Genomic DNA, 60,948 nt, shown 5'->3' with positions numbered 1-60,948 from the left:
TTTGAAAAGATCAGAAAGATTGGAGGTGTGTCCTTTTTGGAGGAAGTGTGTCACTGGGGGTGGGTGGGTTTTGAGGTTTTAAAAGCCCAGCCCCCCACCACCTCCCCCTGTCTCTGCTTACAGATCAGGATGTAGCTCTCAGATACTTCTCCAGCACCTTGCCTGCATACCACTGTGTTTTCTGCCATGATGATAATGGACTAAGCCTCTGAAACTGTAAGCCAGTCTCCAATTAAATGCTTTCTTTTATAAGAATTCTCTTGTTCATGGCGTCTTGTCACAGCAATAGAACAGTGACGAAGACAAGTTTTTAACTGGAAACTTTATAAAGAAAACAAAACATTCTTTGAGAATGTCCTGTTCCTTACTATAGAATAAAATTCAAATCATCTTATGATAGCTATTTAAAATACAGTTATGTATATGTAAATGGTAGCTGAATATTCTGCCAGGCCCTGGTATCATCTCCCCCCCCCCCCTTAGCAAGTTGTGGCTAAAACAGTGATGTCTCTGCTCTTGGCTGTATTTCCCCTCTGCTTTTTGACAGTCCTCTTCCTCTGTCTCCCACTTCATTCCTTTCATAGTGGTCATATTGGGAGTGGTGCCCTCCTTTTCCTGCGGGGTGAAAATAAGACTGACTAAAGTTAGAGAGAAACCAGCAAGGAGTGGAAGGAGGGAGGAAGGCAAGGTGATCTGGAAAAGGAAGGATACTGAGTGGGCTGAAGCATCCTGTCTATGGGTGGGATGAGCCAAAGATATCTAAGAACAGAGTGTAAGCACTTAGGAGGCTGATATAGGAGGATTAAGACTTTGGGGCTTGGCCTGAGCTACATAGTGAGAGCCTTTCTCAAAACAGTAATTGCCTCCCTAACCAAATGATAATAGAATATGTTCTGAGTTGTTGGGTGTGCAGTGTGAGAACTCCCTTCAGATCAACTTACATACCTAGAAATTCATATCCTCCCTGTCTCCATGATGTGTGTGTGTGTTAATGTGTGTGTGTCTTGTGTTTGTCTGTTCAAAGGAAAGAGGTTCATCTTTGCATCAATATACTGTGAAATAGGAGGCTAATGTCATGAAAACCCAGCCCCTTGGGAAAGTGATTCAGTTTCAGTGTGGATGTTGTACTTCCTTAGGACAAGGAAGTAGTTTGGATCAGTTTTATCTCCCTCTTCCATGCTGCTCTGAACATCAATGCTGGCTTCAACGGCAACAATGCTTTCATTCTTCCTTGGTTTCCATGGTGTCCACCATCCTCTAGCTGCCATAGCATACTTATTATAGTCGAGAACTGCACAACCTTTGTCAACAATTGACCAGACCTACAGAGGTGGCCAGCAGGAGCAGCCTTGCACATCTTGTGTTTTTCACAGTGCTTGCTTACATCATTTTCTCCATGCTAATTTAGTCTCAGGTGGCCTTGTTTACTGTGTCCCTGACAGAACCCACTGCTAATGATGTCAGTAAGAGGCCACAAGAAGTAACTGACCTAGAAAGCAAGTTCAAAGTGATTAAGAACTACAAAGGTAGGGAAATCAGAGGCCATTGCTTACCGTGTCATCCAAGGCCATTGCACCATGGGTGTGTACTTGAAGAATACAATTAAAGGAGACCATTGAGTTTTTGAGATGAGATTTACAGCGATCTCAACAGTGATGAAATTCACAGAAATTTAAAGCGGGCCTCTACTAAATATGGAGAAGCAAACAGAAATGGGATGGAAGACCAGACACAGAAGTGCATTTATCCTAACACTACGACAGTCATGGTCATATTTGTTTGTCAAAGATATTTGTTTTCAATGTGGTAATAAAAACCTCGCCTCATGTGCACATTTGAATTTACTCCTGTTTCTGAGCGGCATCAAAGACGGGAGGATTCTTGCACAGTTGGTAGAGTCTGGAAAGCTAATGTCAAGGCATTTGGGAAGGAATTTTGGAAATGGTAGATCATTTATACGGAGAAGCAATTTTGCTCGGTGGGCTGAATCCTCAGTGCCATGCAGATCTGTGTAATGCTTACTGTGATGATCACACAATGGCGTAATGTTTCCTATGACATATGTCTCAGAGCATCTTCCAGTGTTAAGCATCCACGACTGGACAGAAAGCAAAATGTCTCTCTTGCTTTGTCCTTGGTTTCTTTCTCCTTTCTGCTGTGTCCTGTCTCTTGGTTTCTGTCACACCGTGGTGAGAGGAGACAGGCTTTTTAGACTTCTAGACTTCATGGAAAGTGTAAACTGTTCTTATGTGAAGATCAAGGAGACATGCGTTAGTAGAAGTAACAGTACATTTATTTGTTCAGCACAAACTTGCTTAATAAAGGAAAGAGATGAGTTATTTTATTTATATGGATTGACTGAGTGTGTGTTTGTGTGTGTGTAAATGCGTGCATGCATGCATGCATATGCATGCCACCCACACTTCCATTCTTGTGGAGGTCAGAAGAAAAGCACTGGTAGTCACTTCTCTACTTCCACCACGCGGATTCTAGCGATCAGGTTGTCAGATTTAGTTCTCAGGATGTTAGGCTTAGCTCTCATCACCCTTAGGTGCTGAGCCATCTCCCTGGCCCTGTTTGTTTGTTTGTTTGTTTGTTTGTCTTTGTATCCGTCCTGACCCAAAATTCACAATGGATCCCAGGCTGACTTTGAACACATAGCGATTCTCTTGCCTCAGCTTCTCAAGTGCTGGGATTCTAGCCATGAACTGCCATTCTCAGCTGAAAAAGAGATTTGAAGACTAAAAAAGCAGGGTTCTTTGATTGAACTTTCTGAAATATTTCATTGGTTGCTGCATATATACTATAAACTATAAAATTTCCCCAGCCCAGTAGCTCATTAAGTTTTTTCCATTAACCATTTTCTCTAATGTATTAACCATAGCAGGCTTCTATGAAATGCCATTCTCCCCTCATTTTGGTATTGTTGCTGCATTTGTTATCATTATTAATGCCTAATTATTCCAGGAACATAATATGTAAAGTATTTTGTTTCTAAATGGATCTATAAATTCTATAGCAAACTCTAAACAGAAATGAATTTTGTTTGAGGGATGTATTTGCTATTCCAGGGAAGAGGAAGGCACTATAGATCAGCTAGATCAATTTCCCAATGATTTAAAGGGCAGTACATTGCAGCATCTGATTAAAGCAGAAGAAATTACTCAGAGATTCAGGGCGTGGAGGTCTCATTTGGAAAGACTGATACTCATTGTTCTGAAGCTTGGGATAAATTAGCAACTCGTAGCTAAAACTCTGTCCCACAAATTGAGAATGCTTTCCAAGATTGAAAGAATTTCAGTACATTCAAGGAGGGAGCCCAGAGGAACTAAAAGCATGTAAAGAGTAGGGAGGTGGCTGTTATGTGACAGGAAGTGGAAAGATGGCTCTTACGTGGCAGGTGCCACAGGTAGAACATGGGGCTTTGGCTTCTATATATGCCTCCAACTCTGGGTGATTTCAGAATGTCCAGATATTGCTATAGGATGTGTGCTTGCCACATTTAAGCCAACTCTCTGCATTGAATATGATGCTGAACTGGCATATGGTAGCTGGAATTAAATAACTTCTTACCCCAACAGCAGGCATGAAAAGCCCTTTTTATTGAGTTGTTGGTCAGGGTCCAACTCTTGTTCAAGAGTCTCCCCAAACATTATAAGCTATTGATGTTGCCCAACAAAGGTGGAAGTCCCTCTTGCTGAAAACAACATACATTTCAGATATTGGGTACAGAGCTATAACTAGTCTAAAAGCTTCCTTTCTGAGGAATATCTTTCATGGTACCAGAAGGTACCATAAAGAGAAGCAATAACAGACCTACACAGATATGCTGTCTATGAACTACAGCAATGAACCAGTGTGGCACTAGTACTCTAAACTGTAGCAGTGGCACAAATATCTTGGGAGTAACCAACAACTCTCTAATTGGACTCAAGACATGATGAACAGGAGGGAAGCCCATCACTGAGGGAATTCAGGACAAGAATTCAAATAAGGAATTTAGAGGCAGGGTCTGAAGCAGAGGCCATGGAGGCATGCTGGTTTCCTGGCTGGCTCTCCTCACTGGTGTTCAGTTGCCTTTCTTATCTTCCATGGCCATTGGCTTCAATACAACACTGCCCACAGTAGACTAGGCCTTCCCACATCAGTTTTTAATCAAGACATGCTACACCAATGGGGACGTTTTCTCAACCAAGGTTCCCTCTTCCCATATAACCCTAGTTCATGACAAGCTGACAAAACCCAGCCATCCCAGAATCTCTCCTCATCCACACATACTTTCTGCAATTTTCTGTTTCTCTTTCTCAGTTTTGTATGCTCACTGTCTAGTGCACAATAAGTTTATATTGGATGGGTGAAGTTCCAAGGTCGTATGGACCAGCGGGCTTGTCTTTTTGGTCAAGTCTGCTGGTCTTCCAGATTCCCTCGGTAATCATCAGAAAGGCAAGGCAAGGAACTTCTCCCTATCAAAGAGTCTGTATTACCCCCAACATCAACAAAAATGCAGAAGGATCCTTTACTAAAAGTAGGTCAGTTTTTTTTCCTCTCTTTTTGTTTCTCATGCATTATAACTGAAGAACTTTTCAGTCAGGGAGGCTAAAAGAAGGCAGGAAGGAAACACCAATAACCTCAACCTCCAACCATCTCCACTGGTTGGTGAGATTTCATTTGAATGTGTGTACACATCTGACCTATACAACTTACACTGGGTATGTGTCTCCTTCCATTAGATAATCTTAATGACTGTGTATTCTTCTGCTGTATAGACTGCATCTGTTTATACTTTGCTAGTTGTCAATAGCAAAATAATAAGAGTGAATGCTGAGGGGGAATTTCTTTGTTATGTTTGAACTTAGCCACGACTATTTCTTCAGAGTAAGTTCCTCCAAGTGAAGTTCTTTGTGGAAAGAATTACCAGACATTTTAAGGCTTCAGACACATACAATCATATTTTTTTCCCCAGGGACACTGGGCAATTTAACAATCCTCTCAGCAGTCACATATTACTATTGATTGTTTTTGTCCATTTTTAGTAGATAAACATTAGTGTCTCCTTATGCCTATTTACATTTTTTCAGCATAATAATACAAGAGAACATCTTTTCACACTGTTGTGCTGGCCATGCGTATTTCTGCCTTTGTAAATTTTTGTATATGACCATTGACTATTTTGCTCTTATGTTAAATTCAAATGAAAGAAATGAAAACTAGGCATTTAGACCATCATGAAAATCCCATCAATAAGCATTATTACTCCCCTCATTCCTGAACAGTGATCCTCGTCTCAGAATAAACTGCTATGAAGTGACGTGAGCTCAGAAAATCTGCTCTGAGATGCCCTTGAGGACTCAGAGGACAATGCATGGTGCTTATAATACATAAGAAATAAAGAATTCTGGAGGTGAGAGACTGCATTTGCTTCGATCACACTCTCTAGCTGAACTTGATTAACTGAGAGGTCGTGCAGGGGAAAAAAGCCGACTTCTTCAGCAACGTTCCTCCAGCTGCTGCCCTTGTCAGTGCACACAATTTTGATTACTAGAAACACTCACTTGGCAGCGTGGGGTGCTCAGCCTCTCTGCAACTCTGGGTGTTTGGTAAGAGCCACTGGAGGTATGTGACCATCCTGCTAACCTTGAACAAAGAGTTCAAGAATTATTGCTCAACGATTGCTTTTCCTCATATAGCCTCAAGAAGAGGAACACTTATAATGAAGATGTTGAAGATGGAGTGAGACCTGTGGGCTACGGGTCCCACTGCTCTCAGTTTTATGACCTAAATAAGGTGCAGACTCTTGATTCAACAGGAGTTGTATAGCTTCCCCGTTTGAGTCAAGGGTACCTGGCTATTTGGAATTAAAACTCTGGTAGCCCTTGTCGACTTGAATGTGAAAAGGCACCATTAAGGCTCATGTGTTTGAGAAATCAGTTCCCACCTAGTGGGCTTGTTTTGGAAATCTGTGGGAATTTTAGAAGGTGAAACTTCACTGGAGGGAGTTGATCACCCGGTTGGGCCTTGAGGTTTTATAGCCCAGCCCCACTTCCAGTCAGCTCTCTGTTTCCTGACCACAGACACAAATATTACCTGCCCCTCCTCACTCCTTGCCATCTCTAGTTTGATGGCTCTGTTCCTTCTTGAACGGAGAGCCAAGCAAACCTTCCCTTGCCTGAGTTGCTTGTGTCAGATGGCTGCTGGCCACAGCAATGAGAGAACTGACGTTACTGTCTTGGTTTCATTTCCCGTGGCTGAGATTAAAATGAAAATACCATCATTAGAAAAAAAATGCTTACATGGCAAATTAGGGGCTGAAGCATAGCTGTGAACTAACACATTTCAAAAGAACAGTAGTGCAGAAAAATTCAACGGAATGCTGCCTCTGGGTCAGGGCTGGACAGGATTCAGAAGGCTTGGGCTTCTTGATAAACAAATAGGAACCCCTTTCTTAAGTTAGGTAATATACCCCCCCCCCATTATGGCAGAATAGAAATCTACAGATTTTTGGTACAATGCCTAAGTAAGATCCATGTTTGTGGTTTTATTCACGATTCTTGCTATGTTTTCCCAAGGAGGAAAGATTACACTCTGCGATGTAAAAGCTTATGCAGCATCCTTTATATTTTCCCTCCATGCCCCCTATAGTTTTTTGCTCTTGCAACATCATCAAAATGGCCATTTAGTAAGCCAGCCAGCCATCATGTGTGTGGCTTCTCAGCAGTGGCAAAGGGCTCATTCTTGATGGTGTCGGAATTGTAGTTCATGGTCCTTAGAGGTAGTTAATTGAACAACAGTAATCAACCATGAACTCCTGTTTTTGCATGAATTTGGAGTGGAAATTGTGTAATGCCTTTGCTATAAGCTAGGAGATGGAATTTTAGAGAATGAAGTCATTTAACCAAGGTCTCCCAAGGGCAGAACTAAGAGTCAAGCCTAGGGTTGATATCCAAGGTATTTTTTTTAAACAGTTAATGTCTACTAGAGAAGTGGGTATCATTTTCTTAAATGGTGTAGCTGTTAGAAAATTAGGTAGGAAGAACAGAGGGTTCAGAGAGAAGGAAAGGAATTTGGATACTAGAGGGTAATGGAGATGAATTATAATTACTTAGAGTGTATATATGTAGGGAGTGTTCAAAAAGAAAAAAATTATTCTGCTTCCTATAAATACTGCCATCCTGAACACTGTGCTTCCAACCCATAGACCTTTGGAGACACTCACGTCTATTTCAAACCACAGCAGGCAATAAAAGAAAGGAGTAAACAAATTGGACTTTATAAAAGTAACAACAACAACAAAATGCTTATTGAATTACACTACCCGTAGAGTAAACAGAATGGAGAAATTATTCACAAACCACACCCCTAAGGATCAGGATAAGGAGCCACAACAGCAAGGCTTGACAATGGGCTTAGGACTTGATGTGCAGTTTCTCTGAAGGTCCACAGCATGAGATAAGAGGGCCAACATCAAAATTCACTCGATGCGTGTAAGTACCAAAGAAAACCAATTCTACAGCGTTCTCATTCATTAGGATGGGTAATCAAAATAGCCACAACAGAACATGCAAGTGCTGATGCTGCGGAGATATGTGAGCCTTTGTTCATGTGGGAGAAATGCCCAACCATTCAGACCCCACAAGAAGCATTTTGACAGCTCCTTTAAAAGCTAAATGGAAAATTCCAAGGGAACTGGAAATTTTGCTTCTAGGGAATCTATCAAATGCACCGAAAGAAGGGACTGAAACAGATACCTGAGTGTGTGCAGCATTATTCACAGTAGCCACATGTCCATCAACGAGTGAATGGATAAGCAGAATTATATACATCTCTCTCTCTCTCTGTGCGTGATTACATGAGTAGCCACACAATCGAATGTCATTCAGCTTCAAAAGAACAGAAGTATGTCACATCACTGAATCCTAAAACCGTTATGTTAAGTGATATAATCTGGTTACAAAAGGACAAACGGCAGACAATTCCACTGAGTTGAAGTCCTGTTCTAGGGTTTCTATTGCTGTGATAAAACCCCACGACCAAAAGCAAGATGAAGAGGAAAAGGGTTTATTTCTTCTTTTAGGGTTACAGTCCATTATCCAGGGAGTCAGGGCAGGAATCTGAAAGCAGGAACTGAAGCAGAGACCATACAGGAGTCCTGCTTACTGGCTCGCTGCCCACGGCTTGCTCAGCCTACTTTATTATAGTACGGAGGACCACCAGCCAAGGGGAGGCACTGGCCTAAGTGAGCTGGGCCCTCATACATCAGTCATCAATCAAGAAAATTCACTACCAGCCAATCTGATGAGGTCCAATGTAGTGGGGGCATTTTCTCTACTGAGGTTCCTTTTTCCAAAATAATTCTAGCTTTGTCAAAATGGCTTAAAACTAGCCTGTATAAGTAGGCAAATTTATGGAGACAGAAACTAAAGCTACAGCTACTGGAGGTTTAAAAGATGGGGAACAGGGAATTGTTTAATGGTCATAGAGCTTCTATTTGGGATAAAAGGAAATACCTTTGTATAGGGTATTAATCATTGTGACTAATTACACACCTAAAATGTTTGAAAAAAAAAGATAAAGTCAAATTTGGTTTTCAAAAATGATGTTGGAAAGGAAGGCCCAAAGTCCTGTGACCGCAATTGTGCTGGCAGAAAAGAGTTTCAAAATACCAAGGAAAGCAGGGTGTGTTCCCAGGGCACTCAGCAGAGCTGGCCAACTCACCCTGGCATCTGCGCTGTTCTTAGTTTTCTTACCTGCTCAGGGTTTCCCTGCACATCTTCATGTCTATAGGCAGAGTTTTCAGACCCACTGTTAACCATCTCAAAAATGTATCAACTGAAATGTTAACACTAGGATCAGTTCATGGGAGCACAGAGCCAAAAGTGACACCAGGAATACATACATAATGCATATATTTTCTGCTGAAATCTATCTATCTATCTATCTATCTATCTATCTATCTATCTATCTATCTATCTATCTATCTATCAATCTATCTGTCTGTTTATCCCTGTCTGTCTGTCTATCCCTATCTTCTATCTATCTATCTATCTATCTATCTATCTATCTATCAATCTATCTGTCTGTTTATCCCTGTCTGTCTATCCCTATCTTCTATCTATCTATCTATCTATCTATCTATCTATCTATCTATCTGTCTGTCTGTCTGTCTGTCTGTCTGTCTGTCTGTCTGTCTGTCTGTCTGTTTATCCCTGTCTGTCTGTCTGTCTGTCTGTCTATCACTATCTATCTATCTATCTATCTATCTATCTATCTATCTATCTATCTATCTATCTGTCTGTTTATCCCTGTCTGTCTGTCTATCCCTATCTATCTATCTATCTATCTATCTATCTATCTATCTATCTATCTATCTATCTAGTCTGTTTATCCCTGTCTGTCTGTCTGTCTGTCTGTCTGTCTGTCTATCCCTGTCTGTCTGTCTGTCTATCCCTATCTGTCTATCCCTATCTATCTATCTATCTATCTATCTATCTATCTATCTATCTATCTATCTATCTATCATCTGTCTGTTCATCTATCTCTATCTATGTCCACCCCATCTGATGTTCTGTGACAACAGTGAGAAGAGCATATGCATCTCTTCCTTTTTTTCTTTGCTGTGATTAAATCCCTGACAAAACAGTGAAATAAAGGAAAGGTTAATTACCGCTTCATGGTTTGAAGAGACCTAGTGAATCATGGCAGGGAAGGCTTGACAGCAGGCACATGGGGTGGCTGCTCATTTTCAATCTTCAAGCAGGAGACAGAGAGAGATGAAAGTCAGTGCTCAGCTCACTATTTTCTTTCTGTTCAGAGGACACCAGCCCGCCAGACAGTGATGCCCCCTCAGGATGTGTCTCTCTCCACTCAGTTAAACAGTTCTAGAAATAGCCTCCCAGACATGCCCTAGGCTAAATCTAGATGATACAAAATCTAGCCCAGTCCACAGATCTAGAGTACCCACAACAGGGTCCTCAGTGTCTGCATCTTTTACAGTAATCCAGTTTGCATTTGAGTGATTGGAAAAGAAAGATCTGAAAATAGAACTCCACTTGGTGCCAAGTAGAGATTGCTGCTTTCATTTCAAATGTTACTTCCTCAAAACTTAAATAGCATCCCCAGGAGCTTCCAAAGTCAACTTCCTGTGTCAATAGCATCCTTCTTGATCCATCTTTAACAGTTTCCATGTAAAGAGGAAAATGCAGTGGCCAGTGTGCTTTGATTTTTGTGAAAGGGGATGCTGATGCTTGCCAGCTGCCAAGAGTTGCCTTTAACAGATGTAAGATACTCAAGCCACTACATCAGAAAATATTGAAATAAACTAACATGTAAGCAAAAATGTAAGAAGTAAGAATTAGAACATTTTGTCCTTAGAATAAAAGTGCCTCTGTCTTGTGTGTAGCCAGTATTTGAACCTACTCCAGGGATGGTGTTCTAGACACTTGGAGGAAGTGGAGGACACATTCATGAGGAATTACTTGCAAGTGAGTAGTTTAACATTGCAGGTGGCCATGACAGTCTTTTGGAAAGGAAGACAGAAGCAAATCCTTTATGAAAGTTCAGATACGAGCCTGTCACCTTTTTGATGGCTCTGCATTTTATCTCCTGGATTTGCCCTCTCCAGAGACAGCGGAAGTCTGTTTGCTTTGAGTATTTTTGCCTAGAAAATTAGTTGCAACAAGAAGTGAAACGCTGCAGCAAACAGTTTTCCTCTAACCTTTAAGGACTAGCCTTCACACAGAGGAACTGAAGACACCGCTTTGTTCCAACTGGCAACAGATTTCAAAATGTCACAGGCAGCTGGGGAGTGATTCTTTCAAAGTCCCAGGCCTCAAATTACTTGCCAGCCTGAGAGAACAAGGAGAAAGAACCTGGACTTCAGCTGCCACAGGAGAAATGGTTGCCTCCTAAGAACTTCCCTTTAAAAGGGGTCATTCCTCTTTCTGCCCATGATGTTGTAAAACAGATAGCTGGTCCTTGTCCTTGTCTCTTTACACAGCTCCCAAAACTCTCAGACTCTCAAGGGTGATGAATATGTTTTCTATGAGAGTAGATAACTGAAGGCTGGAAGCCTCTGTATTTTTAAGATGGCTGATGAATGGTTTAGCTTAATTTTACCAGCAAGATCAACACAGGAATATTATGAGCACTTTAAGCCCCAACTTTTCACTCCAGAGAAAGAAAAGGAGCCAGAGGAAGGTGGATCACCAAAGGCTAGTGATATCACCAAATGCCAAAGCCAAGTTTGATGGTGATGTCCTCTGGATAGCTGATCTTGTGGAAGTTTCTGGATGGTGACTTACACAAGGAACTACCTGATCCACACAACTGTCTATGCATCTCCAGTGTCTGATTGCTCATCTGTAGACTTTCCAACATCTTCTAGAACAGATGGGTAAATACGTCTCCCTGGTTTCCTTGAGGAGCACATTAGTAGAACTCAAGGAAGGGATTGTGAATCTCTGATTTAGAGCCAGTAGATAAGAAGGACAGTACACAACGAGGACTTTATGGGGGACACTGGGAGGAGGAGAGAGTCCTTGAGGCTGAAGGATTCAACCTGTGGACAGCCTCCAGGTGAGCCAGTCTGGTGTTCATGGGAAACTTGCTTTATTGGTACATGGAGGGAATTCCAGCCATCTGTTGTGAGAAGTACTGCGTTGAGTGGCAGTGTTGGAAGACAGCATTAGAAGCAGAGCAGTTTAGATTAGTGTACCTCTGGTGGACCTCTCTATGTTGACATTCAACTTCAGAATCCATGTTGTACTTAAAAGCATTTCCTGACTCTATCTCTGACTGTTTATGTAGCCAATGTGCTGTGTCGAAAGGGAACGGGCCCAGGAAGATAAGGCTTGTGGAGAACCCTGAAGGAAGCCCTGTACCTAGAGGTGAACATCTTCCATTCCTAAAACCTTAGTGTCTATGCACGTTGTGAAGATGACTCCTTTCGTTTTCCTGGTGTTGTCTGAACACAAACTCAAATAGTCCTTGAGAAAGTGCATACTTCAGGTTCAGAATTCAGCAATGTGAGAACACACAGATGCATGCGTGCATGTGTGCACACGTGCACACACACACTCACACACATCTCACACACACACACACACACACACACACACACACACACACACCCCTTTCCCTAGTTCCTTGGCTCATCTCTTTTATGTTCTCAGTCCTGGCCTATGCGATCTTGCATCTGAGCTAATAAATTAGCTTCCAGGATGGTCTCTCTGCCTAGAGTCTCTCTTCTGGGTTACAAGGACAAGGTGCCCTGCATATTGTATCTGGGGCTCACCGTCTGCTCGCGCACATGTCTTCCCTTTGAATGCTTTTTGCTTTACCTATGATGCTGCTATATGCTCTTTGGTCTGGTACTCACAGCTTCGAGTTGATTGCTCTAAAGTAGCAGAACATCCAAGTTACCCTGTCCACATCATGGGGTTTGCATTCTCTTCCCCTTTCACAGCAGGACATGTGAGCTACTGCCCCTCATCCTTTCTGTTCTTCTTTTTCTCTTCTCTGCCACAGTTTCCACGAACTCTCCCCAAGTGTACCATGCATGGTGCTTTCTCTTCTCTGCGGTATCCGCTCCATTGCTCAGTGTTTAATAAAAGTTGTGCTCTGTGTCATAGGGGTCCTTCTCCTTCTCTGGATAGGGAACTCACTGAAGGACTGTCACTCTCAGCTTGAGACTTCAGAATCACCAGAGTGCTCCCTGGACCAATGCATTTGGGTTAATTAGGAGAGAGAAAGTGGGGAGTGTAAGAACACCACCCTCCCTGATCCAGCCCTCATCTCTCTTGTGATGCCTGTAGCTTGTCTCAGATAATTGCTTGATACTATTTGAATATGGCCTTTGCTGGCTATTTACTCTGTAATGAGTTTTTATTGAGCGTGTGTGTGTGTGTCAGACACCAAGGTGCCATAGTGAATGAAGAATCTCCTAGGTTCATTTTGTTTGTAGAAGCTTTATTTCAATTTGCTCCATGGTCACTTGAGGATGGGCTCATGTTCTGTGGAGCCTAGAATATTACAACTTATGAGCTTTCTTGGGTAAAATAAGATACAAAAGTAGATACCATAAATATTTAAACTGAAAGAAAGGGATACAAGTCCCAGTAATATTGCAAAATGCATAACAATCATATATTATTCAGTCGCCTGTTTGGTTTTGCTTATATTTGTCTCATGTGAGTCTTTTGGTTTTCTTCTCTTCAGTTATCAGTCCTGTAGCATATGCTCATGTAAGGACTGGGAAGACCATTCTGTCTTTCTGATAGCATTATTGATCAAATTGATTCTTCTTTCTTCTTCTTCTTCTTCTTCTTCTTCTTCTTCTTCTTCTTCTTCTTCTTCTTCTTCTTCTTCTTCTTCTTCTTCTTCTTCTTCTTCTTCTTCCTCCTCCTCCTCCTCCTCCTCCTCCTCCTCCTCCTCCTCCTCCTTTCTCCTTCTCCTCCTCCTCCTTTCTCCTTCTCCTCCTCCTCCTCCTCCTCCTCCTCCTCCTCCTCCTTCTCCTTCTCCTTCACCACCATCATCAGCCTATAAAAGGGATCTTTTAGTTTCTCAAGTAGTTATTCAGTTTTTGGGCGCTTGTGAAACTCAAGTCTATATCTGTTGAGGTTTTTCTCCCCTGCAAGGACAGTAAGGATTTGTACACGTTCTCATCGGCTTGTTCATGTCTGAAATGTCTTTGAGCAGGCAACACTGAGCAGCTGTTCTGTCACGGAGACCCTCATTAAGTGGCTTCTCTGGCGTCATCTAGGTTATCATCGCGGCTGTCACTGTGCCAGATTCTCAACCATCATCCCCTCCCCCATTTTGTTTATGGGATGCATCCGTCATTCACTGAAGCATCTCATAATCCCCAGAGCCTGTTCTTTACCACCCTCCAAATGTCTCACTTTGCTTAGCTTGCTTTAGTACTTTTGGTTTAAAAGAACTTTTTAAAAGATTGCTTTGTTTTTGTTCTTTGTTGTAACTTGCTTCTCGGTACCTAAGTATTTTTCTACTGATGGAACTGGTCATTGATAGGTTCTGTCTATATCATGTTATATCATGTCCATATCATGTTATATTATGTCTATATCATGTTCATTTCAAGCTCCATTTTCCCCCTTAGCTTTTTGAAAAATAAATTTAATGGTGGCTGCAATAGTTATCTTGTCTGTGTTCAAATTGAGGCTTGGTAATTTTTCACTCATTTTATTGATACATTCAAAAATTTCAAGTTGCAGGAAGAGTGACATTTTACAAGGTTTATTAAAACAAAACAAAACAAAACAAAACAAAACAAAACAAAACAAAGTAAATAGACTCCGTTGTCCTTACACAAAAGGACCAAAAAGAGGGTTTGCTTATAATTGTTTCCATTGAATCATCAAGTATATTACAAATAAACTTCCATTTTGACTAGTTGCCTATAAGAGCTACCCCCACCCCCTACAATATTAAGCATCTGCTCTCTGGGAATACTCCCACGGCTCCTATTTCAAACCCCATTTCACTCCTGTGTATACATGGGACTGGTGAGGTGGAGAATCTGAGACAACCCTCACTGTAAACTTTCTAGTCAATGTCAACAGGTCATCAGTGAGTGGGTCGGAACATCTTTGGGACCAGTTCCTATGTTAGAGCTACAGACAGAGTGTATAAAGAGACTCCAAGAAGATTAGATTCCCAGTTCAACTCCCCATTGTTACACCACACACAGGGGCTCTGAAGGGACGTCACAGAAAGTGAAGGGACGTCACAGAAAGTGTACCCATGCCCAAGGGCACATGTCTGTCCCACCCTAACCCAGGACAGTGCTTCCTTGAGTGAGATCTCTTGACCAGGATGAGTAGCTTATGAGAATACAGAACTTCAGGCTTCATCCTCCGACTGCTGAGTGAGAACTGAGAAGGCCTGTACTTACTGAAGCAGTGCCAGTACTTATCAGCTCCATCGCTGGAGAACCCTGTTTTAGAATCCACGGCAGCTTGGTAGAGCCCCACCAGCAACTCTGTTTATTTAGCACCCAGTTATTCGTCTCAACCAGACCTTCTCGTGCTGTGCCAACCTTATGGTGTTATGTGTGTACCTCTTCACTTATGAACTGTGTGAACTTTGGGCTCCTTTATCATCTGCATGTGTAACCGCAGAGCCAGATGAAATCCACAACATAGCAGTTGTTAGGTAAACAAGTATACCACAATAATGTAAGTGAAATATCCACAACAAGCTGCTCCTAGTGGTTTTGTTATTGGTTGGTTGTTTTTGGCATAGAATCGCATGCCACCCAGGTTAGCTGTGAACTTTCTATGTAGCTGAGGCGTACTTTGAACTGTTGACACTCCAGTCTCTACTTCTCAAATGCTGGGATCACGTGTGAGAACCACCATGCCCAGTTTAAGATAAACTATTCTCATCAAGGGGTATAGAAAATTAGCTGGGTTTTTTTTGTTTGTTTTTTGTTTGTTTTTGTAATTCTAATTTGTGTTTTCACCTTATTGTCGCCTCCGATTCCAACCAGCAGAAAGGAACGACGACACAGTGTTCTTCTCAGTGCAGTTTATTCAGGAACCTTTCAACATGCATGCATGAATCTCTCTCTAGGGATAGTCTCTTGTGTATATCTCCGCACCCCCAATCGCAATCCCTCATCTAACCTCTCAACCACGCCCCACCAGCCCAGTCCATGTAACAGCAGTCCATTGGCCAGAATCATCACTTGTCATATGGTCCGATCTTGCAGCATGGTGCACCTGCACAGTTCTCACGATGGTCATGGCTTATTTTCAGGTGTATGAGGAAGTCAGGTGCAAGTCATAAGACTTGGCTGCAGTCCCGGGTGCCATCTTGGGACTGCTGCCACACCCACTCCTCACACCTTATCTTATGCAAAAATACTGTAGATATCTGATGGGGGGGCAGTAAATCTATTTTTATTTCATGTGGATCCATGGCCTTCTTCTATAGATAAATGAGAATAAATATTACTTTTTCATAGTTGCAGTGGCTTGTGACTTACCTTTTTGCAGCGTTTAAGCAACTTGCTCATGTATAGCAACATGACCAAAATTAAGTTCTATATACCCCTGCAATACGTATTTCCATTCCATAAGAAAAATGGATAGCTAGAGCCTTGGTTTCTTCTGTCCACCTCTGTGTGTTAACCATGGAGCAAGTACTGGCTCCTGCTGCCTGAAGTTCAATCCTTGAATTGGGAAGCCTGTTTACTGAAACAACTGTTTCACAAACCTGTATTTGCAGAAATAATCTCTGTCTCTCTACCTCTCTGTGCACAAACACCACAGTGTGCTTGAAATAAACACCACAGGTAGGGAAAACAGTGCTGATAACACTACTCGCTCGATAACGCCAAGATGAGAGCCAAATTATTCCACCTACTTAAGTCATTTTTATCCAGCTCATGGAAGGAGGATAATTTAATTTCAGGAGATTGGAAGCATTGATTGAGCTGTGAGTCCCTGAGGCATTTATTAGACAAATGAGACCAATGGAAAAGAAATGTATTTTTCATCTTTAATTTCCATAAAAGATTTATAGCCGAGCTTGGAAGAACTGAGTTTTAAAATGTCACATTTCTACTAAAAGTTGACGCCCACAGAACATTCCATGCAAAGACACAAGTGAGGAACTGACCAAAAGTGGTTTGGGGTTTGAGCTGTATGGATGGCTCAGACCTGCATTCTTTATTGTGAAGCCAAAGGTGCAGAGATGAGGGGCAGCCAAGCCATTTCCCCCCCGCCGCCAATTCAGCCCGCTCAGAGCTTGCAATCTTGCTTAGAGTCATCAGCTTAGAGCCATCAGCGCGGAGTGCAACTGCAGCATGTGTTTTTCTCCGTCAAGATGAAAGAACTTAAAAAATTAAATTCAGTTTTAACAAACGTTTCAATTTGGGATTAGAGGAGATGAGAATAGAAGAGAATTTGTCTCAGTGTGTCAAGCTTTTCCTAGTGTTTAGTAACAAGGAACACACCCAGATTTCCCCTTACTTCCTCCCTAGACCCCGCCAACACTGTTTCTTCCACCCAGATGCCCCAATCCCATGCTCACTCATTTTCCAAAGGCAGATGCATCCTCTCTGAGACTGGGAAATCAGCGAGGCCAGGGAAGAGAAGTTTCCCCTGAGCTGTGCATGCCTAGGGCAGCCGGGGAGGAGACCGCTCATGTCCTCACTCCTCCAGCCCAGTATGGTCGTCCTCCTCACTGCTGCCCGAAGCTGAAAAGGGAGAGAATTCTTGAACTGTGAAGCCACTTAGCTGTGGCTTTCAGTAAGCGTGCCCACCTCCAAGGATCTCAAACGTCCTATGGGTCCATTCACAAGAGCTGAGAAGATGGCAATGAAGATGTGGATTTTCAGAGCAGAAAGAATGAACTTCAACGCTAAGTCACGCCTTTTAGAGGCTGTAACTGGTCCCAGTGGCCCCGTTTCCTTGTTTGGAAATGGCAAATAGTACAGATCTAGTTATAAAAATTCCTAATTCTATAAACATGACATTATGTCTGTCTTATGCTGTTAAAAATATCACCCACTATTTTCTTTTAAATCTATTATTGTAACCCACGGATCAATGGCTTTTTGGCCATCGGATCATTTTTAATTCTTTTCTCTGTTCAACCGTCTTTGGTTCAAGTATAGGTACAACGGCTTATGCCACTAATATGTGACAACGCTTCAGACCCACAGGCTTTCATGGTGACTCTAGGCTCTTTGAGGGCTTCCCTTTGTCGGCCGATGGGAAGAGTGTGACAGATGGGTGACTCCCAGCATCTTGGGACGTCTCTTTCCTCATACGGAGGACATTTTATCCAGATGAAATGATGTAGAATCATTTTCTCTTTCTTTTCTTGTGAACCAGAGACACAAATTCAGCCCAGATAAGGGAGGCAGCTGAGGGAGTCTCACCGCTCCCGGAAGTTGGACTAGAGAGTTCTGTTCTGACTAACAGATCTATCACACAGGGGAGCAGAGAGGAGCCCTAACAATGATGGGCCACCAGGGGGAGCTCCTTGTCAACAGGGGTTAGAAGCAGTTACCATGAGGCCAGAATAGGAATCTCCCAGTATGGCTCACAGAGAGAAGACAAAAAACCCAGCCACTGTTGTGGATGCCAACAAGTGCTTGCTGACAGGAGCCTGATAGAGCTCTCTCCTGAGAGGCTCTGCCAGTGCCTGACAAATACAGAAGTGGATGCTCACTGCCACCCATTGGACTGAGTGAGCATAGGGTCCCCAATGAAAGAGCTAGAGAAAGGCCTAAGGAGCTGAAGGGGTTTGCAGCCCCATAGGAGGAACAACAATATGAACTAACCAGTACCCCCAGAGCTCCCAGGGACTAAGCCACCAACCAAAGAGCACACATGGTGAGACTCATGGCTCCAGCTGCATATGCAGCAGAGGATGGCTCAGTCAGACATCAATCAGAGGAAAGGCCCTTTGTCCTCTGAAGGCTCTTTGCCCCAGTGTGGGGGAATGCCAGGGCCAGGAAGCAGAGTGGGTGGGTTGGTGAGCAGAGGGGTGGGGGAGGGGATGGGGGAGGGTGTTTTTTGGAGGGGAAACCAGGAAAGGGGATAACATTTGAAATGTAAATAAAGAAAATATCCAATAAAAAAAAAGAACGGAGGGGGAAAGTTTTTATGTGTGTATGGTTAAAAAGTTCTCCAAATATACTGAATCATGGATCCCAAATAAAGAGAAAGCCTCAAGCAGTAAACTCCAAAAGAAATTTATGCCACACTATGTTTGGAATTTTAATATTTATTATCATATATTAATAATATTTTCTAATGGGCTTCATTACGTCACTTTTATTCATGTACACAATGTATTTTGATCGATTCACCCTCTCTAGTACCCTCCCTTAGAACTTTGAAAACTAAAGACAAAGAGAGAGAACTCCCCAAAACCACCAGACATGCTCATACTGCCCAATAGGGCCTACAGTTTTAATAACATCTTGATAAAAATCAGAATGTATTCATAGAAATAAATTATTATACAATTTTGATAGAGAAGCAGTCCCTTGGATAGGTAAAAACGACCTCAACAAATAAGAATAAAGAGAGCTGTCTCGTAGTTGGTCGCAGCACATAGCATGGTAATCAAGCCCAGGAGGTATTGGTGGAAGGGCATGCCTACAGAAGAAAGGAACTGAGTGAGGAGATGGAGCCATGCTAACCTGTCTGAGAGTCTTTTGACATGCAACTCAATGAACGAAAGGTTTACAATGGTGTTAGGGAATCAATGGTGTTAGGAACATCTTTCAGTAAAATAGTAAGATATAGCCTAAAATTATTACAAAATGTTAAACTTCTGTAGAAAGTTTGATGAAATCATTGGAGCCTAGGGCTAGACAAACAATTGTTAGAATTGTTAACACAAGCACAATGCAACAGAGAAATACTGGCACATCGCCCATCATCAAAACCAAATCTTTGGCTCCTGAAAGTCTGTACGGGGAAGATAGGAGTATCAGAAATATTTGTAAGCCACATATCTAAAGATGAGTTGGTATCCAAACTGTGCAAAGAACTCTCAAATCCTATTAGAAACTTAGTACAAGACCTGAAGAACAAGTCCACCACGGGGAACCCAGAGCTAAGGAGGTAGCATAGGCTGAGTGCCACCAGCCATTAGCTCCAAAAGTATTAGCTCATGGTGGGCTGTTTAATAGTCAGTCCTAAAATTATCCCAGATGTACTCCGGCAGGTGGATGGTGAAGCATTCTGGGGTAGTACACAGATACTGCAACACTAGTGGGAAACCCAGAAAAGTGCACCAGCAATGCTTGCAGAGTCTTGCAGGAAGATGAATGATTCTACAAAGAAACATTCTCATGGAAAACAACAACAGCAGAACCAGTCACAAGAAGTGGCAGGACATTTATACGATGTCTGTATATATAGCATTTATACGATGTCTATATATATAACATTTATACGATGTCTATCTACAACACTGGCACATTCGTTTATATAGTGTGGCATAATTTCAGGAGTGAAGTAGGGTGGTGGCCACTCTTGGCTTGGGCTAGGGAGGGGTGAGGGAAGGGGTGTACTTAGCAAGGGAACAGAGAGAGGCTATAATGTGTGTGTGTGTGTGTGTGTGTGTAGAGGGATGTTCAGTATTTTAACTGATAAGGTGGAGACAGGGATACCTTGATTGATAAAATATGTGGAAGTCATTCCTTACATATCACACACCCAGAGAACAGTATCTAAAACTAAACAAATCTAAATAAGATGAAGAGATTGTGTGTGGGTTATCACATTATACTATAACTATGAAAAATGCAGCCTTGGGGAAATTAGATAAAATATACTTAAAAGTTCTTAGCTAGTAATTAATCATTGATAAATTAATTATTAGTTAGGAACAATAACCTCTATCGATCATTGCTTATCAGCGCATCTGATTCTCAATTATCTTAGATGGTTTTAATTTTGAAAATAAAACTCCTACCCACCCAGTCTCCAAATTGCTGTGTTTGGGGTCTTCGACAAGATTACAGTTTCTGCAAGGGCAGAATGCCCTGCCTCTCCCCTTTGTCACATCTGAGAGCCATTCTGACAGCTTTCTTGAGATGGTTTTCCCAAGAGAACTTAGGGGATTGCCAGGCCACAGACCTCTGCTGGTCAATATTAAATTGTTCTTTCCAGAAGGCATGGGGTGGGGTGGGGGGAGGGGAGTTCCTCTTTACTTGGCTACATTGTCATTTGATCTCCAGATTTTTGTGGAAGTACAAAGCAGCAATTTAGCAAACTGTGGAATATACCAGAAACCACAAGGGAGGGCAGTCCTTCTGCAGCTCTGCAGGTGTCAGCCTCCTGTGACAACCAGGATGCTACTGGTAGATTCCTATAAGGGAGTGCCAGTATTCATTGAGGGTGTGGGTAGGTATACCAGGCTCTACTGGGAGGTCACAGATCCGAAAGGTTATGGGCAGCACAAATTGTGCTACGCACACACACACACACACACACATGAATCTAAAAGTTGGGTGAGTACGGAAAGAGGGATCTGGGAGGAGTTGGGGGTGAGGAGAATATGATCAGATTACATTGTATGAAATTCTCCAAGAGGTAATAAAAATGAGAAAGAAATGAAATTTACAGACACTGTTGGAGAATCGGGTAAGACATAACTTAGAAACCCTTTTGACAGAGGCTCTGCTTTACTCCAGAGTTCAATGGTGACACAGGTTGAAGCAGTCAGTTAGTCAGGGGGTAGGGCCTCCTTGACTGAGTTTGTCTTTTGCACCTGAATTTCGTGTGACCTGTGAAATCAGTTGGTTGGGCACACAGAGGTCCTGAGGTCCTGAAAAAACTTCTCTTGTGAAGGAACGAAATGGAACTCAGGGCGCACGGAGTGTGCAGCAGTTTGGCTGGAACCGATGCTTCCTCCGGTTGCTCTCAGCAATCCCAGTTGACTTTGGAGATGAGTAGCTACTGAGCACAATGAAGTTCTTGAGCAATGGAGACAGGTGGAGTTTACAGTTGCTGGCAATCTTGATCTGGGAAAGACCTAAGAACAGATGGAGTTGGGTGGAGGAGTTTGCTTTCGTCCAAAGGGAAAATAAAGGATTCTAATACATAAAGAAATGTTTTTCTGTTCTGGAAAACAATCAGGGTTCTCAGTATCTTTTTGGTACATCCAGTGACAGCCATCCCAGGATACTATTTTGGCTCTAGGAAACCAGACGGGCCTGGTGAAGGGCTGAGAGGTGGTGGTGGTAAAAGGGACTCAGACTTTCCCCAGGAAGTGTTAGGAGGGATCTAGTAAAGGGGGCCCTGGAGCTGCTGCTTTCTTAACAGTTCTCCGAGTAGCTGGCTGCATCTGGCGCTGTGAATGTGGGCTAGAGTTTGGTGTCAATATGCTGCATGAATCATAATTAGCATACTGTGCGCTGGAAGCTGCGACCAAGCAGTTCACGAACTTGTGCGCAAAAGTCTCTGAGACTACATTCTGGAAGGAAAGCAGTCATTTGGAACCATGTTCTAAGTGCAAGGATTCCGGGGAAGCCCTTTTTCAAAATGTGTCAGCCACGGTCCCTGTCATCAGAAGTTTACCCGTAGCTGAGAAGATACACCACACACAACATCTGCGCTAACTAAAGAGACAAGGAGGTAGAAAACCTACTCATTGCCTTGTAGCCAATGGACACTGCAGGAGACATGAGGGTCCTCTATCCTCTTCTAGAATGGCCAAAGAGAAACACGGTCTGCAATACAGAAGAATGGAATGATGAAATTGAGAAGAAGGCCTCAAATTGAGATGTCCAGATGGGCAAACTCTTAAAGCTTAGCTGCAAAGGTAAGGGGCCACTCAGGAACGTCACTGGTTACAAGCAACAGAAGCCAGCTTGGTGGCTTCAACTGAATGTGCTATTACTTCTCTTTTGCAATCTGACATCTTTTCTTCTTCTTCTTAGATATTTTCTTTATTTACATTTCAAATGTTATCCCCTTTCCTGGTTTCCCCTCTGAAAACATCCTATCCCATTTCTCCTTCCCTTGCTCACCAACCCACCCACTCCCAATTCCCTGTCCTGGCAGTCCCCTATACTGGGGTATTGGGCCTTCACAGGACCAAGGGCCTCTCCTCCCATTGATGTCCCACAAGGCCATCCTCTGTTACATATGCAGCTGGAGCCATGGGTCCCTCCATGTGTACTCTTTGGTTGGAGGTTTAGTCCCTGGGAGCTCTAGGGGTACTGGTTGGTTCATATTGTTGTTCCTCCTATGGGGCAGCAAACGCCTTCAGCTCCTTGGGTCCTTTATCTAGCTCCTCCGTTGGGGACCCTGTGCTCAGTCCAGTGTTTGGCTGAGAATATCCACCTCTGTAATTGTCAGGCACTGGCAGAGCTTCTCAGGAGAGAGCTCTATCAGGCTCCTGTCAGCAAGCACTTGTGGCATCCACAGTAGTGTCTGGGTTTGGTAACTGTATATGGGATGCATCCCCAGGTGGGGAAGTCTCTGGATGCAACCTGGCATCTTAAGATAGACCCCAGTCCCAATGATCTGTCCTTCTGCCCATCCCTTCTGAGTTCACAGCATTAGATCCTAAAGATTTGAGCTGATTTTCACCAGTTGGCCACTCACTCCAGCTTCGGATGGGAGCAGCGGAGCAGAGGACAAAGGCCTGTGACCTTGGAGCCTGTACCCTCACAGGAAGTGATGTCTACATTCTCCAAGAAATGTGCACTGTGACCCCCCCCCACCCCCCACTAGCCAGTCATGAAGTGACATCAAGGAAAAAACAGAGGCTTTACTCTCAAAGACAAGGAGGCTGGAGGGATATGGGACAGACAAGGAGGCTGGAGGGATATGGGACAGACAAGGAGGCTGGAGGGATATGGGACAGACAAGGAGGCTGGAGGGATATGGGACAGACAAGGAGGCTGGAGGGATATGGGACAGACAAGGAGGCTGGAGGGTTATGGGACAGACAAGGAGGCTGGAGGGATATGGGACAGACAAGGAGGCTGGAGGGATATGGGACAGACAAGGAGGCTGGAGAGATATGGGACAGACAAGGAGGCTGGAGGGATATGGGACAGACAAGGAGGCTGGAGAGATATGGGACAGACAAGGAGGCTGGAGGGATATGGGACAGACAGGGGTGTACAAAGCATGTTGGGAGGCTGGAATTTGATTGGGACTGAAGTCTGCTATGGTTTCAAAATGTGACCAGTCAATTGTTTGTTCATTCTTTAAAATTTAACTGAATTTTATTTGCGTGTGTATGTGTGTGTATGTATGCGTGTGCACATGTGCATGTCAGAGTAGTGTGAGAGTTCTTTCTTTCCATCATGTGGGTCCCAGAAGTTGAACTCACTCATCAACTTAGCAGCAGGCACCCTTGCCTTCTGAACCATCTTGCCTGCCATTATTGACTAATTATTGCCATAATTATTCATCAATTCTTTTGCAGATTTACTTGTTTTTGAAAGGTATGGAGAGCCACTGGATACAATGAATTGATCAGAAGCTATGAATGGCTACCACCACACCTTCCCACTTTGGGCTTGAACCTTGCCCGGAAGATGGCTGGTTTACGCCAGCTCTAGTCGCTGTCCTCCACAGCCGCAGAAACCATGGGCAAGGGCACTTCTGTACCTCATGGAGCCTGATGCAGCAGCCAGGGTTTGCTGATGCTTAGATCGCTTCCTCAGCTTTGATAGGCTTGGACACTTGTAAATTACCCTGTGAGTAAACGTATTTCTTGGGTCTCTGAGCTGCTGTGACATGGCCTTGGTTTTCACGTGCTTCCACCTGGCCAGCTCATTGTTACCAACCCTGCTCTGCTGCAGACAGTGGCTTCTGCCTGCAGAATGGCCAGCCCCATCCCTGAGGTACCAGGGTGGCGTGCGTGTTATATTCTTCACTTCTCTTGATTGTGGTGGTAATTAGCTACTCTTGTCTTACAGCCAGACTCTGTCCCTTCAACTGCATGAGCCACACTTGCACTCCCTATCCTGAATTATCACTTCCCTTTAATGGCCACAGAAGTTACTGTAATCTCCGTTTTGGTAAACGTGTCTCCTTTCTCGTGGTAGACATTTCTCTCCCTGAGATCCTTTAGTGTCTCTGGAATATGGACTCCAACCGTTACATTGTGTAGTGAAAGGTTTTGCATCGTGTAGGCATTTCTGGTATACAAGAAAGACAAATAGCTATTCTCTCATCCCTCAAGTCTACTTTGATGGAAAACAGGTGCTAGTTTCTGTATGAGAGCCCAAGAGGTTCCTGAGTAAGCAAACATTATTAGAAGGCTAATAGAGGCGGGCTCCACACTCTATCCAGTCTGCCACACCCTTCTGTCTAATTTCTTATCTGTTCTGGAATTCTAGAGCAAAGCACTGTTGGACCTGGATGCTTCTAACTCACTGCGAAGCACACATCCATTGATTTGTGTCAACTTTGGAAGCCCTGTGCCAGCCAGATCCACCCTGATGTCTTTTGCCCTCACATCTACTCCAGCTTCAAATACTTCTGAGGTTTTCTTTTGGATTTTCTTAGGTTTCAAACCCCAAACCATTGCTCCAATTCAAATTTCATAGCTCAGCAATTGCATTAAATCCTTGTTAGTCTTCTTTCTCGATCCCTATGATTTCTCCCTTTTTAACAAGATTTATTTTCTATACAACGCCTGAAGCAGTTTTTAAATGATTTTTAAAAAAAAACGATTTTAATGAAGTGATAACAAATTTTTAAATGATTTTCAACACTGATCTGTAAAGCCCATCACTGGTTTCTCTCTCCCCACCCCAGATTTATTTATTTATTTGGCTATTCTATCTCATTCGGTCCGAAGTTTGTTTATTTGTTTCTGCTTTATTCATTTATTTTGGTGATAGAGATTGGAAGCAGGTCTCACACATGCCAAGCTCATTCCCTGGCACTGACGCCAATGTCTTGTCTGTTTGTCTCTCTGCAGAACCTCTTGCCCCATCCTGTCTGCATATTGCTTGCTCTTTCCTTTGTTTCTCTGTGTGTCCGGCTTTTCCCTTGGCCCTCTTCATTCAGGGTTCTCTTCAATCCAGTTTATCTGGAAAGACCATGTCGGAGAATTCTACCAACGAGAGACAACTTCTATTTCTTGGCCTCCACACATGTGTGGCATTTGTAGAATAATTATGTGTTTGTTGATATGTGATCAAGTATGCAAGTCTGTTAACTTTGCTCCCATGTGTCCGTGCTTTGGCAGGTTGTGGACATTTAAAAAATTTCCCCTTTACCTTCAGTCTCATGTGCTTGGCTCAACACACTGGATCTAGGCTCAAAGGCTGGCAGTAGTTCAGTGTTTGAATGAATGTTGTGGATGGATGCTTGCAAGGTTTGACTCCCTTGTCTTTGTGGTTCTCAACCTTCCTAATGCTGCAACCCTTTAATACAGATTCTCACATTGTGGTGAACCCCAACCATAAAATTATTTTTGTTGCTACTTCACAACTGTTATTTTGCTACTGTTATGAAATATGATGTAAACATTTGTGTTTTCTAATGGTCTTAGGTGGTCCCTGTAAAAGGGTCAATTAAGCCCCAAGGGGTTGCAACCCACAGGTTGAGAACCGCTGGCCTAGCCCTTCCCACCCACACTTCATTCTGCTTCCTTTGTGAGTTATATCAGTGGTGTTTGTTTGTGGGTTCAATTAACTTTACACAGAGAAAAGATCCCTCACATGGCCGTCTACTTCTTCCCCCCTGTTATGGATTGAGTGTTTGCATCCTTCAGAAATTTATGTGCTGGAGTCTTCACTCTCCTTAAAGGGAAGCCCTTTAGAAGGTGATACAAATCCAGAGATTGGAGTCCTCTGTGAATATTGCTAGTGTGCTTACTAAACAGACCCCATAGAGTAGTCTGCATCCCAGAAGAGGGTCTTCATTTGAACTTAGCCATGCTTGTACATGCCAACAGTATGAGAAGTAAAATTCTGTTGTTTGTGGCGCCAGATTTGTTATTTTGCATTGCGGTAATAAAATGCTCGACAGAGGCAATATAGAGAAGAAGGAACTGGTGTGTTTTGTGACTTTAGAGGGCACAGCATCACAGAGAGAAGGCACAGCAGTGTCAGTAGCTCAGTCTGTGATGCATGGGTTTCTTCACATGGTTCAAACCAGGAGGCAGAGAGTACAGAGCAGAGCCAGAGGCAGGCAGAGCCTTCAAGGACCAACAACAGTACTCCCTTGCAGCTAACTTCCATGTCCCAAAGGTTCCACAACCTCCCAAACAGAACTACCACTTGAGGATGAGGTATTTAAACACAGGAGACTGTGGGGACATTTCAAATTCAAATGTGGTAGGAACTCTGTGGTACTTTGTTATTGAGCCCAAAGTAGCTGAGATCTCTCAGATCAACCTTCTGGAAGTAAGGTGTCCTAGCCGCCTGTGCAACAGAATGTGTGGTACTCAGAATAAACCCGTTATCAGTTTAGAGACACTTGGTTATAAATGTATGGTGGTAGATTAGTAAAATGGCTTCCATCAATAGCACATATTAAAATTAAAAGGAGCAAGAAAGATAAAAGAATGTTGTGTTAAGATAGGATCCATTATGCTTTAGAAATTCACACATCCCAGCATCTTAAAGGTCTAAGGGAAGCATTCCATAGCTGCTCCATGATGGGTAATTTTCAGAGTAAATCTCTGCCAAGTGGTAACTCCACAACCCAAGATACTACTACCATGAAGTCCTCTCTTCTTCACTAGCCTCATCATTGGGAAGGAAGGGAGAAGCTCTTATTTGCTTTGGTTCAAAAGGGACATCCATCATTCCCATTCATAGTGTGTTGCTTTGGACAAGACATATAGCCTTGCTTACCTCTAAGAGAGTGGATATTTAGCAGAGAGCATATGTGTCCAGATACAGCTTCTCTCCAGTTGACAGGGATTTCAAGGTTATCCAGCAATCGCAATGGTCTGAAGCTATATGTTCTAGACAGCCTTCCAGAAAGTGTCTGTGCTCTCAATAGCCCAGCCCCCAAATAACTGCACTTACATGAACTTCTGATAGAAAATGATGGTTAATTCTAGATGTGGTCACGCATGACTGTAATCCCAGGATTCTGGAGACAAAGGCAGGAGGATCAGGTGTTTGAGGTTGGCTTGTTCTATATAGCAAGACACTGTCTAAAAAAATGCTGAATAAAGAGAATCATAATTAATTGTTGCTCAATCAGCTTCTCCCTCCATGAATAAATCATGCCTCTTAGCACTGACATCCATTGCTTCACCCTGACAGCAAAAATGCTGTCATTTCATCCTCACCATAAGTTTGTATAGATAATGAATGTTCTATGAGAAAGAGGGATGTAGGGAAGTCTTTTCCTACTTGTGATGGAAAATTTTCTTATTGAGTTTTATGTACAACAACCTAAAATTTGTATATGTGATTGACAATGTTGAATTTTACATATAAGATAACCGACAAGGATGCATATATATCATTAAGACAAGTGTACAACTCCCTGTGATTTATAGCTCCACATTATAGTGTTCTCTGCCCTATTTCCAGATTCCACTCTATATTTGAAAAATTATTTAATGATATACTTTCAGATATATGAATAACTACTCATATTGCTACTTCCCATTTCTTAATTTCTTCCTCTTTAATGATTGAGTCTACGTATTCAATTTCTATTGTGGAACATGCAGAGTTAGATCTCAAATCCCACCAATCCTTATGCTCATTCTCCCAACTGCTCTGTCAAGGTAATAAAATTTCTCAGAATTTTCTTAAGTTAATATTCAACATTTATATAATTATGACCACAGGAAGGGTTCACAGCAAAGCCAGATATTGGACTATGATTATGTTTGCTTTACTGTATGACTTTGTGCTTTCTCTGGAGTCTGTTATTGAGTTAGTCTTAAATTTGTATCACCTTCCTCTAGCTTTCTTTACCACCATCAGTAATTCATTCCTACGTCCTGGAAACTATTCTTCTGGGATATTTATTCATTTCATTTGTATCTTCTAGGAGAGAGTCTTCAGAAGGTCCCATGCCTCATTCTTCTACATTCTTCTTTCATCATCAGGCCTGAAAGCCTGCCTACTATACTCCGCAGAGCACTTTGTCAATCACTCTCTTTAGGTACTCCCGTTAAAGGCAGTCACAGTTTTTGTTTGTTTTTGGTTTTTTAGAGATCACACCTCCTTTTAAATAAAAAAAGGTGACTTATTTATTGTATTTTATGTGTATGAGTGTTTTGCCTGCATGTCTCTGTGTTCATCAAGTGCTTGCCTGGGGTCAGCAGCGGTCCTAGGAGGGCATCAGCTCCCCTAGAAGTGGAGTTCCAGATGTTTCTGAGCCATCATGTGGGTGCCGGGAATGGTACCCAGGTCCTCTGAGAGAACAGCAAGTTCTCTTAACCACTGAGCCATCTCTCCAGCCTTAACAGGATTTTAAACTTTGGAAACATACACCATTAGGTTTCTGGCAGGGCATTTCCAGGCAAGTGTCAGGAATTGCTGCTCAGTGATATCATGGACCCTTGGAGCTCCTGAACAGCAGCGGAGAGGCACAGGGAATGGCCTCCCACAAGCATTGACTCCTGAAGGCAGCTACAGAGGTGTGTGTGTTTGATTACAATTTCTAGAAATACCTTTTTCCCAATTTGTTTTCTCTTCTTGTAACAACTCAGTGACCCATGCTAAGTCTCCTTCACTTCGAAATAACGTCCGTTTTCTTGGTTGCTAACTCAGTAGACATGTTTCCCCATTTGATGAAGGAGACTTCCCCTGTATGGAATAGTGAACTCCAGCTGCTGTAAATGAGACTATCCAAGGAACTTTGCTCAACGCATGAGCCCTGTCTTTGGTTTAAGCTCTGCTGTTGTCCCTTTGGAATTATTAAAGACTTATTGTTGAGAGAGTTTTGCTCTGGAGCCCAGGCTGGCCTTAAATGAGCTAACCCTCTTTTTTGGTTTGCTGAGAGTAGGATTTATGCACAGGCATGCCAAGCCTTCTGGAAGACTTTTTAAGACAAAGGATCCCATTTGATCGATATCAGTTTGCCTCGATCCCCTCAAGTTGTGGAGCTCATCTTGTTTTTCTCTTTTCTTGGATAAAAATTGGTCAATCTTTTTTTTTTTTTTTTGCCTTTTATTGGAATTTCTGGGAAGCTTATGTGAAATGTTACATTTTTCAATCTTTCATTGTTACTAGCATTTAAAACTTTTAAAAATCCCCTTTCTGTCTTCTTACTATTCCCTTTCTTGTGTATACAATATGTATTCACATATATAGTCATATATATATTTATTCTTGTACACACACACATATATAAAATGCATTCAGTATTTTTATCCATTCTTCTGAGAATGCTAGTAGCCATTCTTTCTGTACATTTTCTTAGGGGCTTCTTCTTCCCCACCCCTGTTTACTTGCAGGCAGTAGTTTGTGTTGCAGGTAAAAGCAGATACACAGGGTTTGCAAAAGATGAAAGGTTTTTTTTGTTTTGTTTTGTTTTGTGTTTTTGTTTTCTTGTTTTTCCTCCTCCGAAGTAAGAGAGAATAAAAGGCCAGGCAGTGACACAACTACTTTAAGGTAGAAGAGGCAACATTGAGGAGCAAGAGTGTCTGGAAAGTGGGAGGATCTGCTTCTGAACTAGCCAAGTATTGTACAGACACAAAGCTAAAGAGGAGAAGAAACTGAGAAGATCTGCAGTGCAGGAATCAACGCCGGCTCACCATCAAGCGGCACTGCGGTCTCACCTGAACCTTCAATGTGCAGCCAGCCCACTCAGCGACCTCAGGCCACCCTTTCTTCTTAGCCTTGGGTGGGACGAGGGGCAAGGCAGAATGGTGCTTGCTGTCAGTTGTTGGCTAGAGCTAAGGTGAGGGGCAAAGTGTTGAGGGATGCTGAGGACAGAAGTACAGAGGAGCAAGGGAGCTGGCTTTTCTATCCAGATCTGGTAAAGCAAAGAACAGAGGAGTGACTAAGGGAGCCAGGGAGATGCCTCTGAAGATGGGACCCTATGCTTATAGGCAGTGTGAAGCCTGTTCCTTAGTCTTGAAGGAATGGAAACTCAGAAGAATGCAAGCGGGCTCTGAACACACAGATGATTCTGCAGTTGAATTCCGGAGGGAGAAACACCTCGGGGAGGGGCTGTCAAGTGAACAACTTAGACGGACCCAGGAAAGATCACATAAGGAGTCCTGCTTCAAGACTGTCAAAGCCATTGGGTCTTTTAGGTTTAAATTCAATTCTGCAATGGGGTGAAATGTAAGGTATTAGTTTTAGGAAGGACCCTTGCTTACTTGGTGATTCACCTGTGAATAACAGCAAAACCCCAAATCCGAGAAACAATGCATCAGGCAATACTAGATCCGCAGCCAGCCAGCATCCCGCCCCTCAAGAAAAAAATTGCAGACCATGACATCATTCCTCTGGTCTCCCCACACCTGCTCGAGTCCCTCGATGATACCACCAGATGGCGATGTTGGCCTAAGTTGTAGTACATTCTCTAGTCCTGGGAAAGCCTGACCTGAATATAAAACTTCCCTAATCACCACATTTGATTCCCCAGCAGAACAGCACAAAAAAACCTACTGCGGATTCCAAAGAGGCCAACATGGCATCTCACTACATTGCGTGGTCCGCAGACCAGACATCGGTGCATATTAAAGTGTGATTGCAAGAAAACAACTTTAAAATTCAGAGTCCAGGAGTGGCCCCCCGCTCCCCCGCCTCCCGCGCCTAGTCTCGCTTTGCGCTCCCTACCCCCACCCACGGTCCAGCAATCTCGGACGTGAGGCTTTTCTGCAGCCGCAGCGGCATGGCTGGCAGTGTGGCGCGGAGGTGGCAAGCTCTAGGGACCCACGCAGCGTCTGTCTGTGCAGTGCCCAGATGGCAGGGGCTGGAGAGGCCTCCAGAAACCTGCAACTCAGTAGCATTTCCCCAACTGGATCTCTGTCATCCTCCCAGGCCACCCCAGCTCAAGAGAACCTACCCCATCCAGAACTTCAGGAGGCAGCTTGGGGCCAGCAAAGGTGGGAGGTGGTGGCATGAAAGTAAGGTCTAGTTAGGATGACCAGTCTCCAGGGTTAGAAGTTTTATAGCTTACAGGGCTTCCACGATCCCAGGTGCCCACCCAATTGGTATTGCTTCCACTAGTAGGTCGCGCCTTGTGTAGGACAGTGTATGATGGGCAAGATGGACCGCAGGCGCCTGCTAGAGAGTGACACTCTGGCTCCCAGTAGCTTGCACCAAAAGGTCCGATGACTGTCTCTGGTCCCCAGCAGTCAAACCTCGGTGGTACTTCTAGGCCTCATAGGCGCGTGCTCATGGCGCACGCACAAAGCCCAGCGGTGCAGTGCTCCCCGGCAGGCCTGGGCTGGCCCCCTCGAAGCGACCAGACGGTGTCTCACAGCGGGCTTGTCCCCGCCGAGGTCATCTGCTAGGCGCAGCTGGGCCGCGGAAAGTAAGAAGCTGATGAATTTTTCATCGCGATTCCCTTGGCTGTCGATCTGAAGGCAGTTTCTGGGGCAGCAGCCTTTAAGGACCTGTCTGTGCCAAGGGCAGCCCCTCCCCCACCGCTCTAATTACTGATAGACAGGAGAAGCTGGTCCCAGGTCCCCTCCTGCTCCTCCAGGGCGTGTCCTGGTCCCTCTGGCTTTGTTTGATTTCTGAGCATTGGGCGAGTGGGAAAGGAGGGATGAGGAAGAGCGCCTGTCTAGTTTAATAGCATGTGTAGACAACCTGCCTGGAAAAAGGAACACAGAGGTGCTCAGCTCTGACCTCCAGGAGTTTGCAGGGATCTGCGGGGATAAACTCACAAAATGGAGATGAAAGAGTCTAATGTGGGCCAAGGGCCGGGCTAGTGGGGCTGTGAGTGAGACCGGGGCTCAGGGAGAGACATGGGGAAGGGATAAGTTGAAAGGAAAGGACTCCAACACCCGGGCACAGGAAGGGGCAGAATGAGGGCGGGTCTAACTTTGCGCTCTCGAGGGGACCAGAGGCACACAGGTGCAAGGTGTGGACCTGGATCTACCCAACACATAGGTAGGCCTATCACAGGTCAGAAACCGGCCTTTTCTTGAAAATATGATACAGATATATCAGGAGAAGTCACTATTAGATAAGAACACTGAGGGGCTTTTTGTTCCTGAGTGGGGGAGGGGATGGGGAGGGTGGGAAAGGGTGGGGGAGCGTGGGGGAGGGCTGTGCCAGGTTTTTTTTTTTTTTTTTTGTCACACGGATTGTTTTTGCATAAATGTAAGTTAAAAATACACACTTACATACCATGCACACTGTTGTGTATGGAGATGGTCTCTAGAAATAGTTTTGTTTGTTTGTTTGTTTGTTTAAAAAGGTAATGCAGGTATTTCTAAATTTTGGTGAAATAAACAAAAGAATTCACCCAGAGTCACAATCTTTGTATATGTCCTTATTTTTTCCTTATCTTATTTATTTTTTCTGTGCAGACCTCGTTTCATTGAGACCATTTTTTGTAAGCGCAGTCATTCAATAAATGCTAATAAATAAGAGACCATAGCAGGAACATTCCCTTAATCTCTAAGTAGAGCTGGGCATGGTGGCTCCTGACTGAAATGCCTGCACCTGGAAGGTGGAGGGCGGAGAAGGAGGCTAAAGGCAGTGCTCTAGGCAGGGCTGAGCTCTGTGGAGTTAGAGGTGGAGTTCCGGACCTGGCAGAGCTGGGTGTGACTCTGCTTGAAGAAAGGAAAAGGTGGAAACATCTCAAGGTGCCTGAAGAGGCTTCTCATCTCACCTCCCAACGCTGAGCTGAATCGGAAACAGCTGGTGACAAGGAAGTTGTGGGGCCCAGCATTCCTAGCATCCTCCTCGCCCCCTCCCAGAGTCACCCCGCCCCCCCGCCCCCCCCCTCACATACTCACACCCTTACCAACCTCTTCCTCAGTGGTAGCTGCGGTTCTAGGACTGAGCAATTCCTCTCTACCTTCTATTCTGAAAACCTGTGCAGAGACTGGTAGCTTATCAAATGCGTTCTCATTGCTTTGCTCCTAGGTTTAATTGAATTAATTTTAACACCTGTTATACCTGCTACAAAGATCAAAAAACTGAGCCTCCATTAGAGTTTTCCTCTGAAACATTAAGTGGCCAAATTAAAGATAGAGCAAAGCTACAGGTTTGTTTTTTTTTTTTTTTTTTTTTTTTTTTTTTTTTTTTTTTAAGAAAAGGTGTTATTTGTGAACCGTGAATGTTTGCTGTTTGTTAAATTAGCTTTCACATTTAAAGCCACCAGAAAGACATTTTTATCAAATAAGAGAATGTGCCACCTGCTTTATTTCTTGGGGGAAAAACAGAGAGGGAGGGCTTCCATTTCTGGCTCTGAAGGAGGAGAGCAGAAAAAAGCCTTGTACTAAAAAACCAACGGCTGAATTAAAAAAGTATGAACTAGTAGCTTGAGAGCATCAAAGATGCAATCGAAGATGCGGGACTCTAGAGGGACCAGAATGGCATAGGAGGGCAATGCAGCCAAGTGAGTCCTTTAGAGCTCCTCTTGTGTCATGGGAGCATTTGTTGAGCCATGCAACGGCCTCTGGGGTATAGAATCAAAACAGAGTGACAGTTCCTTGCTTGTCTCCGTCAAAAAAATTGGAGTTCAGGATGCAAGGTTGCCAGGACTTGATGGACCATAAACACATCGAGATGGGAACCAAAGAAAATGGAGTCAGTATGCATTTTTTTTCTCCAAACCATTTCTCAGTCTTTAAGCTGTGCACGTGAAGAGTGAGATGCCAAGAAGCCAAATAAACACAGCTGTCAAGAGGCTTAAAAGCTAAGCCAAGATGCTGGCGTGCTTATAGTTCTGGGAAGGCAGAGCTTATAGTTCTGGCTGCTAAGGGGGAGGAGCCTTATGAAACCCTCATTGTCAGGTGAGTCCTGAAAACCAGTCCATAGGAGTAAGCAAACACAGGATAGTAGCTCTCATATGATATGCAACGTGGGCTGCAAGAGCCTCCACTCTGGCTGGGACACACCCGCACCTGCACACGCACACTCACAACTATCTCCTAGTGTTATATATCCTCCAGCTTTCCTGGAGGAAGATGATGTATTCTAATACCACAGAAGGTATTATATTTAACCCATTGTATTAATACCAGACGAATAATCCAGAGGGTCAGAGGTTCTGGCTGGTGAGGTGAAACAGGAGGGTAGTTTCCTGCCCTGTCAGGAAAAGGGTGGTGCTTCCATGGCCAATCATAAGATCTAGCTCTCGAAACTGATGTGGCCCAAATGTGAGGGAGAGCTGGACCAAGGCATTTAAAAAACTGGCCAGAAAGATCTAAGTAGAAGAGATGCTGGAGTCCATCCTTCCATGTGACTCTGCAAGGAAACTTGCCCGTCCTAGAGGATGAGGTTATTTCAGTCAAGGGCTCGTCACTGCCTTGCATCCTTTGGAAGATGGTTTGGCAACTTCTCACAAAGCCAAGCATGTTCTCACCACCCAACAGACAAACTCTTCAGGAGGTTTGGACCCAAAGATGGTAAAAGCTGAAGCTCATACAATAAACCAGCATCAGACCATTGATGCTATCAGCAGGTTTATTCTGGCCTGCTCAAGCGTGGAAGCAGTTAAGTTGCTCATCAAGAAGTGAATGGATAAAATGTAGCAAGTAAAGGTAATGGCGTTACTCAGTGGTGAGAGGGACTGAGTTAAGAAGTCATACAAAGACATAAAGAAAACTTAAACAAGTCAAAGAAGCCCGTCTGAAAGGTCTCCAGACAGACGACATGATTCTAAATATATAAAACTCTGGACAAGGCAAAAGTATGGGTACAGAGAAAAGGACAGAGGGTACTTAGGGTTAAAAGAGACAAGGGTGGTGGTGGTAAATAAGCAAAGCACAGAGAATTTTTCTGGGCATTGCAGTTACTCTGTGATGTGGTGCCAGGTGTTGAATCAAGTCAAAGTCTGTAGAACACACAACACTAAGAATCTGTAAACCCACTGGTGTTCTTTTACTCTGGTGGCGTGTTGATAAAGTACATGTTGATACACAAACAGGAACCACATCCTTGGCTTCTTGAATTAAACGTTAACCTATGCCTTCCTTTCACATTTCCTGTGAACCTAAAACTACTCTTCTAAAAAAAAAAATCCTCTTTGTGGCTCATCTGTTAGAAAAATCCAACCAAAGCCTTGCCAGAAGTATCTGTGAGGCACGCAGAAAATGCCCACGAGGGTCCAGCTGTATTTCTGGCACAGAGATAGTCTTGTTGTTTGGGTGACATTTTCCCCCAATGTTCTCTTCCCTACCCTGATCTGGGAGGGGTCAAAGGCAGTAGCAGGCAAGGTGTAGTGAAAAGAAAATGCTGGAGGAAGAGGAACAGAAAGCTTTCTGAAGTGTGATTGTGTTTGTAACCAAATAGCAGTGGACTGAGATATCATGACAAGTGTCTGCCTAAGGGCCCCAGGCACCTCACAAAAAGCAGACACAAACCATTCAGGTCAGGGGATCCCTCAGCAAGCCTCTCTAAATTCCCACAACACAATTTCAATTAAATATAAACCCCAAATTAATGTGTCAACACTCAAAAAAGGTGAGCCATAGCTGGTGAGATTAGACTAGAAATGGCTTTTCGTAACTCGATACTCCAGAGAGAAGATGGGAATTATCCATGAAGCCCTGTGATAAGAGCCTACAATCCCAGCCATGAGAAGGCTAAGGTAGAGAGATTGCTGTAAACTCCAGGTCAGCGTAGACTACAGGTGAAGACGTATCTCATACAAAACAAAACAGAACAGAACAAAACAACAGAAAACAAACAAAAGACACAACATATCACATTTCAGGAAAAAAAAAAGAATCACCAAAATGAGTGACAAAATAAGAGACTATTATCAATGACTTAAAACGATTTGAAAAATAGATAATGTAAGCAAAACTTCTGGAAAAGTACGAGACACTGAATGAAGATTTTTTTTTTTGAATGTCACATCTTTCACAAATTATGAAGAGTCTCCATGAATGAGAGGAGCCCCAGGAGTTGTTATCCACATACAGCAAGAAGTTAGAAAAATCACAGAAGACAGGAGTACATTCGTAGAAGGTTCGTAGAAGGTTCAAATGAGAGACTAGAGAGGATGGGGAAAGATGGACGATTTCATTCAGAAAGGGTAGAATGGGCAAAATACATTTCATTGTATTAATTAACTGATTGTTGTAGTATAAGAGACAAAGAGATAACCTTGAAGGCTTTAAAAAGAAAAGACAGATCATCTTCAAAGCATAAAGGGGTGGTTAATATTAAATTGTCAGCAGCACCAATTGAAACCAGTGGGCAAAAGAAAAGAAAATACGAGCATTGAAAATAGACAAGTGAATAGCTGTCCGAGAGTCTAACCACAAGACTACACAGAGATGGGCAGAATAAGACGAAATGTTTTCAAGCAAACGCTAAGAGGTATGCACTAAATGAAACGCCGAGTATCTATTTTAGAGAGAAGGAGACAGCTCTGGAAGAGACCTGTATTTAACTATTAAAAGCAGCGACAGTGGTGTCATCAGATCAGTGAGGTTTCTAAAACCTAGATGAGAAAGGCGTATGAGTTGGAAGAGAAACAACTGCGGTGCGGTTTGTAAGTTGGGTATCACTGAGGAGGGGAGCAGTTGGATTGAGTTTGGTGTGATGTTTAGATGGTTTATATGATAAGATTTACTCCCACTTCTGGCCACAGAAGGCACCTGTACACACACACACACACACACACACACACACACACACACCATCTAGAAAGCAGGAGGAGGTTGACATGAAGAGGAAGAAATAGGGGGTGGTAGGAAGAGAGGGGAGGAGGGGACAGAGGAAGAGAGAGAAGTTAAATCCAGAGACCTATGAAGAAAAATGCAGCTATTGTGCAGAATCAGGAAGCAGAAGTACTAGGATCAAAATAGACTAAATTTATTTAACTTTTTCAGCATTCACAATAAACAAAGAGGGACTAGACTTACCAATTTAAAGGCAGAGCTTAGTCAGACTGAGATATCAAACACCAGGCTATTTATTTGCTCTTTAGAAACAATCAACCAATTTACCCTTTAGATAAGAAGAAACAATAAACAACAATCAAGACATTGATTAAAAATAAAAGATAAACCAGACAAACTGAACAAGCCAAAACAAACAAACAAAACCAACCCAAAACCCCACAAATTCCAAGACAACCAGGATACTAGTGTAGAAAACAAAAGATAAGACAGCTTAATATAGAGGGTAACTAGGAAATGTTAAAAGATTCTATTCCCCAGCACATCATACCAATTATAAATTTATATGCCTCTAATAAAATAGTTATAAACACAGAAAGCCAAACACTACAAAAAAGAGAAACCTATCTTTCATTAAATTATCTGTCCTGTATTGGATTGGCTAACAAAACATAATAAAAGGCAGAGAAGGTTTGAAAACAGTTAACAATTCAACTAATGGGTATTACTGAGATTCAAATACTTTAATGAGAAATCACAAGAGTTTATGGAGTTCTGTATATGCCCCTAGACTTAGAGGCAATCTGGGAAAACTTCAAAGCTTTATAATCAGAGAGACAATATAAAATCATAATGAAAATACCAATTAATTAAACCTGAGGGTAAAGCTAACAAAACAAAACAAAACAAAACAAAACAAAATGGGGGGGTGTGTGAGGAAAATATGATTGACTATATGGAAAAATGGAGAAATTATTACAATCAAAAATGATTGACTATATGGAGAAATGTTTAGAATCACTGAATTTAAAAGCTATCTTAAGTTTTGGGAGAAAAGCAGCAATATGAATAAGCTTGAGGAAATAGAAGGAAAAAAAAAAAAAGAAGGATGAGCAAAACATAGCAGGGATAACATTCAATGCCAAAGCTTGGTTCAGAGCTTAGGAATACAGAAAGCACTCAATACATTTATGCTGTTAAAATGAGATATGACCCAAGTAGGCAATTGATAATAAAAAGGTCATAGATAAAGGAGGTGCAGTTGGAAAGAGTTCTGTGATCAATTATATGCCAATAATCAGAAAATTCAGACAAAAGACAGCTCTTCAGAACACCTGACTAAAATAAATCGCGGAAAAGCAGCACCCTCTAGCCATTCTCAGAAAGTAAAATTGCTAGCTTAGGATCTTCCCATTAAGAAAACTAAGCCTGAATCATTGCATAGATCAAAAGAGGAAATAAATACATTATAGAAATTCTTCCCAAAAGTGGAAGAGGGAATTTATTTCATGTAGTTAGTGCTATCTTGGTTCTGAAATTGGGTGAAGATTGCATGAGGTCATTTATGAACACTGGTGCAATCAATTTTATGTGCCTTTAATAAGATAGATATAAAACAGAAAGCAAAATGCCATCAAAGGTCAAGGAGACAGGGATAAATCTTCCAATAAACCATCTCCCTAAAATTGGATTGGTTAGAAGACTCAAACCAAGGTAAATACTGATAAATCAAACCTAGCTGTGTGAACCAACGTGGTCACACTGGGTCATACTGGAATGCCAAAACTGGTTTCAGGAGAAACATTGTTTTTGTAATTTTCATCTCCAATTCAAAGGGGAAATGTTAAGATTGCCTCAGTGGGTACAGACAATATGTTTGAGAGCATCAATATCTATTCATAGTTAATATTGTTAGGCAGCTGTCAGTCATTGGCTGCACTAAGGCATACTACCAAAAGCCTCTGGAAAATATTACAATTAGAGCTATAACACATATACACACAGATAAAGAAATAAGTGAATAAATATAAAATTAAACACTGATTTTGCTTATCAGCCAGAAATTTGGCTTGGTGACTAAGTCATTTTGATCTACAAGGGTAGACAGAGGTAAGGTGGAGGCACAGAAATTTGAAGAGTCTTGAGTGAATGGACGTTATTGGTAGTCATGTTAGGGAAGGCATTTTAGGGACATGATGCAAAGGATCTATCTGTCAGACAAGGCATTTATCCAGCCTGGAATATTTGTGTGCTCAAAAACATGTGATGATTAAAAGGGTAAGAGTGTTCAATGGATGCCTTACTCTCTCATAGTGCTATTAACAAAGTAGTAGTTTGTACTGGTTATTTGTTTTAGTATTTGTAGAATTAATAGAAAGCACATAACCCCTCGCCCCCTGCTCCATTGAGATTGATTCAAATAGCATCATGGTGCAACAAACAGATTTTTAGCTAACTTTGCCACTCACTGGCATGAGACCTTAGAGCTGGTCATTTCCCTCCCTCCATCCCTCAGTGCTGTTCCTGCCTCTTCTGGCTTCTCTCTTGCTAAGACTGAACCATGATGGCTCAGTGACAATAGGGTTTACCACACAAGCCTGGTGACCGAGTTCCATCCCTGAGCCTACTAAAGGTAGAAGGAGAGAACCTGTTCTGCAAAACTGTCCTAAACTGTCCTCTTGCCTACAAATGGGTGCTGTACTACACTTGGTCACACACATCCATCACACACATATACATCACACACACATATACATACATACAACTAAGTATAAAAGATTGGAATAAATGTCTTCTGAGAGGTCATGACTCAAATGGAAGTGGCACAAAAGTAAATATTTTTAATAACTACATTCTTCTGATCAGGAACTGGTTCTATTTTGTTTTTATTTTTTAAAATAATGTAACAGATCACATTGGGCTAACAGAAGAAAAAAACCCAATAAAATGGTTGAATACTATACCCCCAAATTACACATCATTTAGAGAATGAATAGAGAAAAGGTGGAGGGGTGGAAGAAAGACAGAAAGCCTTAACCAGTCAACAGCAATGGAAAAAATGTGATCAAAGATGTTTTGGAGCCAACCTGTCCTTGTGTAGTTTCTGTAGTTTGCACTGATGCCATAAATGTCTTTGTGTTCCTTAACCTCCAGGGTCCTGATGAAGTCAGCCAGATCGCTAGTGTGAGCACAGGTCTCACTGTTAGCTTTCTGGGTTTTGTGTTTTTCTGAAGATGAGGGGATGTTTTTGTTTCCACATCTGAATTGGTTTGGAGCAGCACAGAGAAAGGAGGTGATATGATCTAAGGTGACGACTAACTCAGAACTGTAGCTTGCACAGTTCCAATGAGGATAGGAGACTCCACTGGGAGGCTGCCCACACCTCGTGATGGTATCAGATTACTCACAAACCTTGGTAGGCGTTCTTGAGTCAAAGGCACAAAGAGATGAGGTAACAACCCTTAACCCTTCCCAGCTCTTTATAAATCAGACTTGCCTGTTTGAGAGCAATTGTGAGTATTCTGTCAGCAACTGTCAGTAATACGTGTGAAACTGTCACAGTCAAAATGGATGCCTTTGCGGCAAAGCAGAGCCAAAACCAAACACAAAACCCACGAGGCTATGAAGGAGGGCCCTGTGCCTTTGGTAAGGACAATTACATAAAGACTGTCAGAAGGGCCTCCTCTGCCAAGAGCTTCCAAACTACAGCTCACTATTTGAGGGTTAAGGATTAGTCAGCTAATGTACAAGAACCTATTTCTGTTGCATTCCTACCACCGCTTAGCAATTAAGTTCAGCTGTGGCCAGGATCCATGTAGCCAATGTTCTCTATGAATCAGAGCAAAACACACATACTATCCATTGGAGCACTGGAAACCCCTCTGTCCTTTGCCCCTCTGAGTGTGCCAATGGCTCCTGGTGTTAACCAAGTCGACATGGTACTCTTGATCTCAATCAGAGGTGAAAAAGGACTCAGAGTAATATACCTGTGGATGTGGCTAACTTCTTTGTATTGCTTTGTTGGGGAAAATTCTATCAATGTATTCCTTCTACTTGGTACTTACATAAAGAGATTCTAATAACTCCTGGTCTGGTTATTTATGTTTCTGAGCTTGCTTTTAATGGAAAATTGGGAAAGACTGAGAGTTGCAAACCTTGGTTTGTACTTTCGAATGAGTTCAAAGTTACCAGAAAATGTTTTCAAAAGTAGAAAAGGCAACATTTTTTAAATGCAAGGGATTTATTATTCCTGTCTACACATGAACTAGTCAGAATCAAAGAGAGATAAAAGCTTTGACTTGGTTTAAAAAGGAACCTGTGATTGATATATGATGTTTTGAGACTTCATATGTAGGAAATTACACTTACCATCCAATTATTCTAAGATGAATAGAAAAAGTCATACCTGCAAGGTGTGATGGCACAGACCTTTAATCCCACCCAGCACTTGGGAAGCAGAGGCAGGTGGATCTCTTTGAGTTTTGAAATCAGCCTGGTCTACAGATGGAGTTGTAGGGCAGCTAAAACCCATACACTGAGAAACCCTGTCTCGAACAACCCAAACCAGGCAGAACAAAAAAGTAATACTCATGATTAACTTTCGATTTTTCATTTGGGTTGGTTGGCCAGCAAGATTCCAGGATACCCCTGTCTTCACATCCCAAGGCTGGGGTCACAGGGATGTTCAGTCTGCCTGCCTGTTTTAATGTGGGTTCTGGGGATTTGAACTCAGGCTCTCTTGTTTGTAGAGCAAGTGTCATCACTCACGGAGACATCTCCCTCGCTCCAAGTGCTGAAATTTTTCCTTGAAAATACTTCTCCTCTAAGGGATATAAAGATAAAGTTCTGCTTGGTAGTATCTTATATCCGTCGATCCTCTGTGCGATAGCCGTTGAAGAAGAGTAAAAATTAGCCAGAGACGGCAAGTCAGCTCCTGGTTATTCAACATCTGACTGTGTTGGAAGAGCGAATCTCTATGAACTGGAGGTGAATTGCAGAAACGACACGGGAAGCTGGAGAATAGAAGATGCCTAATGACTGCATACTCCTAGTTTCTAAAACCCAAATTAAGTACGTTTTACTAACCAATATTAATGAATGTCCTTCTCTTCTCTTTTCTCTTTTTGAGATAGGCCATCAGGTTGTGAGTGCTGTCTTCTGATTAGCTAAGACTGTCCTTGAACTTTGCATTATACTTCCCAGTATACCACAGTCATCATTCTATAACTTTTAAATCCACTTAATGAGATTACAGATGTGGAGCCTGGGGCCCTGGGTGCTCATGTTGGTGTTCCAGCACTGCTAAACATTACCTGGGAGCTGAGAGCAATCCTGGGTGTTCATGCTGGTGTTCCAGCGTGACTACCCATTGCCCGATCTTTGTTCTTTAACTTCCTTACCTGCAAGATTGAGCAAACACTGCCGGGACTGTGGAAGAGCTTACAGAAGCTATGAGCAAGATATTTTTGCAGCGACAGGAACATGACAAACACCATACCAGAAAACTTTTATAGATTTCTGCTGGGCATTTAGTTAGTTTCTCCCCTTCTAAGTTATTACTATCATTGTCTGTGTACATAATGTATGTGCACATGTGTGTGCATATATACAAGGTCAGAGGGCAGCATTATGAAGTCCGATCTCTCTTTCTACCTCTGTGTTCAAACTCATATCACCAGGGTTGCACAGTAAATGCCTTTACTGGCTGAACCATCTTGCAGATCCCAGTGTATCCTTTAGGTTGTAAGTATAATTATTATTCTGACAAGTGTTCATTTGTAACATTCTTCGAAAACATTTCTGGTTATTTTCTTAAAATAAGCTTGTAGGAAGAATTGTGTTGAGAAGCTATATATAGTTTTGATGCTTTTGGTTTCTATTTACAAACTCACAAGGAGAAAAGCTTTTCCCATTCCCCTACCAGAGAGGCTGTAGGTACCTGCCTTGAAAACCATATGTATGTGTACCCCAATCTGCTGCGCTTAGAGAATGAGGAAATGGACTTCGAACAGTGCTTTCACTCACATTCACTTGATGGGCTTCTTTGCTTGATTAATGTCCCCTCTCCAATCTCCTATAATCCTCGTCCCACCTGCCAGCCACTTCCCCTCATGCCTGCAGCCCTCCTGCCTCCCTCACAGGAAGATTATAGAGCACTCATTTCTCCCACCATTTATCATGTGGAACACTTTCCTGAGTGTAGTCCACTTTGTCATTTTCCCCTCTGAAAATATGGCACTGAGTCCGGGCATAATAGTCCATGTGTGTGGTCAGACCAGCTGCTGTATGTGCCAAGGAATAAGATGGCTCAATTATAATGTGTTTACTTTTGAGAAGCCATTAGCATGCAGTTTGCTTTGAGTTTCTATTGAATCTTGGAGTGACTTAGAGTGAATTTAGGCCAGAGGAGCTTTTGTCAAGGAAAAAGGAGGGGCGAGGGGGCTAAAATGGCTTTCTCCTCTCTCTACCTCTTTAATGCCGCTGTTATGACCACACACATGCCGGGCCTGGACTGCATAGCTGTGTCAGTGCAGTCCTGGGTTGTAGTGGTGATTTTTAGCATCTTTTACTTTGCATCCTACATACAGCTGAAGCAATATGGGTTCTCTCTATGCAGAGTAAGTGGGGAGATATGAATATGAAGGATCCATGAAGCTGATGAACAACCCCAGAGAGGAGAGAGGTGTTCTTTTAATGGTTTCCTGATGGCTTGCTTAGTTCCTGAAGGTGACCTTATCATCCCTCTTTCATGATGTGTGCTTTCCTTGGACATTCACCCTCTCCAATCTCCTATAATCTTCATCCGGCCTGCCAGCCACTTCCCCTCATGCAGGCAGTCCTCCTGCCTCCTCTCTACCTCTTTAATGCAGCTGTTTTGACCACACACAGGGGTCTAAAACCTAAATGAGTGCCCGAAAAACCTAAAGAGATGATGATTGGTATTGCAAATATCTATTGAGGAGATAGACGTTGGAAGTTTAGGTGTGAAGGTGACTCATGCCATTCATGTATTTTATACAATGCATTCTAAGGTATTGGGCTACAATGACTTTTGAAGAGGCACTGGGGACTCAATGGGTCTGTCAGACCTGAGAACTCTGGCTGTTGAATTTGAGTGTTATTATTGGAGCTGGGTGACAGGAGATATAGAATATGAGGCCTAAAGGAGACTGCTGGAGGGAGGGATCATAAGCTCAGTGAAAGGCCATTTACTAACCGGACTTCTAATTTTATTTGGGGGGTGGTGGTGACTATGATATGAAGAGCTTTCAGTCTTGGAAGCAGTGATGGAAGACCAATGAAGGAGACCATGTTTGTGGAGCCCAGTGAGATCTGGTATTGATGGGAATAATGAAGTGAGGGCATTTGGGGTGAAATTCCCTTGCACTGAGCTCAGCAATGGCAGCCAGCCAGCCAGCCAGCACGTGCTCTGTTGTCTTAAAGCTGTTTAGTCATCTGGTGGCTTTGTGACTTCATAAGATACTGCCCAACAGCTATGATTCTGGATCAAAGTAGCTCTGGGAGAAGAGGAATGAGCAAAGATCTAGAATTAGGATCTAATTCAGCCCAGGATCAAGTTTACCAACTAAAGTCTACTGGGGCTCTTACACAACTATTCAGAGCAACTCATCAATAATATGACATAACTTGAGATCTCTAATCAATTTTCAGTGAATTTCAGTCCAAATTATCATGTGCAACTGTGAATAAAAATATTTGAAAATAATTTTTGGAGAGTGCCCCACCCCAGTAATTTTAATTTTCATGAAATGCTCTGCCCATCAGCTTTTTGAGTAGAATTATATTTCCCCTCCTTCCTTTGACTTGAAGTTTTATAATTGACACATATCTCCAAGTCTGTTGTGAGTTGAAGGCCTTACCATCCAAACTCTGCAGCTCTACTCATCAATTACAGATGCCATTTTGTCTGTGGACTTGAAGACATCGGGTCTGTCCCTCATCTTCCCTGGAGGCTGAGAAAATAAAATAGCTTCTCCATCATAATGGATTATTTTGACCTTGCAAATTCATACACCTCAAAGACCTTGTTCTGTGAAAGAACCAAGGAAGGGTAGTACCATCAGCAGCACCACTGCCCTTGAGACTCAGGCTGTCTGAGAAGAAGCTCTGTAACACACTGTACCTTCCTAAGTCAGGTCTGCTTGGAGATGTGCATCCCGGTGTTGGGCTTGCCAGAACACTTTTAAAAGGCGCGAGCTTCCCTGCTGAACAGGGATGTTAATTTTTCATGAACCTATGCTGTGATGAGGAGCATGAAAAGGAGGAGAGAACGCATCAGGAAAAGAATGAGACAAAATAAAAGGAGCACTCCCCTGGTTCCAGGCAGAAAGATGGAGACTTGGAATTTTGCCTGTTAGAAGACTGACGTTAAATACAGAATCGTTTGATGAAATTAACTCTTTGGTGTGTATTTCTTGGAAAAGGGAAGGGGACTGCCAATTTAGAAGCCATCTGGACACTGTAAAGATTGCATTTCCACTCTGGCAGGAGGGTTGCAGATAGAGTTGCCTGGCCAGGAGGAGTCTGCCATGTCCAAGAGACATCACTGGCCACCTGGACCTCTGATCTCCTACCTATTAACATGAATTTTAAAGTCTCCCCCTACTATGACATTACTCAAATCTGCACCAAGACATTTTGAACCATACTTTTTTTTCCCAGTAAATTTACATTTGGGATGCTACATTTTCCATAAAAACTATATTAATAACCAGTTTCTTCCTGTCTCTTGGTCTCTGATCTTAAAGAATAAGATTTTAATTTTTGGTCTGTGTTTCTTGATAGTTTCTGATACAGAGTCAGCATTTTGCTCCAAAAAACAAATACTGAGTCTTGTCAGGTATTATTTAATTTCAACTAGCTGCATGTCTATAGGCATATAAGCAGCACTGATTTTTTTTTTTTTTTGCAGCCTGATTTTTTATTTTTGTTTGTTTTTCTTTCTTTTATTTTTACCTCGGAGTAAACAGAGTTGACTCAGTATGCCCCTCTTATTTATGCCAAGGCATCCCTGTTGCTGCTGACAGGTGAGCAGAGAGCATTATGGGTAGTTCCTGGTCCATGTGCACCTGTGCCTTCCCCTCATGTGTGACCTAGACCTATTGACTTGCTTCTGGTAAGTTGACTGTGACAAGCATAAGACTATCTTCCAATTCACATATCCTGTTTCCCACGCTGTCACTCACTGTGTGGAAATCAAGCTTCTGGATTGTGGACTTCTGAAAAGACATGCTGGCAAGGGTTTAGAAGAGGCTTCTAGCTAATATTCCATTGCTGTGCCTTCAGATAGGACCCTAAACCAGAGTCTGGTAATCTGAAAAACATGAGTAAGAAGCTAATCCATACATAATTCCTAACCCAGCGAACTTGGTGATAACCAGTGTTTATTGTCTCGAAGCAACAAGATTTGGAGGAATTTATTATGTAACAGTAACTAATACAAGTACCCACTATTTAAATGTTATGTCTATGGTGTTTTGACTGCCTCTATGTATATGCACCACTTTGTGTGCCTGGTGTGTGCATAGACCTAAAGGAGTACATCAGCTTTCATGGAACTGGAGTTACAGATATAGTTACAGTTACAGTGTGAGCTAGTTGGGTGCCTGGAATGGAAGCAGGATGCTCTGAAAAACCAGGACTCTCATCAATGGGACCATCTCTCTAGCTCCCGATAGGATTCAGATTCTTAAAATTATGTATGTGTTTGTTCCATGACTGTATGCGAATTGTTGAGAAACTCGTATGCTTCTTTATGACTGTATTCTTTACTTACATAATTAGCACCTTGCTATATTTTTCATTTCATTTTTTTTTTTTTTACATTTGCTTCTTCATGCCATACTTCTGAACTGTATTGGGATGACTGATGCAAGTATAGTTCCGTGTTTCTGATGATGACGTTGTTCATTGGAGGCATTTTGTTTCTTCTGTGTTCCGTGTAGGTGGCCTCCAAATAGCACTACCAAAAAAAAACAACCATGAGATGGACCCAACAGCAGTCTCTTGGATAACTTTGTGTGTGCACCTAGAAGTTGAGACTAATGAGCCATTGTTGAGTAATTAAGGATGTTTATAGCATCCAGGTTAAAAATGGCTTCAGTCCTGAGAACCCAACTAGTCTCATGATACAGGGCTTATAGAGCATATATCAGTGGTTCTCAGCCTTCCTAATGCAGTGATCCTTTAATACAGTTTCTATGTTGTGGTGACCCCCCCCCCCCAACCATAAAATTAGTCTGTTGCTATTTCCTAACTGTAATTTTGTTACTGTTATGGATTGTAATACAAATGGCTGATATTCAGGATATCTCATATGCAACCTCCAAGTGGGTCACGACCCACAGGTTGAGAACCACTGGTATACATCAGACTTTTTGTGGTGTGGTAAAAGAGCCAGAAGAATCCATCTTCCTCTTCTACTGTCTTCGGAAAGTCAGGGTTGTTTTCTGTTGTCACAAGACTGTTCTCGAAGCCTAGGCATTCCACACAGACATAGTCAAAGCTGGTGAAGGAGTGGTTATAGCTCCCCATGTACCTCTCATATTTTAGTGGACAAACATTTTATCAGAAGTCTTTTAGTAGATCCCGATAGGTGTCATTGACTAGAATTCTATTTGATGTAATAGACTAGACTAGAGACTAGATAGAAGATGCCTGGAGTTTTGCCCTCAAAGTGAGAGACATTCTGCCAATAGGGGAAAAGCAGAGGCTGTGTGGACTTTCTCACAAATAATGTCTGTGCTTTTAAATATACACAATATAAGCATTTGAATCTGTATTAGTTAGCTCTTACCAAAATGACACTATGAAACCAACTGTCATGAACAAAATGACTTCAAGCAATAGTTTATTATCAGTCATACATACATGTATAGGGTAACTGGAAATTCAGCAAGGTGTGACTGCCAGTCAGGCTCAGATTGGGCCAGTTCTGCTCCCCACAACTGTCATCTTCCTTGAACTCAGGTTACATAAATGGGGAATATTCTTCTCATGGCAAATGCAGAGGCATGAAGGCTCAAGCCTGACCATGTGACTACATTTCAAGCCGTTGCTCTACCTCTACTGTTAACACACGATTTGTCCAAGACATGCTCGAGGTTAAAGTCCAGGAACAGGGCAGTACATATGAAGTCTATCATAAGACTCAACTGACTTATACAGTCAAGTCCAGTAGAGGCAGGATGTATAGTATTTTTTTTTTTTGTTTTTGTTTTAATGAAAGTGGTACAGGATGAAGGATCAAAGACATTTAAACTACAAATATTTTCTACTATGAGCACTGTAAGAAGTTCTTATTAGCCAACATTATCATCAATACTTGGTATTACCAATGTTCAATTGTTTTGCCAACCAAATGGTAACAAAGTTGTTTAAAAGTTATGTCTATGAATATCAAAGGAAGTAACCGAGTTGTTTTTTTTTTTTTTTACCTACATGTTGGTGTCTCCTCCTCTGAATTTGGTGTTCCTACTCATTGGAAACTTAAAAGTCAAGTTTCCTATATTTTCTCTTATTAATTTACGGGGATTATTCCTTATATAACATTACTATTAACTCTTGATTCATTTTGGATGTTGCACAGCTCTTAGATTATTCTGTTACTTAATGTAGCAACTTCATTCTGGTTCTTCGAATTATACAAAAATCCTCAACTTTGTTGCTATCAGTCTTCTTTCACTTCAAGTCTCTGGAGTGTTATTTAAAAGTTCTTTCCACATAACTAAATGCTACATTTAAGAATTACATTGATTTTATAATTTTAATTTGTCTTGTCTGGATTTTTAAATCAGTTGATATTTGTGCCACAAAGTAGACATTTTCTTTCATCTGGTGAAGGTTTCCAAAGATATAGTTATGGAAAAATTTCTACCCTTTTCTCTTTCATTTGAACTGCCATCTCTGTCATCTAACATGTTCTCGAACATTATTTGGCTTGTTTCTGGGCTTCCATCGATCTAGCATTAAAGAACTCTGAAGAAGCCATATGGAAACCTGCTACTTGTACAAGCTTTCTAAACTCTCTATATAGTTTAAAATTAATTACCATATAATGGGGGGATAATACCTCTCCCAGAAGACCTAGGCTATCAAAAAACAAAACAAAACAAAACAAAACAAAACAACCAACCCAATGTCAGGTGTGGGTTACCTCTTCTTGAATTGTTGGTCAGTGGGATCTGACATATCCCCCAAATACTATAGGTTATTGCCATTGATCATAGTTACTCTCCAGAACTTGATGGTGAGGCCCACATATTTGAGTCACAGAACATGGAGAGAGTCAGTTGGTACCAATCTGGAAACTTCTTCCTTCCCGGCTGGCATTATTCATAGTAGGAGGTACTATGCCCACTACTAGGGAGGAAAAGAATCAATAGCCTTATCCAGCTGTGAACACTGTGTGCTTCAATACCAAGTGATTTGGGAACTGCCCATTTGTGCAATAGTGACACGAATATTATCAGAGTTACCAACAACTTTTTTTTTATAAGATATTTTCTCTATTTACAGTTCAAATGTTATCCCCTTTCCTTGTTTCCCCTCCAAAAACCTCCATTCCATTCCCTCTTCCCCTGCTCACCAACTCACCCACTTCTGCTTTCCTGTCCCCTACACTGAGGCATCGAGCCTTCTGAGGACCAAGGACCTCCCTTCCCATTGATGTCCAACAAGGCCATCATCTGCTACATATGCAGCTGGAGCCATGGGTTCCTCCATGTGCACGCTTTGGTTGGTGGTTTAGTCCCTGGGAGCTCTGTAGGGCATTGGTTGGTTCATATTGTTCCTCCTATGGGGCTGCAAGCAACAACTTTTTAAAAATTCAGTTTAAGTTCTATTCCATGAAATGGAACTCATGTCTGTTACTTTTAACTGAGCCAAGAACTCATGACCTGATAGCCCATAAGCCCTAGGAAAGAACCAACTCTATTATTCTGCTAAATGGACAGAGTACTAAGCTGCCTCCTAAGTACTTATCTTTATACCCATAAAGCAGCACAGCACGCAGCTCTCATTATCGATGCTTCTTGCTTGCAGGAGAGGGTGATTACTATAGAGAATCACGTTGGTCAAAGTGCAGAGGATTAACTGTGGAAAGCTTAGTCCTAAATGGAGCATCTATGTCATATCTATCTCCTCCTGTCAAGGCTGAGCTATCATCATGGAAAAGGGAGCAGGAAGATCTTAAGAACACGAGCTAATAGATGACTGTAGCGAAGCCATGCTTCTCAGATATAACCGGACTGCTGCACACATATACTAATATCAACTGTGACTATATGAACAAGACCCATGCAAGTTGTACCCAGAAGAAATTCCCAATTTCATCTACTCTTTTTTTTCCTAACCCTACTGAGTCTTCTCATCGGTGCCTGCGTGTGCCCAGGTGAGGAGTCATCCAGTGGAACACAGGTCACATGACAGGTGCCACAGATGAAGAAAACCGATTCTCGTACCCACACCAGCCACAGTTGCCAATAGCTCCTCAATTAGGAGTTAGCTCTAATAAGTCCCTCTGCCTTCCATGCTGGAATTTGGCTACTATTTCTCTGTAGTGATCTACTGCTACCTCTGGATCTCAGTTTTTTTCTGCCCCCCTCTTCCATGATAATCCTTGAGAACTGGGAAACAGAACGTGCTATAGGTTTCCTATTTAGGGCTGATAACTCCACAATCTCTTATTCTTTGCACTTTGACCACCAGGTGTGAGTCTCTGTATTCAACATCATCTCCTGCAAAAGTAGCTTCTCTGATGATGGTGGAGAGCCACACGAATCAATGGGTATAAAGATAAATGTTTGGGGACAATTTATACTATGTCCATTTATTAGAATATTTGTAATAGGTTCTTCCCTAGAGCTTATGATACACTAAGCCCTAGGTTTTTGGCTCAGTTAACTGCAGTAGGCATGAGTTCCATCTTGTGGGGTAGACCTCAAATACAATCAGAAAATGGTTTGCTACTCCAGAGACATTCATGCCACTATTACACTATTGTGTTTTAGTGGCTGCCAGGCTGGTCATTGCTGTAGCTTACAGGAGTCACAGCTGAGTAAACCGTTACTTTTCTCCCACAGTAATATGGACAATGCCTCTGATTCCATGACTGCTAGCCAGTAGGGATGAAGTATTCAGGGCAGTATCAGTTGATTTCTCCGTGTTCTATGGCTCAAGTATTTTCAGCAACAGGATCTTACCATCAAGTTTAGGAGGGTAACAAAGACTGATGGCATAGGTTATTTTGGTTTTGGTGAGGGGGTGTCTATGAGATTTATTACCAACATGAAGAGACACAATTTACACTGGACGCTGTTTTCTTGTTTTTTTTTTTTTTTTTTTTTTTGATAACTTATGGCATCTGGAAGATGTTTTGTCCCTAGGTATAGGGTAATTCCACTTATTTTATACATGTATATGTGTATGTGTTTGTGTACATGTTTTTGAAGCTCACACAATAGTAGGTTTCCATAGATCATGATATGTCTATGTGTGCACATGTGCATTTGAGTGCCAGTGGCCACCAGCATAAAGAGTTAGATCTTCTAGGGCTAGATGCCCAGGTGGTTGTGAGCAGAAGTCTGACATGGGTGCATTGTTCTTGAACTGTTCAAGAGCAGTGAGTGCTCTGAAGGCTAAGTTGTCCCTTCAGCCCCAGTCCCCCTTCTTTATAGCTCCTGACTGTTCATGCAAGGACATGTCCTACTCTGTAGTTTGTTCAGTTCTTGAAAGGATAATGCTTCCTGAAAGGATAATGCCTCCTCTAGATTTGCATTTAACATTTCGTGGAGCTATTTATAATCTCAAGTTTTCCCAGTGTGGCCTTTGCTCTGGCTGGACTACCTAATTATCACACCGTGTTAAAGAAACCAAGCTCATTAGAACCATCTCTTTTGGATTCTTTTTTGCTTCCTCTTAACCCTGGCTAGCTGTGTTATGAGTATATGATTTTGAATGGGGAAATATAGCGGCATGCTTGAAAAACTTCAAATCCTTAGAAAATACCTCAAGAGTCATCTGCTTACTAAGGGTCTAATTTTCAAATATAAAGGACAGGACCTGATAGCTATTTGTAGCTCATTTAGGGTAGTTAATGAGGAGTTATCTAATGAAGAGGCTGAGCAACAGCCTAAGAGTCCTCTTGAATAGGCTTAATCATCTTTGTCTGATGATAATCTATTCATCTTTTTTTTTTAAACCTACCCAAAAGGATACTGAGGAGGTGACTGATTTAGAAATTTAGTAACATATTCAATCCAGTTTGGATTGGTTTTGTATACTGAAAAGGAATCACTGTTTAATAAGTGTGCTTCTACTATATAATTCACAGAGAAGAGAAACATGCTATTTAAGAAAAAGAAACATATTAGATGAGCTCGGGATTGTTAAGTAGCTTCCTAAGTGTTTGGCAATCTTATAATTTTCCCCTTGCTTTGTCTGCATATCTCACTTTTCTTTCCAGACTTGGTTGGGTTCTTTTAAAAGTCATCGTCTCCTGAAGCATGTAATTTTAAGTAACAAGACAGTGAAGTGACATATTGCAACACTGGAATTGTTGAGTCAGCCCTTCATAATTTCACAACTGTTAAAATACTCACACTGGAAACTATGACTAACTCCCTCTAATTCTCAAAAGCCCTCTCAAGAGAAAACTCACATTTTGTGCTACTCAAATGCCATCAAAATGACTCCCTTCTGGCTCCTAGTTCAGCTCAGCAGGCAGCTAGTAGAATAGCAGGTTGGTGCCTGTAAGCAGCTGTGGGCTGCATTAAAAGCTCGCCAGTAATTGTGTCTGAGAGATGAATAGGGCAGAGCCCACTACAGACTCAAGGTTGAAAAAAAAACCCAACAACAACAATGCTTAACAGATTCTGTTATGATTGCATCTTACAAGACATCCACCAATATTTAAGAATGTAAAAATCACTGGTTTTGATGGAGTTTGATGATGCTTTAAAAGGCATGTGTCAGATGCTGAAGTTTAGGGAAATTACAAAATTGAGTTCTTGAGATTCCTCTAAAATCCCCCCCCCCATTTTATTTTAGGGGTATGGGTGTTTTGCCTGCATGTAACTCTGCACAGCACTTGAGGTCTTGGTGCCCAGGGAGGCCAGAAGAGAGTCTCAAATCCCCATAGGACTGAAGTTATAATGGGTAGGAGCTGCCATGTGGATCCTTATGAAATTTATCCAACAAAATGCTTTAGCGCTATTGAAGGTGCTTTTAAAGTCCTCACAGATTACCCAAGTCCCTCTTGCCTTACAGAAATCTTCATCTGGTGAACCAGTTTGTTCAGCCAGAGCCACAGGCCCAGCCAAAGGTACTTGCTGTCTTATTTGTATATGTATTAAGGAGCTGATATTTCTGGTCTTTAAAAAAATGCCCTCTCTGAGTTGTCTGATGTGGATACAAGCATTGCAGTCACTTTTTGACTAACAATTAAAACAGGTCCTGAGAGATGTACCATCAAATTCAGGTGACTTCCTGTGTGAAAACCCTGTGGATCTCTTACACAAGCCTAGATGCTGGAGGTCAGTCAGGGAATATGGCCACTTAAAGCGACAGAGACACAGCAAAGACAAGACTGGGGGAGCTGTTGCCAGCGTCCCAGGGTGCACTTTCACAATCAACACTCTTTAAATAAGTAGGGGTATTCTCCACATGACCAAGAAAAACACGCTATTATCAATTGCATAAACAACCCAATAAATACAGATAAATGCATAAACAGCAAGCCAGCCACATAATTAATTGGTTGTTATCATGATCAAATACTACATGCTTTCTGTTATTTCATGTGTCACTATGCTGCTTTTATTAAACAATTTTTACATACAACATTTTTGATCATATTATCTCCCTTCCCCAATTTCTCCTGGATCTCCCCACCTCTCTATATGTTCTCTCTCTCTCTCTCTCTCTCTCTCTCTCTCTCTCTCTTTCTCTCTCCTCTGCCTCTGCCTCTCTCTCTCAAAACAGAAAAACAAACAAACAAAAAACAACCAACCAATCAATCAATCAATCAATCAATCAATCAAACAAACAAACAAACAAAAGATTCTGGAACTAAACACACATCACCTTAAAAGCCCACAGAGTCTGTTTTGTGTTGGTCACCTTCTTCTGGGCATGGGATCTGCCCTGGAGTGTGGTTCTTTGAAGATAACTGACTTTTCCTCTCCCAGCAGGTATCAATTACAAACAGCTTTTTGGTTAGGGGAGGGGTTTTGTCTTCACTTCTTCTCAGTGGTGGTGTGTGGTCTGGTTTGGACCTTTGCAAGTCTTGTGCACGCATGCTGCCACAGTCTCTGTGAGTTCATGTTTATCAGCCCTATTGTGTCTGGAGGATGCTCTTTCCCTTAGAGTGAGTCATCAGACACCTCTGGCTTTTACACTCCTTCTGTCTCCTCATCTGAATAGTCTCCTGAGCCTTGAGTGAAGACTTTGATAAAGGCATCCCATATAGAGATGAGTTCTCCAAGGTCTCTCTCTGCACATTGTCCGGTTGGTCTCTGTGTTAATTCCCACCTGCTGCAAGAAGAAGCTTCCAGATTAGGGCTGATCGATGAAGTGATCTGTGGGGATAGCAATGTGTCACTAGGAGTCATTTTCTTTCTATGATTGGCCACCAGAGTGGTAGGTATGCTGATACCAACAGTGCTGAAGCCAGGTAAGGAAACATGTAATGTCACCAGGCTAAAGGAACAAATCATCATTGTCATTATGATTTATGGGATCCTGTCTATGGGGGCCCATCATCAACTCAAATGCTATATGGCACATGGCTAATACTACATTACAGGTTTCACAGATAAGAACACTGAAGTGGTGGGTAGTTAAGTAGCCTCATTTTACAAATGGGAAGACTGTCTCATTAATTTCAATCTTTGTTGCTTGTGTCAGGTAGTGTCTATGGTGTGCCCAGATCACCCTCTGTACTGGCTAGTTTTGTGTCAACTTGACACATCTGGAGGAAATGCCTCAACTGAAGCTTCTTTTTCTGTGGCTACCTGTTGGCTCAGAAGTCTTTGCTCACAGGGCTGGATCTTGTGGAAGCTCCTGCCTTGTATCCCTAACCTGGTGGAAAAATTCACATCCTGGTCCTTTATTCTAGAGCAATCAACTTTATGCTTGACGTAAGGACAGCAGGTCCTTTGGCCTTGGGTAAACTTACTTCTGACCTACCCCTTGCTACCTACTTGGAAGAAGAAAAGGACAGAGAAGCCTCTAAGCTAAGGCATGGAGACTTCACACTCAACTTTGTCCTCTATGTGTTAGATTTTGAACTTATCTCACCTAAACTCTTTTCCTCCCTAAATGGGGGACCTCTGTTTAAAAAATTACACGTGTCAACATACTGGAGATGTTTTATAATGTCTGAAGTGCTTCACACACACATGATTCATGTCTGATTCCACAGTCCCCGCTGTGACTAGGTTTAAAGATGCTCCATGTTTGGATCAATATTCAAAGAGGGTCTTAAAATCATCTGAAATGAGAATTTATATCAGGAAGTATAAGAGATGTGAGACTCTTCCAGACTACAGATAGAAGACACACCTGAGGACAGAGGCTATCTAATACAGCAATGTGCCCATGCAGTGAGAACGCTGGGTCAGGGAGCCAGGAGACAGCTGGGAGGAAGAGGCCTGTGAGTCTCCACACGTGTGCATATCTGAGTGTATGTGAACATGTGGGGTATGTGTGTGTGTATGTGAACATGTGGGGTATGTGTGTGTGTGTATGTTAACATGTGGGGTATGTGTGTGTGCATACAATAGGAGGAGGAGAGACTGTACTAGGCATTTCATGTGATCATATGTCTGATGTGTATACACGTGATCATGTGTGTAATATGTACATACAATCATGTGTATTGTATGTATGTGTGCTGTGGACTGAAAGAAAAAACACTGCACCTCGCAAAGCATTTATGTGATTATATTCCTTTCTTGCTATCAGCCCTGTGAGTCTTCCTCCACGAATTTTGAAAAACCACGGCAGATATTGAACACATTGTGGCAACCTTTGTGAACTGTCCAGTAGTGCTCACTCCATGTTCCTGATCTTGCACATCTCGCCTCCAGATCTTTCCCATCTTCTAGAACAGATACTCTGGATCCGTTGATCAGCGATTACCCACTTCTCTCCCTCTAGCTCCTGACATTCTGCTTTCTGTCTCTGAATTTGGCTACTGCAGGAGCCTCTGATACGTGGAATCACAGAGCATGTGCCTTTTCATCACTGCCTACTATATTGGCCTTATTTTCCTCAAGGTTCCATGTTGTACCATTTGCCACACTATGCTTTTATAGGCTAAATAATATTCCACTATGTATGAGTTATCCTCCATGTATGGAGGGAAAATTGAACCCCACGCTAGTTTGTAGGGTGTCTTAATTAGGGTTTTACTGCTGTGAACAGACACCATGACCAAGGCAAATCTTATAAGGACAACATTTAATTGGGGCTGATGTACAGATTCAGAGGTTCAGTCCATTATTATCAAGGTGGGAGTATGGCAGCATCTAGTCAGGCATGGTGCAGGAGGAGCTGAGAGTTCTACATCTTTATTTGAAGGCTCCAAGGAGAATACTGGCTTCCAGGCAGCTAGGATAAGGGTCTTAAGTCCACATCCACAGTGACAAACTCACTCCAACAAGGCCACACACACCTCCTAATAGTACCACTCCCTGGGCCAAGCACAAAGAAACCACCACATAGGGTAGCCAGATTTTAAAAATATTTTATCTATGTATTGTGTGTATGTGCATGCACATGAGGGTGTGTGCGTGGGGACCTGTGCCTGGGGGTCAGAGGATGACTTTCAAAAGCTGGTTCTCTTCCCTCCTGTGAATCCCAGCGATGGAGCTCAGGTTGCCAGGCTTAGTGACAAGCACCCTCCTCATTCCCTGAGTCAGAAGCTCTCTCTGTGCAGTGTTTGTGCCGTTGGAGTAAACGTGTTCAGTGAATAGATCTCCATCATGCCTTCCCCAGAAGAGCGACCTCACGTAAGCCAATTCTTTCCTATAGGAGGGAAAGCCTAAGCAATATATGGCTGAGGTGGGCCTATGGAGAAAGTTGAACAAAAGAGAGGGCATTAGAGAAAGCTTTCTGATGTGATAAAAGTCCACAATGAAATACTAAATGATAGTGTTAGGTGTTGGGATGTGTGACTCCACCTCAGAAAAAATGATAGTGTTAGGTGTTGGGATGTGTGACTCCACCTCAGAATACAGACACAATGCACAGACATAGAGCAGGTCAGTGTACCTAGGAGGTCTTCATTCAAACCTAGTGGGACTAATATGCATCAAGAGGTGTGGTGAATGCCCAAACTCCAAGTACAGAGGCCAAAGGAACTACCAAAGTCACACTTTTAAGAAAGCACGGGACCCTTCAGCCAACCACAAATCTTATTCTCTGTTCCCTACAGCACAGAAACACAGCCCTTTATATTGCTAGGTTCTTCCTAGGTCATGGGCTCACTCTTGTGAATGTCTAGTCAGATTGCTCTGTTTTGTTTTGAACAGGCCAGGGTAGTAGGTAGGGCTAGGGATGTCTGGACACAGGATATGCATCATGTTGGCCTGGACATGGGTGACACCCGTCACTGACTCTCTGGGAAGATGCTCCCTGCCTGGAATCTAATCATTTTGTGCTTTACTGGGGTAGATTAAAGCTGTATTCCCTAAGTAGATAAGCTGACTTGTACCTGAAGGATTTCAAGCTGCAGGTTCAAGCCTGCAGCTACAAAACAAAAGGCTAGTGCAGGAGGGGGCTTAAGCTCTTCTCTCTCTCTCTCTCTCTCTCTCTCTCTCTCTCTCTCTCTCTCTCTCTCTCTCCCTCTCTCTTTTTCTCTTTATAAAAAACTCACAAGAGTTTTCTGGGGTTGGGAGAGAAACGTAGAAAACAACCTGTTCTCACTCAGCAAGGTATATAAGTGTAGAGGGGGTGGGAAATGGGACTTCCATCCTTGACCTGTCCCACTGGATGGCGCCCAACCATGTTCTCATAGCTGTTCTTTAAGCTCTTACCATGGTTTGCTAGTTACCCAAATCCTGTCTGGAAAATGTGTAAGATCAGCAGCTTCAGCTGAAAGATGAGTAGACAGCCTCAGAGGAGATGAGAGCCAGTGCTGGATCTCACTTGCTGTCAACATGACTCCAAGTGTCCGCAGACATCTCAGAGAAGAAGGGCTGGGAGCTAGAAAAGCACGCAGTCCACTAGTGCATATCTGCCTGTTAGCTCTGACTGCATGGGTCGGTGTCATGGTTGGAGGTGAGGGAATTGCCTCTGAGGTGGTCCCTGAGGGAGTTCTCTTCTCTGAGAATTCAATGTGCTGGCCTCCCAGGCTCTGGAGGAGTAAGGAAAAAGGCACCTCCTGTGTGATTCTGTGGAGCATTACTGATTGTGAGACCTGAGTGCTGACTATTCTCCTAAACTTCACAGACACCCCTAGCTTACCTAAGGAGAGCTCATGTCCTGCTCAGAGCTCATGAAAGAGAGCATGAGGTTCAGGGTGAATGGACACCTTGGAAAAATGGCTGAGCTGAAATCTTGCATAACTTAAAATGTGGCATCATCCCAAGCTGTGAAGTTTCTTAACCGTTCTTGATCCAAATCTCTTTTGCTAAAGATATCAGTCTTATATGACACTTATATGTGATTTGATCTTACTGATAAATATCATGGTAAAAACAAATGACAATTTTAGAAAATGATTTTTTTTTGTTTCCCAATTGGCAAGCCCTCATGTCCCACACCCTACCCCACTCTTGCAGACTTTGCCAAGAAAATTTCTTTCTCTTGCAACTGTTAAAAAATCACTTGGTAGTTCTTACAGAAGATGGTGGGATGGATTTGGAGTTTTGGAAAATGAGTTGTTCAAAAGTCTGTCTCAAGAATTTTTGGTGAATGTGGCCTGGTGTCATAGCCTTGTGATCACAGCTACCCTGGAGGATGAGAGTGTGTGTGTGTGGGATTGTGAATTTGAGGCTTGCCTGATTAGTGAGAGCAGGCTACATAAAAGACAAAGGAAAGGTGTTGTGAAGGAAGCTTACTGGTAAAGTCCTTGTTGAGTTTATATAAGCATATCCAACCACTGGTACCAAAAATTAAAATAAAATTAAAATGAGTGGTAGGAAGAAGAGTGGAAGGGAGGGGGAAGGGAAATAGGAGGATGGAGAGAGAAAAAGGAGAAGGAGAGGGAATGGGAGAGAAAGAGGGGGGGAGCGGGAGGGAGGGAGATGGGGGAGAAAAGGGAGGAGGAAGGAGAGGGAGAGGGAGAGGGAGAGGGGGAGGGGGAGGGGGAGATTGATGGATGTTCTAACTGAACTGATTTCATTGGAATATGACATCTGTGGTTAAGAATCTCTTCAAGATAGTTCACCCACATTATGAGGCCCATGGTCCAAGTTCATGTCTAGGCCATTGGTCAAGATCTTGGGCCCACTCCTGCCACTGTGTCTCCTTGTACCAGCTCTCTAGGGTGGGCGGCAGCGCCTATCCTAGGCTCAGCAGTCTTCCCTCACCCAGCTAAGTCCCTATTAGAGAAATCAAATGTAGCCCTTTAAGACAGTTTGTTTTTAGGAGCTCCAGTGCAGGGCATTCGGCTCCTGTGGATGTGTGTTCACACAGCTTGTCGCTCCTCCTAAGAGCCTGTGGAGCTGTCTCAGAGGCAGAAGAACTTCTGGAAACTGGGTGGAAAATGGGTCCCATGACCAGTGGTATGAGGCTTTCCCCAGGACGGTTCTGAGCATCAGCATCCAGTAGTGAAGAGCTAACTAAAATCCATTGGATGTGCCGGGTTGGGGGTGGGGCTCACTAATTGCACAGGTCATTTGCTATGTGGTGGGTGGGTCTGCCCCTGTCTAATCAGCTCATGGGACTATGCTCTGCCTTCTCCAGACAAGTAAAAGTGCTGGATAAAAAGGGGGTCCCAGGCCAAAGTCACATCCTCAGGCCACCTCTCTTTCCTGCTGTCATCCTATGTTCACAAAGACCATCGCCTTGAAGGATGTGCTTGCAGTCACTGCCCTAAGCTCTTTCAAAGCTACAGATCTGAACTCTTCTCTCTGTGCTATATAACTCTCTGATTAGAACCCGCTGTGCACCTCAAACAGCTCTGCCTTCGAAATCCCTATTTTCACCATCCTTCCTCCTGGATCATTCCCTTTCTAACTTCCCTCCCAACACTCCCATGTCTAAGCATCAGCTGTCAAGACTGCTGTCAGTCATCTGGATCTCTGATTCAATCCGACACTTTAGGAAGAAGTTTGAGGAGCAGTTATCAGGACCAACCAGAAGTCCCCAGCCATATACACAGAACTTTGGTGTCCATCCATGGTACCATGCCCTCTTTCAAATCCATGCTTGCCTCGTCCAGATGTTGGAGCCACTCAGTCTGCAGAGCTGGAGTAATGGCTTCAGGGAGTTGGTAAGCCCATGAAGACCAGTGCAGGGTGGAGGAAGGGAGTGGGGTAGTGAGCCTTTCTAGGTTTAATCTTGGTCTTGTTGCCTTAACAGCTTGATATAGATTTCAAAGAGAGGGCCCTGTTTCTTGACAATTCTATTAGAAGTGAGGAATTGCCTCAACCGTAGTTTTGAAGATAGCCACCTGCTGTGGCTTGAAGCTGAAATGTCCTTCCCAGGCCCTGCATGTTTCAAACACTTGCCCATCAGTTAGCAGGACTGTTTGAGGAAGCTGCTGAGGCTCTG

At 42.7% G+C, this 60,948-nt stretch overlaps 1 long non-coding RNA gene across 1 annotated transcript, besides 1 other annotated feature; it reads right to left on the bottom strand.

Annotated features, from left to right (window-relative positions):
• Positions 1 to 1,686: 1,686 nt before the first annotated feature.
• Gm40913 lies at positions 1,687 to 9,959 on the bottom strand. Its single transcript, XR_873248.2, has 3 exons — positions 9,662 to 9,959; positions 7,746 to 7,877; positions 1,687 to 2,721 (listed from the first exon to the last, which is right to left on the bottom strand). It is a non-coding gene; the product is annotated as a predicted gene, 40913 (long non-coding RNA).
• Positions 29,874 to 32,718: an enhancer, noted in NCBI's record as "VISTA enhancer mm979". NCBI's record gives its function as "enhancer in: hindbrain (rhombencephalon)[9/11] | dorsal root ganglion[4/11] | trigeminal V (ganglion, cranial)[3/11]" and the evidence as "EXISTENCE:transgenic organism evidence [ECO:0001131][PMID:17130149]".

Source organism: Mus musculus, chromosome 13 (genome assembly GCF_000001635.26).
Source record: "Mus musculus strain C57BL/6J chromosome 13, GRCm38.p6 C57BL/6J".
In the NCBI taxonomy this organism is placed as follows: domain Eukaryota; kingdom Metazoa; phylum Chordata; class Mammalia; order Rodentia; family Muridae; genus Mus; species Mus musculus.
This window is presented reverse-complemented; position numbering and strand designations above follow the sequence as displayed.